General features: G+C 38.4%; 6 protein-coding genes and 1 long non-coding RNA gene across 9 annotated transcripts; 4 read left to right on the top strand and 3 right to left on the bottom strand.

Annotated features, from left to right (window-relative positions):
• The first annotated feature begins 9,295 nt into the window (after positions 1-9,295).
• LOC123771485 (nuclear apoptosis-inducing factor 1) lies at positions 9,296-18,897 on the top strand. 3 transcript variants are annotated; one of them, XM_045764044.2, is made up of 5 exons: positions 9,297-9,803; positions 12,935-13,057; positions 14,236-14,358; positions 14,607-15,031; positions 18,743-18,897. In XM_045764044.2, exons 1-4 carry the CDS (start codon positions 9,527-9,529, stop codon positions 15,023-15,025), a joined length of 942 nt encoding a protein of 313 aa, XP_045620000.1. In that variant the 5' UTR covers positions 9,297-9,526; the 3' UTR covers positions 15,026-15,031; positions 18,743-18,897. The 3 variants fall into 3 exon arrangements, with proteins under 3 accessions (XP_045620001.1, XP_069169791.1, XP_045620000.1); XM_045764045.2 differs by lacking the exon at positions 18,743-18,897 and having other exon boundaries at positions 9,296-9,803; positions 14,610-16,786; XM_069313690.1 differs by lacking the exon at positions 18,743-18,897 and having other exon boundaries at positions 9,296-9,803; positions 14,607-16,786.
• A 1,066-nt stretch (positions 18,898-19,963) lies between these two features.
• LOC138357169 (uncharacterized) lies at positions 19,964-22,691 on the bottom strand. The gene is made up of 2 exons (XR_011224848.1): positions 21,912-22,691; positions 19,964-20,523 (listed from the first exon to the last, which is right to left on the bottom strand). It is a non-coding gene; the product is annotated as an uncharacterized lncRNA (long non-coding RNA).
• A 2,192-nt stretch (positions 22,692-24,883) lies between these two features.
• On the top strand, positions 24,884-30,839 carry Prp6 (pre-mRNA processing factor 6). The gene is made up of 3 exons (XM_045764043.2): positions 24,884-25,093; positions 25,802-25,946; positions 26,539-30,839. The coding sequence occupies exons 1-3, from the start codon at positions 24,999-25,001 to the stop codon at positions 29,098-29,100; spliced, it is 2,802 nt and encodes a 933-aa protein (XP_045619999.1). The 5' UTR covers positions 24,884-24,998; the 3' UTR covers positions 29,101-30,839.
• Positions 30,840-32,555: 1,716 nt separating this feature from the next.
• On the top strand, positions 32,556-37,868 carry EMC4 (ER membrane protein complex subunit 4). The gene is made up of 4 exons (XM_045764042.2): positions 32,556-32,710; positions 34,181-34,392; positions 36,803-36,958; positions 37,362-37,868. Exons 2-4 carry the CDS (start codon positions 34,189-34,191, stop codon positions 37,518-37,520), a joined length of 519 nt encoding a protein of 172 aa, XP_045619998.1. The 5' UTR covers positions 32,556-32,710; positions 34,181-34,188; the 3' UTR covers positions 37,521-37,868.
• Positions 37,869-39,068: 1,200 nt separating this feature from the next.
• Positions 39,069-47,121, bottom strand: Hsp60A (Heat shock protein 60A). Its single transcript, XM_069313689.1, has 9 exons — positions 46,964-47,121; positions 45,326-45,498; positions 43,750-43,997; positions 43,316-43,469; positions 42,562-42,621; positions 41,313-41,483; positions 40,974-41,180; positions 40,191-40,745; positions 39,069-39,621 (listed from the first exon to the last, which is right to left on the bottom strand). The coding sequence occupies exons 2-9, from the start codon at positions 45,494-45,496 to the stop codon at positions 39,454-39,456; spliced, it is 1,734 nt and encodes a 577-aa protein (XP_069169790.1). The 5' UTR covers positions 45,497-45,498; positions 46,964-47,121; the 3' UTR covers positions 39,069-39,453.
• Positions 47,122-47,556: 435 nt separating this feature from the next.
• On the top strand, positions 47,557-52,158 carry LOC123771481 (10 kDa heat shock protein, mitochondrial). Its single transcript, XM_045764040.2, has 3 exons — positions 47,557-47,710; positions 51,314-51,475; positions 51,672-52,158. Exons 1-3 carry the CDS (start codon positions 47,708-47,710, stop codon positions 51,813-51,815), a joined length of 309 nt encoding a protein of 102 aa, XP_045619996.1. The 5' UTR covers positions 47,557-47,707; the 3' UTR covers positions 51,816-52,158.
• A 690-nt stretch (positions 52,159-52,848) lies between these two features.
• Positions 52,849-62,844, bottom strand: LOC123771480 (tektin-2). The gene is made up of 9 exons (XM_045764039.2): positions 60,963-62,844; positions 59,910-60,017; positions 59,364-59,513; positions 59,066-59,200; positions 57,992-58,085; positions 56,960-57,072; positions 56,362-56,505; positions 54,720-54,910; positions 52,849-54,345 (listed from the first exon to the last, which is right to left on the bottom strand). The coding sequence occupies exons 1-9, from the start codon at positions 61,101-61,103 to the stop codon at positions 54,147-54,149; spliced, it is 1,275 nt and encodes a 424-aa protein (XP_045619995.1). The 5' UTR covers positions 61,104-62,844; the 3' UTR covers positions 52,849-54,146.
• Positions 62,845-64,490: the final 1,646 nt, after the last annotated feature.

Here is a 64,490-nt window from a genome sequence, read left to right as displayed (position 1 = left end):
ACACACACAGGAATACAACGCATGCCAATGACACATAATCACTAGGAAATCCCAGTTCTTCAATCTACACAGCCCCGCTCCTGTGCCAGGTAAGTCCACTACGGGCTCACCATAGCCCGTGCTGCTTGGAACTTGTTCCGAGTAGCTGAATCTATAACAACAGCCCATATCTTCCTCTGCCTCAAGCTGTGTCAGCTGTGTCAGCTGTGTCAGCTGTGTCAGCTGTGTCAGTTGTGATATCCGCAGGAGGCAGGAAGTGTCGAAATTTAGTATCTTATTGGAAACCTTTACCTTCTCCGGAGGTGTAATAGATCCTTTAAACTGTTTCTCGACGCACTTTATTCTGGGTGCATAAAATATGACTGCCGTAGTTCAGAGGCGCTCCTGGGTGGGTGGTTGCTGGCACGGTGCTTCTCTCTTATCGTCGCAAAACAGATGCTGGAGCCACTTATTCTCACCTAGTTGTGCTTGCGGGGGTTGAGCTCTGGCTCTTTGGTTCCGCCCTTCAACTGTCAATCTACTGGTGTACAGGTTCCTGAGCCTATTGGGTTCTTATCAAATCTACATTTGAAACTGTGTATGGAGTATCCATCTATCTTATCCAGTCGATTAAGGCAGCGTCTGGGATGCTCTCGGACGTAGGTTCGAATCCTCGTCACGGCCCTTGTGGATTTGTTCTCCTGTGTATGGAGTCTGTCTCCGCTAGATGCTAATGACTAATGCATTCTATTTGTTAACTACCCTGAAGCTCATTTATGTGAGCTCAATGAGTGTGACGTCATAAAAGTTGGGTTCTCTGATTGGTAGATGTAAGTAATTTTATAAAAATGGAGCTTTCTGATTGGCAGACGCCAATCAGAAAGTTGACATCACTGGAACATAAATTGCTCAAGTTGACATCATTGAAACCAAGCCTTTAATTCGCTTGAGTCGTGTGACGTCATATCTAACAGCTGCTGAAGTCTGATGAATACTTTTTGTGACCTCTGTACTCCTTTCAGTCTTGTGACATCGCATCTGTGACGTCCCATTACACAACATGACGTAGTCAAATGCAGACATAGCTCGAGTGCAGGGGGGTTGTGTAAAACCCTGGTTTGTGTCTCGGAGAGGCTGCAGGATCCAGTAAGTTCAGTAAAACTTCGGTTTCAACTTTTTGACCATGTCGCAGCTCAGTCGATAAAGGCAGCGTCTTTGATGATCTCGGACGTAGGTTCGAATCCTCATCACGGCCCTTGTGGATTTGCTCATGACGTAGGGACATCATACTGCTTTGAGACACATGATGAATACGTTTATTTTTAAATACTGTTGTTGTGAGACCATTGATAACATTAAGGCGGGAGAAACGCCAGAGTCCAGATTCACGAAGCAGTTACGCAAGCACTTACGAACGTGTACATCTTACCTCAATCTTTGACGGCTTTGGTTACATTTATAAAACAGTTTACAAGCGTGAAAACTTGCCATTCAACTGTTGTTATTGTTATAAACAGCCTCCTGGTGCTTCGGAGCTCATTAACTGTTTAATAATTGTAAACAAAGCCGCCAAAGATTTAGAAAAGATGTACAGGTTCGTAAGTGCTTGCGTAAGTGCTTTCGTGAATCTGGCCCCAGGCTCCTCCCCCACACACTGTGATAAACTCGCTCATAAATCTCATCATCTAGGCACTTTATTGATTTTCTTTTCTCACATAAATCCCCCGAACCCCCAACCTCCCTCCTACCCACACCCCCCTCCCTCTAAAGGCCACCTCTCCCTCATTCCCACCCCCCACTAAATTAACCCCCCCCCTCACCGTCGTTCAGATAACGCTACGGTCTTCACTTTGTGGGGGGATGGTAGTCTGGAAGTATGGTGAGATGCACTGTGTTGTGTCTCATTATTTCCTATATCGTCTTTGATAATATTGATGTAAGAACATAAGAACATAAGAAAAAAGGTAACTGCAGAAGGCATATTGGCCCATACGAGGCAGCTCCTATCTATAACCACCCAATCCCACTCATATACTTGTCCAACCCGCGCTTGAAACAAATGTGAGCTTAGTATATCACACTGCCTCCTGCTGGGTGCTGTTTAGACTACATTAAACAGTTTACTAGCTTGGGAACCTTACAATCCAAGGTTGTTGTTGTGAAACCTAACTTGGCAGCATTTTGGCGCTCTTAAACTATTTAATAAAAGACGTACAGGTTGCGTAAGTGGTTCCCCGTATGTTTTGTGAATGGTGGTGTTGATCTTACGATCTATGATTTGTCTGCTGCATGTCAGTAGAGTTGGGTAAGCTATATAAACTATATTTGGTCTCTTGGACTGAATGGAGACGTCACAACTTTTATGAGAGTGTCTTGGTGAGTGATTTGGCAACATTTGTTGAGACAGGAAAACATATGTGTGTGTGTGTGTGTGTGTGTGTGTGTGTGTGTGTGTGTGTGTGTGTGTGTGTGTGTGTGTGTGTGTGTGTGTGTGTGTGTGTGTGTGTGTGTGTGTGTGTGTACTCACCTAGTTGTACTCACCTAATTGTGCTTGCGGGGGTTGAGCTTTGGCTCTTTGGTCCCGCCTCTCAACCGTCAATCAACAGGTGTACAGGTTCCTGAGCCTATTGGGCTCTATGATAGCTACACTTGAAACTGTGTGTGTGTGTGTGTGTGTGTGTGTGTGTGTGTGTGTGTGTGTGTGTGTGTGTGTGTGTGTGTGTGTGTGTGTGTCAACATTTCCTTCTTGATTATTTGTCTTTTTCTCTTATCTTATCTTTCTTTCACACCATTACATTGGTCTCGTGTGTCTTCGGTCCATCACTCATCTTTTCCCCTTCCTCCTCCTCCTGCCTCCTTATCTTCCTCCATTACTATACCCCATTACCTCCTCCCTCCACCTCCTCCAATCATACCCATTACCCTCCTTCTCCTCCTCCTGTTCCACCCATATTTCTGTCATTTGGTATTTCCATTAGAAGCACATACGCGTTGGCCGGATGGACGGGCCGGGTGGTGGACGGGCCGGGTGGTGTTGGACGGGCCGGGTGGTGGACGGGCCGGGTGGTGGACGGGCCGGGTGGTGGACGGGCCGGGTGGTGGACGGGCCAGGTGTCCCGGGTACAGAAGTGGACCGCTGGAGTAGGTAATGTTCCTCACCTTAATGACTCCCACGTCAGTCATCACCCCATTAAGGACCAGACGCCATGTTCCCACCTGCATTATTGTGTCTGGTGGTGGTGGTAGTGGTGGTGGTGGTAGTGGTGGTGGTGGTAGGGAGGGGGGTACTAACCTATCAATGACTAGGGAGAAATGAGGTCTAAGCTAATCAGCCTCGCCTACTACCTTTGTTGTACATTAATGTTGGAGAAGAGAGAGAGAGAGAGAGAGAGAGAGAGAGAGAGAGAGAGAGAGAGAGAGAGAGAGAGAGAGAGAGAGAGAGAGAGAGAGAGAGAGAGAGAGAGAGAGAGACAGAGACAGAGACAGAGACAGAGACAGAGACAGAGAGAGAGAGAGAGAGAGAGAGAGAGAGAGAGAGAGAGAGAGAGAGAGAGAGAGAGAGAGAGAGAGAGAGACAGAGAGAGACACGTTAATCTCAGATTAACCCGTTTTAATCTACTATTTCATTGCCCTTATTTCATTCTCATCTTTACCTCGCCCTATTAATCACTCTTCCTCCCCTCTTCTGCCCTCTCCTCACTGTCACCTATTACCATGTCCCTAGTCATGTTCCTCATCATCTCTCATCTCCCCACACATCACACTTTCCTCCAATTCCCATCATCATCTCCATCATCATCGCATCATTATTACTTTTTATTATTTTTTTTATTCTTACATTATATTTCGAAGTCAGTAAACTTGAATGGAACTTTGTCCCATTATGTATAGTATGTGGGATGTGTACTCTTAATACTGCTGTTATTATCATTCATAAATATTATTCATTCTTAATGCTGTTGTTTTTATTCATTCATAAATAACAAAAAATTCGTTTGCAAGGTGGATGAGATATTCGTATTGTTCAGTCGCCAGAGTGTTGGCAAAGTTCGTTCCGTAATGTTGGGGAACGATTAATGTAAAGTTGGTAGTTTACTCTTGAGAGAGAGAGAGGGACGTTTAGAGGAGATAGAGGTTCAGCAATGTGTGAATTTTGTGGGATATACAGACCAGTCACCTCTGTGTTATAGAGTCTGCTGTATGTTATAGAGTCTGCTCTGTTTTATAGAGTCGGCTCTATGTTATAGAGTCTTCTCTGTGTTATAGAGTCTGCTCTGTTTTATAGAGTCGGCTCTATGTTATAGAGTCTTCTCTGTGTTATAGAGTCTGCTCTGTTTTGGAGAGTCATCATGTACTCTACTGGGTCAAGAACATTAACTTGGCTTCTGGCTACTGTGTAGCAATATCTTGATTTTTATCTGATAACTTAAGATAAGATTGTGGACAGGAATCGAAACTAGTGGTGAGTACTGCATCGTACATCAGATTTGGAAGTTGCAGAATGTTACACAACATTCATTAGCTGTCAATGTAGTTGTCATTGTTGTCTTGTAGTTGTCAACTTTCTTGATAATGTAGTTGACAGGCGACCCTCCGGTCACATGCCAGTTTCCTGGTGCCTTGCTGAAGACGGATTTTCACCCATTTTCACTCCTATTACGGCAACTGATGGGCTGTCTACTCCTAAGACGATATATTTGGTGTCTTCGGAGGATAGCCATCAGATGGGGCTTTTCGGGAGCAACAATAACTGGCTACGGTTGTCCACAAAATTATATAGTTTTAAGGGGATCAATGACGTGATATTTTTGTTTTGAGATATATACAAGAGTTGTTACATTCTTGTAGAGCCACTAGTACGCGTAGCGTTTCGGGCAGGTCCCTGGAATACGATCCCCGCCGCGAAGAATCGTTGTTACAACCAAGTACACATTTTACTGTTGCGTTAAACAGAGGCTACAGTTAAGGAATTGCGCCCAGTAAATCCTCCCGGCCAGGATACGAACCCATGACAAAGCGCTCGCGGAACGTCAGGCGAGTTTCTTACCACTACACCACTGCCTGCTAAAACAGTCAGTGTACAACCATCTCAATAGGTGCTAGCTTCTAGCAGTAATCTCAGTATGTCATAGAAGTAGAAGATCCACAGGAGCGATCCCATCACGGTACCCTGGACGCATTTATGGTATGTTTGCGAGAGGAATTATTGTTGATAACTGAGGTCTTTCTCAGTAGCTTTACAATCGGAAATCCAGGGTTCGAATCCCGGGTGGGGACAGAAATAGTTGGGTCACCCCCTTTCCTATAACCTAATGTTCAGCGAGGAATAAATGGGTGCCCCAGGAGTTAGTCAGGGGGCACCCATTTAATTACGGGCTCACCATAGCCCGTGCTACTTGGAACTTTTTTGTTCCAGGTAGCGAATCTTGTGGTGTTGCATCCTGAGGGTCAGTAGTTCCACCTTGTGGTGACCACGATACAAGTCTTAACATATATTCACAGGCTACCTGTCCCCTGACAACGGGAATTATTATAGCACCGTAGATTAAAAACTATTAATTAATAACTATTAGAGATGATTAAAAACTATTAGAGATGATTAAAAACTTATATGCCAGTTTTTTTATAAAGACTTAGTGATGTTCCTATAGCCAAGGGTGAGACTCCCCGCGGTCACCCGTCCAGTGCTGACCAGACCGCAATATGGACAAAAATAATAAAAAACCTGACTGGCCACATTGTAAAAAAAAAAATTCCCGAAAGCATGGTATGACCCTCAATACTCAAGCGCTAGCCTAGTTACCTCCAAGGCCGCTAGCATGGTATGACCCTCAATACTCAAGCGCTAGCCTAGTTACCTCCAAGGCCGCTAGCATAGTATGACCCTCAACACTCAAGCGCTAGGCTAGTTACCTCCAAGGCCGCTAGAATATGGGTTTGACGTTGGGCTTACTTACGGCCTGTCAACCTCTGGAGGGTTATTACAGCAACCACAATTCCTTACAACCAGCAAGTATATTGACCAATCCACACACTCGAAAATGAAGGGACGACGATGTTTCGGTCCGTCCTGGACCATTCTCAAGTCGATTGTCGATCGACAATCGACTTGAGAATGGTCCAGGACGGACCGAAACGTCGTCGTCGTCCCTTCATTTTCTAGTGTGTGGTCTGGTCAACATACTTCAGCCAAGTTATTGTGATTCATCGCCTGCACAAACAAGTATACTTTTGTCCTAAATATACTCCAGGACTAAAGTAAACTCAGTATATATACACCGAGAAGGAAGGTCCACCTCTCAGTCAACATATCACTATGTAAAGCCAATAGTTACAAATAAAGCTTATCAATTACCTAACTTTGTCGACAATTTGGGGATATATTTTGGCATTAAACGCACGTACGTCTCAGACACATTAGCTTTTAGTAATCATATTTCCTCTCCGGCATTACAATTTTTTCCCCCAATTATGTAAATTTCTCACGCAACACTTCAAGGATGGAGAGGTGGGATTGAGTTTCAAGTGGGAAAACTAATGAACTAATTAAAGTCCACCCTCTTTATAATACGTTTTCTGTCTCAAAACCTAGGCGTTTGTATTCCAGTTACATCCTATATAGAGGATGTTGTTATCCTCCACACAAAATTCAAAACACATAATACACAACTGACATTTTTCCTTTTTCATTGAAAAAACTAATGTTGAATACGGGAGCTGGGGGGGGGGGGACTGGTGGGACAAAGACAAGTGTGTTTTTCTATACCATCGCGTGTATTGTTCTGTGTCTAATATTGCTCTCCGGTACACCTCCCCCTCCTCATATCTGACTCTGTTCCCTTCCATCTCCCCTCTCACCCTTCACCGTCCCCTCCCCTCTCATCTCCCCTCACATTCTTGTAGTATTACGCTTGTGCGGTGACGCTAAGCCGACAGTGGAGGCCAACTCAACATTATTACTTCTGCCAGTACGAGGCGTCAAATTGCTCCTCGACTTCCATAAGTATTTACACACATTTACTGAAACACTGTCACAATAACATCTACTAAATACTGTAGAACATCGTAAAGCCTTACAGTAATTAGTAATAAAGGTAGTTGTTTTTAAATTATACATTTAAGCACAGAACATTACATTTGGATAGTCACAAATAAATTATTAGAATACGAGAACAAAAATGCATCATTTAAATATTAACACAAGAGGGGTTTTATATATATATTTTTTTTTGCGTGCCTGGTACCTTAACGACTAGACCAACACGACTCTTCCAAACAACAGCCCGTCTTCCAAACAAAGACCCAAAAGTGATTCCATGCACCCGCCAAACCCCCTGTTTATGAATGAAAAACGGTTTACACACGACACAACTAATTTCGTTCAAACACTTCCGGAACAAGTGCTTCACTGACGAATTTTGATCGAACCACAACGCTATAAATGCTTCACCTGCGTACTACAAATATAAATAATCACCAACAGAACCTAAACACCTGACCTAACCTAACCTATTCCTATATATGCACAATATGCTAATATATTATAATATTAATTTATATTTTAGAAAATTCATGTTTTGAATGAACAGCATATAAAAGTTTATGAATGCGTCTGTGCGGGTCGACCGCTGGATGTAATGACTTAAGTCGAAGACGGGTTGCATAAACAGGGGGTTTGGCTGGTGCATGGAATGGTCTTTAGGGCTTTGTAAACAAAGCCGGGCTGTTTACCTTGCAATCAGCTGGCTTCTCCCCAGCTTGGTGGGTGGGGTGACTCGCGCAAAATAATATACTTGTTTTAATCTTATTGTGCTGTTCGTTGCACTAATAGTATGTTTATGACAGCATTATAAATTTTACAGTTAAAATGCAATTGTTCACTTACCTGCAAAATACTGCGTATTCTACCTGGTCCCTGTTTTGGTGTGCTGAGTGGCCGCTTTCTGGCTTTCCAAGGGTCGGTGCTTGGTTGCTTGACAAAGTTAACTCCAGCACTACTATCAGCTGTTTAATAGCGTCCCAACATTAATAACTGGTCTTAGCTAGTACTTAACTCACTAAATTGGCCTTACGAGGCTTATAAACCGTCCTGTATCATTTAGTTATCGACTGGCACTGATTCTTGATCACCAACGTTCATATTCCCTTTAAGACAGTATAGACCTCTTACCGCCACCCTTAAAGCACTAGTGGCTTAAGATTGCTGCTCTAGCACAGCTTGAGCACTTTACTTAATATGTCTGGCACTTTGCACTAGCATTACGGGCTTATCACCTAGTAAATATACTATAAAATATCAGCGCTCATCCATCCCACCGCTTGCATCCTGGCCGAGGCAAGAGCCAAAACATCGTCGTCTCTTCAGTTTCTGATGTGTGGTTTCGTCTTCAGCTACGTTATTTATTTACTTATTTATATACAAGAAGGTATATTGGGTTTATGAGAGTACATGGTATTGATTTTTTTTTTACATTCTTGCGAGGCCACTAACACGCATAGCGTTTCGGGCAGGTCCTTAATCAAACAGCTAATTTTAAGCAGGTAATTTGTAGCAAAATTTGAAGAATATTAACAGGTACATTGTAAGAAAATTTGAAGTAAATTAATAGGTATATTGTAGTAAAATTTGAGGATTATCAACAGGTACATTGTGGCATAATTTGAGGATTATTAATAGGTATATTGTAGTAAAATTTGCATTCAACATACCAACCATGATATAAGTTTATAGCAGTGACTACAATGGTGACGTTGCATGGTTTAGGCACATGTATTGGGGGACTGGATAGCATAAGATACAGTGCGAGTTTGAAGCACTAGGTAGGAAAGATTATTGTGACTCGCCGTCTGCTTTTATATAATAGTTTTACATATCAACATCAGCAGGTAGTGCAGACTCCCTGAGGTAATTATACCCGAGCCTAATGCTAATGCTTTTATAGTTAAAATAATTACTGGAGGGCCACTATCTCTGTTTCCTCGACTGAGAATGAAAGCCGACGGCTTGTTAAAGGTCCACCTATTATTTGCGAGGATTTGTATGCATATTTTTTTAACAAATACAAATTAATTACGAGGTAGGCAGAACATTTATTATTAGAACGCCTAAACAGTTACATTAATTGGATTCTGAGTGAGGCTGCAGTTGCTACGGAGATCGTTAAGCATGTTTATTTACTGTGGCCGTAAGAGTATACTACGTGATATATACAAACATCTTATTTTCTAATTATCATTGATGCTGCACTGTAACTGGCTAAGCGATCCCAGGGAAAATGTTACCTTAACTGTGATTGGTCAAAGTCAACTTTACTATAGCTGCTGCACTCTGGCGAGAGGCGGCGGAACTAAGACCAAGGCTTGAGTGGACCGTACGAACTTTTCGTGAATGAATAACAGTAAGACCATAACTTACGGCCGGACGTACGCTCTCATCTCAAGTTAGTGAATCCACCACCAAGTTAAAAAGGTGTCCATCTACGAGAACTTAAGACTAGTGGCGTATTAGAATAAAAACTTAGACTCGCTGGCGTACAAGACAGACATAATGAACGGGTCGAAGAAGAGGAAGCCCAACTTCACAGACGAGGAGGTGCTTATGATGTTAAACCAAGTACAGAAGCGGAAGAAAGTCATCCTTGGCAAGCTTGACGGCTCGCTGACAGTTCATGACAAGAACAATGCCTGGCATGTCATCGCTGCGGCCGTCACTGCCACCAGCCCCTATATAAGAGGCCCTAATGAAGTTCGCAAGAAATTTACAGACTTGCGGTCAGTAGTTAAGAAGAAAACAGCGGTTATTAGTAGGGAACTTAGGAAGGCTGGTAAGTTAATTGACGTGTAAGGAGACTTGGGACAGCCTGAAGGAATGATGTGGGGTTATATAAGGTACAGGTATTTCCGTCCATAAGGCTGTTCAAGTTTAGTGTAGTTCATTTATTATGCACCTTATACCCATCCTGTGGGCGGTAGTGGAAAGGGTTACAGAGGCATATAATGAACTTAGGGACTGAACCCCAAAACTTATTTAGCTAAGTAAGTTATAGTATTGATGAGACTTAAAAAAAGTTAATGTATATTGTTGCACCATCAAAGGGTTTGAGACCAACCACAAGTACAGTCTCTAAGAAACTTGCATATTTATTTATTTATTTATTTATATAAAGAAGTACAGTGGGTTTGTAAGAGTACATAACATTGGTGTTCTTGCATTCTTGCAAAACCACTATTATGCACTTAGTGTTTTCTGCAGAATGTGGTGAGCTAATGTCATTATTAATGTTTATCCTGCTTTTCTAACTTAACCTAACCCAGGGCCCACTAACTCAGCTTAACTTTAGGTAATCTAACCCAGCCTAGCCTACTACTATCATTTTCTTTAATTCAAAGGACTGTGTGAATTACCTGCATATGATTTAACTATACACTTCAATCATGCAGAAGTGTTTTCCATATAACATTTGTTCTAAATTTGTAAAATGTTATATGAAGGTAAATTGGGTTAGGCTGAGATACATTAGGTTGGGATTAGTATGTATAGGTTGGCTTGCTTATGATAAGGTAAAGTTAGGTTAAATAAAGTCAAATAAGGTAAAGTTAGGTTAGCCGATTTTAGTAAAATTAGGTACCCCAGTATGTCTTAAAATTCATTGTCTAGTACCCTCTTATGTACAAAATTGTCTGAATCCAAATAAATTGGTAAATATAAGAGGCAAGCAAGCCAAACTTGTGTATTTAGGTGTGATTCCCGCCCAGGAATCAAACTCGGTCACAGCTGGTTGTGAGCAAACTGTGCCGAGCACTGTGCCATCTTTATAAAAAAAACAAGTGAAATGCATAAAAAGGTGTTTATCAATAAAATAAAAACAAAGCCATTCTGTAGATATACTACTTGCTGAGATACGTGCATTAACGAAATTAAAAAATTAAAATTAATTATTAATAATTATTATCATTTTAATTATTAAAATAATTAAATTTAATTTAAAACGAAGTCATTCTGTAGATATACTACTTACTGAGATACGTGTATTAACCAAAATAACTCTGGTAAAATACTGTACTGTATGTAGGAAAGCAGACTTATGATTCATGCTGGGTGTCCCGTCACCTGGATGCTGGCATTCGACTTGCAAGTCTTATCACCATTTGTAAAGGAATTTCATTAATACAGTATACACACATATTATGATCAATTTTATACCTGTCAGCCTTTTAAGAGTTTTGCACACAACTCTTCTAATAAAATACAATGTTTGATTCCTACAGGTCCAACCTCCATGTGGGTGAACAGCTCTAATTTTATTTAAACTTTTCAAATGCTGAATACGTTGGAGGATATTAATCGAGGCCCCTTATTTAATAGGTCAAATGTAACATTTCCAAAGGGCAACAGTTTGAAGCTCAACAAACCACAATGTAGGACAGAAATCTGTAGATGCTTTTTCACCCATAGGCTTATACACCCATGGAACTACCTACTTGCCAAAGCTGTAAGTGCCAAGACATTACCGCAGTTCAAAATCCAGTTGGCAAAAAATCTGAAAAAATGGGGGAGACTTTTGACAAACCACCGGCTTCATGTCCATGTCAAGGCGACTAGACAGATGGTGGCCCTCAGGTAAATTCAGATAAATATTTCTTCATCCTAGTTAAAACTTATGTTTACTGTTAGTGTTAGTTTAAATACTGTAAATATACAGTACAGTACTTGTATAGTAGACACCACTAAAAGTAAAGCCTTTAGCATTAATTATCACTAGAACACTGTATGTCTTTTTGCTAAATTTCCTAAAAATTATATTTATACAGTATATTGTACATTAACTTTCATCTTATAATAAGTACTATACAGTACTAAAAATGTCCCATTTAATCATTACACATTTTAATCTTTAGGTATGCCTGAAATGTTGTGTGTAACTAGTGGCTTTATAGCACATACAAATACCATTAAGTAATTACCAAAAGAAGGTACCAAGCCGGGGAGACTTATGTAGCATCATAGGGTATGATTACCCTATGGTGATTACCCTAGGATATGAAGCTTCAGTGGAAGCCTCAGAACCCCTAAAGGATTCATTTGAATCCCAGGCTGCATTGCTTTTGACCATATCATGGTGTAGTTGTCAGGGGCATGTGCTTGGGAGTACCAAGTGTGTGTTCGAATCATTCTCATGGCTTTTACTGATTTTCTCAATGATTTTAATAATAATAATACTGTAATAGAAATGGTGATAATAATAGTACTAATAATACTTTATTTACAAAATACAGTATATATTGTACTGTATATATTTACCTGAATTTACCTCAGGGCCACTAATACTAGTGGCCTCAAGGACAGGAAGCCAGTGGCTTGTCAGAGGTCCCCCCATTTGCCCTGATCATCTTTTCCAATTGTATATTAAAACTCTGCAGGGTTTTGCTGTTTATGGCTTTGGCGGGTAGGCAGTTCCACAGGTTTACAACCCTATGGGTGAGAAAGCATATCGTGTATTCAGTCCCACACTGTGACTTGTTGAGCTTGAACCCATTGTTCCTCATTTGTGTTATATCTGACCTTTTGAAGAAACTGTCTGGATCAACATCCTCCAAATTGTTCAGTATTTTAATGGTTTCGATAAGATCAGCCTTGACATGCCTGGTTTGCTGTGTTGTTAGCCCTGTGGCCCTCAATCGTTCCTGATATGAGAGATGACTAAGCTCCGAGATGATTTTTGTTGCCCGGTCTTGCACCTTCTCCAGAGCAGCTATATATATACAGTATATTGTATAATGATTTTTTTTTAAATCCTGCGGTTGGGTGTCAGTTATTGGACTAGGTTAGTCAAGCTTAGGCTTAGTGTTATTCAGAGCTTATTATGTATGAGTATTGTACATGAGTTTTCTATTAAAACAAAACCAAAAGTCTGATTCCAAATGTTTTATTTTTATTTTATTTTTGTACTTTTAGGTGGTGCATATGGTGATTTAAAACCTTTAACAGCTACTGAAGAGGCAATGGCGACATTAATAAACGACGCTTCCTGTGAAGATCTTTCTGCCGCACTTGATAATGGAGATGAATATGAATCAGGTATTGACCATAAAACTAATAATGTTCCAGTGTAGTCGTATTATTTTGCCTTGCCTTAGTTTATGTTGCTCTTCGTAACATATTATTGTTAGCTGTCAGTACAGTATGTTGAGTACTTAATACTACTTAAGTATTAAGTATTTGATACTTAAGTCTCTCATTTTTTTTCTTTTGTGTTCATCAGAACATATATTATGTTGTGGTTGTTTTACTTGTACTCAAAGATGGGCACCGTTCCTCATAAGGAACTTATGGTCCTAGTCCTTTCCTCAAAATGGACCATTAGTCTCAGTCATACTAATGAAAACACTGAAATTATTAATATTTAATTTTAGTAAATTAAAGTTGAATTCCATGCAATACAAAATTAATAATGTACTGTATAACAAAACTAGGAAAATATATTAATAAGTTAAATGCTTTAATTTCCCTTCAAAAAGACAATTTCAAAATGGCTGTCATTGAGCCCTGATCTCTTTGGCTCGTGGACATCTTTCTCCACAGTGAAGAGCCTGACAACTGTAGCAATAGAGGGGGATAGCTGTATTTAATTTGATGAACAAGTCTTAATGCTTGGCTACGGGGAACAAGCCCTTGTTGATGATAAAGGGTTTCCATTTCATAGGCCTCTCACTGATAATTTTCTCCATCAACTTGGTCCAAGTTTCTATCTTCTTCTCCCTTCCCTCATAGAAAGCCCTAAAGAATTTTCAGACATTGTCTTCTTTGTCTTCATTGTCTTCATAGTTTTTATTGTCATAGTCATTCTCATCCTCACTGTTGATTTCCATGCCTGAGCCTGTCAGAATCTCATCCACCATAAACACCATCTACTTCTTCACCTTGGCAGTGACCCCTTAGTGTTATATATGAAGTCATCATCCATCATCCTTACCCAACCCAATTTGAATTGTTGGTGTAGCGCAGCTGCTACGAGGAAGTCCATATCCTCAAAAAATGCTTTAGACTTGGAGTACTGTATAACTTATTTTTTCTTGGGCTATATATAATGCTTGGAACTTTGCTTTATCTAGTTGTTGAGTGCCACAGTTTGTGACACTTTCTCAGTAATGCTTAGCCCTGGTATCACTCAGAGCTTATTATGTACAAGAAACTTATACAAGTTTTACGTAAACCATTTGGTTTATTAAAGATGCTATACAAAATTTTACTTTTAGGTGGTGGTAACTTAAGAATATTAACAGCAGCTGAAGAGGCAATGGCCACATTAATAAGTGACACTACCATCGAAGATCTTCCCTGTACCCTTGATACCGGCGGTGGAGAGGATTCTCAATCAGGTATTAACCCTAAAACTTAAAAAAATTCCACTGTAGTCATGTTATTTTGCCTTACCATAGTTTAACAGTTTAACTCTTGTTACATGTTATTTTGAGCTGTTGTTAGTATAGTGGATATTTGTGATCAATGGTGGACGAATGGATACTTGGTGCATTTTTTTCTTGGGTACTAATGAGAATACGTTTGATATTATACAGTATTTGTTTTATGTTGAATGAACATCTAAATAATTTTTTCTCATGTGCAGCAGTTTATTGTGTAAAAGAGGAGGAATTTACAGACGTTGGGTCTCCTGATAACTCAACTCAGGAGCCATCAGCTGAGCCTTCTACCTCGTCTGCTTTTAAGGAGTCTGAGCTCCCCAGTGTGGAGCCACTTCTTGGGCATGATTACTGCAAACAATCAGAAATTTCAGGTAGTAAACCACCTCAGTGTAGATCAGAACATCAAATCTCTTGCAATCCACCAAGTAGATCCAGAACTACTAATAAAGACAATCTAATTGGCCCTCAAATGTTGAAGGTACAAGAAGAAATCAGGGATAGTGTTCATCAAATGGCAGAATCCCTGCAGGAAATGTCGTCTACTCTCAAGGAGGGTTTGCAGGGCATATCAGCTCTTCTGAAGGAGTTTACGGCACTTGCTAAGTACAGTTTGCAAAAATAATTAAGGGTAAGGAAAGGTTTAATCCCTCCCAAGTAACTTCATTTTTATATTTAGTGTTAAATGAATAATTAGTTTAATGGAGGAGAATATTTAAAATGAATTTACTGTGATAACTGTATTGGCTGTGAATTACTTTTTATATACTGTAGGGTTAAGGTTAAGAAGAGACCTACCTCAAATATAGGAATTATTCAGATAAATATTTGGTTTACAATAATAAAGTAAAGTGGCAGATATGGTATGCACAGATCTGTGATATACCTGTTCTCTTCAGGTTTTTATCTCCTTGATGACTGGGCCTTTATATTTGCTGTCACTTCTCAGTTCTTCCTCATACACCCAGTAATCTCCCTCCCTCATATGTCCAACCACTTGGGCTGGACGGTCTCGCTTCATGCGAGTTCAATGAATCAATCCCAGGTTCAATCCCTGACTGTCCAAGTGTTTGGACACCATTCCTCCCCTCCCCCCTTGGACGATCCTAAATCCTTATCCTGGATCCTTCTTCCAAGTGTTATATTGTCATAATGGCTTGGTGCTTTTCCCTTGACAGTTCCCTTCCCTTCCTTCCCTCATACACCAGTAATCCCTCTCCCTCATACACCAGTAAGCTATAACCCTCATACACCAGTAATTTCCCTCCCACATACATCAGTAATCTTACTGTTGCATTATACCCTACGTAAACCTGTGTTACACTATTTCATCACAGAGAAATTAGAAAAAAATTTAATATAAGAATATATGAAGTATGGAACCTGCAGAAGACCTATTGACCCTATACAATGTAGACAGAAGAAATATTATATATCATGTGTAGAAAATGAAGGAGTGGTGGTCTTCCTGCCATGCTTTATATTACTGATCATAAATAATCATCTATGTATGTATTCAAGCTCTTTCATTATAAACAATGAAAAAAAAGTTTATTAGCATTAATACAATAATAATGCAAAAAAGTCATCCCATGTGTGTAAGAACTGAGGATGTAGTGGTAATAATTGGCTATTCAAAATGCTGCTATTTACACTGAATAAAACCTATTTATGTTGTTTGTAACAAAATTATAATTAGAATATAATTCATTACAGTGAGAAACCCTAACTATTACATATACCACTTCATTAAGCAAGCAACATTTCTTGTTTTGGTGAGTACCAATTTCTTCATAGAAAGGGAATGGCGTATGAATACCATGTTGACTATAAATTAATGCCGTCATAACACTAAAGTCAATTTTGTGTGCAGAAGAGAGAACTATCAGGGGAAAGTGTCAAGCCACTACAACTATATAGCACTTAGAAGGGGTCAGGATAAGGACTTGGGATGGGACAGGGGGTGGTGCCCAACCACTTGGACGGTCGGGGGATTGAACGCCGACCTAAATGAAGCGAGGCCGTTCCTCTACCGTCCAGCCCAAGTGGTTGGGTTGCAGAAAAATAACATTTCTTTGGCAAGTCGAGTACAGTAAATAATTTTGGACTCTGCACACAAGTTTTTGGCCTGATTATGTTTGCCAAAGAAAACTCAGTGTCTTCACCCAGATTTAACTTTTCATTTATGATTGTTTCAGAGGTGTGTGAATACCATGTTGGCCACAATCAAATATCAGTGTTTAGTTACATATATTTCTTGATTCACTATTTTAGTTAAAAATCTTATTGTCATTGAGGAAATTATGCATGCTGTTATTACAGTATTTTATATTTTTACAAGATTGTTTCTAGTCTAAAAGAATAAAAATTAAATTCAAGCTTTAAATGTACTATAATTGAATATCCTTCCCTGGTTGCCCCCTAGGTAGATCCATGTGGTTACATGCTTGTATTTCTTAGCTTAAGTATCTCACCATGCCTCAAAACTAATGCAAATATACCAGAAATCAACATCACAATCTGGTGCTCTCTATGAGGTGAAGAGAGTATGAGAATCAGAGATCTACCAAAAACTAAGGAAGCCAAAAAGAAAGATTAAGCAAAACACAGAAAATTACCACCTGTGAGAGAGAAATGAAAATGCTGAAAACAAAGCAAACAATTGCTTGCTGTGTATCTATGTATTTACATATGTAGGTTAGGTTAGCATTTTAAAAACACCGAATCACCTTCTGTGGTTGATTGTTCAATAAACCCTTGAACTATATGTTTAACACATCTCTAACCCTGTCCATGGAGGACAAGAAAATGTATATATGCTGATTAACATTGTAAATGTGTGGCCACGTCTGTGGTAGAAAATAATAATAAAAAAAAAAAAAATTGCTTGCTGCTGCTGAACATGCTTAATCCTAATGCACCCGGCTACCACCAGATGGTGTGCCAGGTCACCCGGGGACCCAGCTCCGCACCTACCATGCTGACAAGCCACCTGTAGTGAAACACCACTCCCTTCAAAATGGGCAACAACTGAGGGTCTGCCAGAAAAGGGCATTTCATTCCATTCAATGCTTGATTTCTGGAAAAGGTTTTCATAGTAGCTCCTTGATGCTTATATACCAATTATCAAGGCACATTTACCAATTTGCCTTGAAGATGAGAATGACTTTGCTGAAATGGAACATAAGATTAGTAGAACAAGGACATACATAAAGGGTTTACCCCTAGACAACAGAGGAGCAGGACTTGGGGCAGAGAACCATTAGCAGCAGGCCAGATGCAGAAGTGCTACGCAGGCATGGCAAAGCCATGTCACATTTTGTAAGTACTGTAGAGACAGTCATCTGCCAAAAACCAGAGACCTAATATATGAGCCAAGGACATATTGCCAAAGAATGTTGCCAAAATGGCAAACTTCTGCACATCGTGGGAGCAATGATAGACAGCATGCTGGCTGTATCGAACCACCTTCCAGATTTTTTGGGCAAACCAGTCCTTGGAGCATGGGGCTCCAAGGACTTCGTGTTTATACCACCCACATTGTGTGGGACTTGCCATTCCATTTTGCTCTGGTCATGGCTAGGGATGTTTTTCTTGGAGTCAACTTGTATTTTAAACCCTGAGGACCATTTGTGTTGCTTCCATCAAATAGCCTGCCGAGTTCAGGGTGAAGTTCATTAGCACTGAACTTCGGTTTTGGTGGAGTCGTCGTCTTAAGTGGCTGGCTGTCGTGTTGCAGCCACTCTACAGGGCCAGGCTATACAGTATGGGCTTTTACAGCCCTTGTGTACAACAGATGGTATGGTTTCCATTTACCCACTGTTTTACAAGAAGGTTTATGAACATTTTATTTTAGACAATTTTGTCAAGTATGAGAGGTCGGCCAGTTATGCCCCATTATGTGTAGTGGAAGTGGGTTGAACAGTCTCAGGCCTCAGATGTTGATATCATGCTGGTATCATGATGTTGTGGTAGTTATCATGCAACAACAATCGTTTGTCTAGTTTACCTTGAGGTGCGTCATGTCCTTCAGATAATTGCTTGTTTTATTGCACTTCTGCTTTCTGGTGGGTTTTTCCCAGTCTTTGTAGTTGATCCTCTACTCCCCCCTTGCCTCGTTAAGTGACCTAGATTCTGGTGGATTGAGAGTTAAGCTCAGAGAACGAGAAAGGGTGGGGGGGGGGACCATAAAAAGAAATTTTATTACATTTGACACTGATTTTTTACAATGTAAAATTTAAGTTGCATGTGTACAGTAGATCATTAAAATTATTTTAACTTTATACATTTTTTGTATTAACACAACTGCTTGCATAATTTGTAATATTTTGTTTAATTTCAGTCATGAGTGAGATTTATACACTACAGAGCCAAAACTACCGGTGTTGCAGGCATTGTAATGCACTGGACCCATTGGAGCTGGGTGCCCATCTAGATGCCAAGCTCATTAAATAATTTATGCCTTATAGTTTTCAAATTATATATTTATTTTTTAACTTTCTAACTTTCACTATCCTATTTATATTACCGACCTAACATAATTTAGTCAAGAAAACCCATTTGTGCCACAATCACTACAGGTACTTCTAATTTCATTACTGTATACAGTGCGACCTAAAATATCCCGGGCAACTGGTACCTCTGGACATCCAGAAAACTGAAAATCTTGAAACTCAAATAAAAGATTTTGAGATGTAATTTTCTGCAGTTTGTAATTTTAGTATATATTTAAACACCCATGTGCTAAAAATACATACAATGATGTATTAATAGAAATGCACAAATTATATGTAGTCAATATGAGATTTTTGCATTATATGTTACCATAAGTGTCCTTCAGTGTTGAATCACACCAAGATTTCATGAATAATGGAGGGTTAACCAGCCATGCTCCAATTATTGGGGGGTGGAGGACTAGAAATTTCTATGCCCAGTTAAAAAGTCACATGGAGGAGTATATTAGAGATGACCTTGTATGCACAGAGCTACTAATATCTACAAATGAGGTGGCAAAGATATACTGTACTTGGAGTAATAATCTAGAGAAAATAAACCTGGTTATTAATTTAATATACAAACTGCCAGATGAAACAGATGAGGAATTAAGAGCAGATAATCAAAATAGAAAATAGCCTCAATAATCTGGCAAACCCAATACCTGATTTTATTCTTCTTGGAGATTTCAAGCTGCCAGTTTAAGATGGTGAATAGCAAACAATAATATTATACTGTACCAGGAAATCAACTTCAAAATATCCAACCACAGGTCTGAAAACTACTTAGATTCTGTGATAATTTTTTGTTCAATAAATAAGAGCCAATTAGGAACGAAAATGATCTAGAGCTGATCTTCACAAGCAATGAAGAAATAATCAGGGATATTACAATCTCTGATACCACATATTCAGCTCTAAGAAGCTTATTGAAGTGCAAACTAACAGCAATACTCACAATGTGTCCAGAAAAAATTATGAAGCGAGAGGGACTATTCAATAAATTCAACTTTAATACCACAAGGAATTACTGGGAAAAAATAAGCATAGAGCAATAAGAAACTCTTGAGTAATAATGATCACTTTTATTTACAATAAGGTACAATGGGTTTGAGAGATTACACAAGATTGGTATTTTTACATTCTTGCAAAGCTACTAACACACAACATTTTGGGCAGGTCTTTAATCTATCATATCAGGTAAGAAGGAAAGGTACATTGCTACAATGTTTTATAACTACAATATAAATTGGCAGAGGTGATTGCACTAGTGAAGATAGATGTCTTAAGTATTAATATTGGGGAAGTGGGTAGCACAAGTTACAGTGTGAGTTTGAAGCACAAGGTAGGAAACTATGTGGATGAAATTAGGTACCTTTTGGTTTTACTTTTGAATAAGGCAGAGGTTGGAAATTTTTTTAATGCATTAGGGAGTGAGTTTCATAGCCTGGGTCCTTTTATGTGCATGGAGTGTTTGCACAGATTTAGTTTGACTGTGGATATCAAAGAGAGATTTATTTCTGGTGTGGTGCTCATGGGTTCTATTACAACTATCAAATGACAAAACTCCCACATAAGGAATAGAACAATTGACTGCCGAAGCATACAACGTCTGCTTGATATATTGTTCCTGTGCGAAAGGTCAAAAAGAGGACCAGATTAGATAGAGAATGCAGATGATACTACAGAAGAAAGAAAAAATAATGCACTGTACATGCTTAATGCTGAACTTTTTCAGCCCTTTTAGAAAATGGGGAACATATGCACATTTCTAATCTAGGGAGACTTTACCATGGTACAACAGGTAATTATTAGAAAGCACAAAGCCAGTGAGACTATATAGTACTTGAAAGAAATATGAGGACAAGAATCTGGGATAGGATGGAGGGAACGAATGGTGCATAATGACATGGACCATCAGGATTGAACACTGATTTGCAAGACGCAAGACTTTCAGTCCACCGATGAGTTCAAGTGGTTAGAAACTTTATCTTTGTCTAAAGATTTTTTGAATAAGAGTTTCAGAGGTAGACACAGTTCATCAGCCAATTCTTTTACTATTATGGGAAACCATAAGGTGAACCCCATATGTTCAGCCATACTTCAAACCATGACTAAATAAAATTAATAAAAATATCATTTGATCTAATTGAATTTTCTAATAAAAAGAGAATTTATATTGGAAACTTGATAAAATCCAAGAAATGATTTTTTGATTTCAAAGTTAGGGCAGAAGTTCATTAAACTACCTACCAAGCAGTGATCCTTCACACCTGCAAACCCATAGAGAGAATCCAAAAGGAGAGAGTCATTCACCATCTCACAATGCACCATTTTGTACAAAAATCAACACAACATGGTATTGTACAAAAATAATCCTGCTCACATTTTTGAAACGGTAACTAGCTATTCACACAAAAGCTTTCCAATAGAGGTAGTATACATATATACTACATATATATACATATACATACATACATATACACATATAGTATACTCTCTAAAACTGATAGGTGTACCACATTAAAGACTGGCATGGATATTGCAAACACAGAAAAAATAATAAATGCAAGAATGGACAAAACAATAGTTAATACAATGAAACTATGGCTGATAGAGGAGTAATTACTGACACTCAAAGTGCAGAAAACACTGGTAAAAAAAATTATGATGCTTAGAACAAAACTATATGTTCAGACTGTATAGTTAAATACATTCATTAGACAGTGGGACATTGTAATTACCATAATTAGCCTGGGATATCATTACTTAATTATGACAACTGCATTGTAATCAATCAACAATTAAACTAACTCCAATAAAGTATCAATAGCCATATTGTTAAAAACAAATAATAATAATTATATATATATATATATATATATATATATATATATATATATATATATATATATATATATATATATATATATATATATATATATATATATGTAATTAACATTTATAATACATAAAGCTTTGTAATTATTTCATTCACGGTGTTGGAAGAAATTTTACCTGAAAGCCACCATCTGATGTTGTTGTTTAAGATTTCCTACCTGGAACAAAAAAAAAGTCCAAGTAGCACGGACTATGGTGAGCCCGTAGCCACCATCTCTAGCGACCTCGACGGGGACAGGAAGCCGACTGGGCGCCACAGTTGCCAGATCTAAATTGCGGAAAGTAGCAAGCTGACGGCCTAAAAGTAGCGAATTTGTAATAAGAGTAGCCCAATCTTTTTTATTGAATGATAGGGGTTTCAAAGTAATATATTTTGATATATAGAGTACACTACACGTTTTCTTTACCGTGTATGTTGTAATATTCCTATATTTACAGTTGTTTCTCCCTGTGAAGATTATTAAACAATGGTGATTGGAAGGGCGCGGAAGTTCAGCCTGGCCAGGGCCGCCAGCAGCCCTTGGGCCCGCCTCGGCAGCTCCCAGTCTTTAATTTGGCACCTTTGTGGGACCTTTGTGGCACCTCTTGGCACCTTTGTGGCACCTCTTGGCACCTTTGTGGGACCTTTGTGGGACCTCCACCGTCCCATCCCAAATCCGTATCCTGATCCCTTCCGAGTGCTATATAGTCGTAATGGCTTGGCGCTTTCACTTCATAGTTCCCCCACCCCCCAGAATAATATTACGAGAGCAGTATTTACCGGTTATTCATGCCCGTGCTACCTTTTGGGTGGCTTAATCTTCATCAATCGAGAGCAGTACGTCCTAACCAGACATTATATGATGATATCCTCAACAGTTGATAAATAAAAGTAATTGCAGAACTCCAGTTATCTAATACTTATCATGAGTGGTATAAAACCTTAATTATCACAAGCCAAGGAATTTGTAGATCAGTGTTTAAAGGGAATTCGGAGGTAATAATGATACAGCTAGTGCCATCTGTCGGCAAAAGAGAACACTATTAACTGGCTGGTCAATAGTAGCCATAAGGTACAGCTTACGCCATCTGTTGGCATCAAATTACACTTATAACAAATTACCCCACAAAATACCACTAGCGCCATCTCTTTTTTTTCCAACGAACTATAAATAGCCAAACAGCAACCCATAAGGTGGGTTGTTGCGCTCGGGTAGGCGGTTCCTAGCTCCGCCCACAGTGTGTATGGGCTGCATAATAAATGGCATATCATTGGTAGATATTCTTTGTTGACATTCACACAACAGCCAATCACAGGAAGGGATCAGCTAAAGGCTCCATCCACTTAATAAATCATCTTTATTCAGCACACCATCCTTGCTTATGACATTCTGCTTCAACTTTAATCTACCTAAAAAGTAAAATGTTAACTATTTAAAAGCGTTAATAAAGTGATAATGAAATACTGCAAGATGTAACGAGTGTTACAGAAACATGGGCTGGCTACCTAGCTTGTGACGTCATCAGCGGGGGTTGCCTCACAAATAATGATACACTGCTCTGCCCTCTTATTCGAGTAAATTATTCAGTTAAATGGAGATTTTTGTCAGGTGCAAAACAGAAATTGTTGTTCTTTTTCACACCAACCTTGTTGTTGTGCACAAGGACCTATTTCTTAGTTTAAATTGTATTCATAAAAGAGTGTTGGTATTCCCCGCACCAGCCAATCACAGGAAGGTATTTCTGGAAGCTCGGCCTCCTTATGGACTCAGCACATCGCTCTAGCTCATGGCTCGCTGTTTCATCTCTTGTATATACAAACTATGACTTGTTTCCATTACTGTTATAATTAATAGGATGAGATATAAAAGTTTTTACACAAAATGGCTAAATTCTGCCATTAAATGGGCTTTGTCTGGTATACATACAAACATACACCAATTTATTACCATTCATCCATTATTAATTTCAAATGTAATGTATACTATCTAGTTTTTTTACCTCTCGCCATTACTTGGTGCAATATTTGAAAGTTGTCTATCTATGTATCGATCTATCTATTATCTTGTATTTATATATACAAGTTTCTCTGCTTGGAAGAAAACTCTGCATTGAATTGGGACTAATTTATTAAATAATATTATTTAGTATTAATTAATATTTACAATTATTATTAATTGGAATTATTTATAGCTTAGTTACTTTCATGTAACTCGCAATCGTACATTCTTAACTTTAATAGCCCAAATTAGTACATCTTGCTTTAAATTAGCCCAAAAAAGTAGCAAGTAGCGAAATTAAAAAATTGGGAGCGCGGGGCTCTCAAAAGTAGCCCAATTCGCTACTTGTAGCTCAATCTGCCACCACTGCTGGGCGCTATGCTCTTGTTTTAGATTCAGCTACTCGGAACAAGTTCCAAGTAGCACGGGCTATGGTGAGCCCGTAAGGACGCTATGCGTGTTAATGGCTTTACAAGAATGTCAAACTTCAAGTCTCTGAACTCTCATAAACCCAATGTACCTTCTTGTATATTAATAAATAAATAAATTAATAAATAAAAAGATAAACTTATTGTTAGCTCATGATCTATCCTATTAGATACTCTTAGCTCTTGATCTATTCTATTAGACAATCTTAGCTCTTGATCTATTCTATTAGATAATCTTAGCTCTTGATCTATTCTATTAGATAATCTTATAATTAGCTCTTGATCTATTCTCTGTAATCCCTATTAATGAGGGTAGCAGAACAATCTTGTGTATTGTTCACGAGTTTGTTAATACAAAAATTAAGTCCTAAAAAAGAGCTTAGGCCTATCACAGGAGTGTTTTTAATGCAGCCAAATTAGCTTAATGAACATTAAACAACCAGTTTTAGCTGTACGAGAGAGAAAAGTAAACAAAAAAATTGAATAATTAATTAGTCACCCCGTTATATACAGGCTCGCTGGAATTGTCTATATGAAAAGGGTAAATATCTTATTTTACATTACGTAGCCCATTACAAAATAATTACGTGTAAGTGGTACTCATATATATTGTTTATTTTGTTTAAATTATTAGTAATTGTTTTGATTTGTATTAACAAATGAAAGCATGTCAACTTTTTAACTTCGATTGTTTACAATCAGGACAGAAGCCGTCGTGGCGAGGAGTATATAACACTCATAACAACACCAACAACAACAATCTTGATTTCTTAGACTTTATTAAGCAAACCACAAACATGACGGCTCCACCAGCTGCTCTTCTCAATAAAAATAAGAAAAACTTCATCGGTATGCCAGCCCCGCTGGGATACGTTGCTGGTGTTGGTCGAGGGTGAGTGGCTGCCTTCCTATTTATCTATTTTATGATTTATTTATAGTATTCAGATAATTCCCCCTTGCGGGATACAAGTCATATCGTGCCCAAAATCATTTTAATACATACTGTATCCATGCTGTATCCATCTGTATCCAACCTAATGCATCCTAGCACTGCCTAGCCTAAGCCTGTAATCGTAACCTAAGGATTAGGGATCTCGTAGTACAGTTGGTTTCGTTTTTAACTCACAATTGAAGATCCCTGGTTTGATTTCTAGGTGAAATAGAAATGGTTGGGATCATTTCCTCTCACCTAATGCATCTCTTCACCTAGCAGTAAATAGTACCCAGGAGTTAGGCAACTGTTGTAGGGTTGCCTCCTAGGGAGGCTCATTACTTCGATCTTGCGGGGGGACTTTGATACAAGCCTAGGATTGTGTGTGTGTACTCAATACATCTATACAATATATATACTCGGGCTTCCTGACCCTGACAATGGGAATTAATGAACCCACCCCTAGAATTGGTGGTGCTAAATTCCCTAGGTATGCCATATTGTAAAGTCACTGGGCTCTTGCTGGTTATGGACCTCTCTGGACATCGATGCCTAATAAGTTATAACAACTGCACTGGTGTATAGAACAAGACCAGTATTTACCTTAATAAAACCTAACAGTTTGTCTGCAATTGCTTAAAATAATTATATTACTATATTTCATTTCAGAGCAACAGGATTTACCACACGTTCTGATATTGGTCCTGCTCGTGATGCCAATGATGTTTCAGACGATCGACACGCACCACCTAGCAAGCGCAAGAAAAAAGATGATGATGATGATGAAGATCTAAATGATGCCAATTATGACGAGGTACTTTCTCTATAATATTGTAGTTTTCTTCATTAAGCTATTTTATTATACTGTACTCATATGGATTTGCCATAAGTATCTTTCATCTCATCATTTGCTCTTCTTACCCAACCCTTCCATGCATATAATTCTTTCAAATAATTTTTTTAGTGTGGCTTGTGTTAGTATTGGGTTAATCTCTGATACTCATGTGCTCCCTGCCTCATGCAAAGGGCAAGGGAAGATTGTACTTGTCCCCAGTAGACAAAGTCCTACAGATACATGTACCTGGTGTTGGCTTGTCTAATCAGTAACACGGTGAAGAAGCTCAGTGGGAACTGCTGATGTGTCTTTATAATTTATAATTACAGTGTAGTATCTCATTTACTGTAGAAGTCTGCAATTTTGTGATGGAATATCTTTTGTCTTCATTTCACAAATTTAGTCATGTGCTGTATTGCATTTTAATATTTTTTTAAAAGATAATTAATCCAAGTGATTAAAGTTGTATTTTTATAATCAGTGTTGAATACGTCATTGTAGAAAAGCTATGTATTTTCTATTGCAGTAATAGATATACTGTATATTCTTATTTATTTATTTATTTTTTCAGTTCAATGGCTATGGAGGATCATTATGTAGCAAAGATCCCTATGATAAAGATGATGAAGAAGCTGATGCCATTTATGATGAGATTGACAAGCGTATGGATGAGAAGAGGCGTGAGTATCGTGAACAGCGCCTGAAAGCAGAACTTGAGAACTATCGTCAGGAACGCCCAAAGATCCAGCAGATGTTCACTGACCTTAAACGAGAATTAGCAAATGTATCAGAAAATGAGTGGAGCACAATTCCAGAAGTAGGTGATGCCAGAAACAGGAAGCAGCGTAATCCAAGATCCGAAAGGTTTACACCTTTGCCTGATAGTGTTCTCTCTCATAATCTTGGAGGGGAGAATGTGACAACAATTGATCCAGGCTCTGGACTTGCTTCCATGATGCCTGGAACCTCAACCCCTGGAATGCTTACCCCAAGCGGTGATCTTGATTTACGTAAAATTGGACAAGCACGAAACACTTTAATGGGAATGAGATTGAACCAAGTGTCAGATGCTGTTGGTGGCCAGACTGTGGTAGATCCCAAGGGTTACCTGACTGACCTTCAGAGTATGATACCACAATATGGTGGGGACATAAATGATGTTAAAAAGGCAAGATTGCTTTTAAAATCTGTTAGGGAAACAAATCCTAATCATCCACCTGCTTGGATTGCCTCAGCACGTCTTGAAGAGGTGACAGGCAAGATCCAGTCTGCTCGTAATCTTATTATGAAAGGTTGTGAAATGTGTCCCAAGTCGGAAGATGTGTGGCTTGAAGCAGCTCGACTACAGCCTCCAGATATGGCTCGGGCTGTGATTGCACAAGCTGTCCAGACATTACCTCACTCGCCCAGAATATGGATTAAGGCTGCAGATCTGGAGTTGGAGTTAAAGGCAAAGAAAAGAGTCTATCGCAAGGCCCTTGAACAAATTCCTAATTCTGAGCTTTTATGGAAATTGGCTGTGGAGCTGGAAGAGGAGGAGGATGCTAAAATTCTTTTAAGCAGAGCTGTTGAGTGCTGCCCCACATCAGTAGATTTATGGTTGGCTTTGGCCCGATTGGAAGTGTATGAAAACGCCAGGAAAGTTCTTAATAAAGCACGTGAGAATAACCCTAAAGATCGCCAGATTTGGATTACTGCAGCAAAATTAGAGGAGGCCAATGGCAATAACACTTTAGTTGGTAAGATTATTGAGCGTGCAATCTCAACATTGCAAGCTAACATGGTTGATATTAATCGAGATTTTTGGATTAAGGATGCCATGGAGGCAGAGCATGCAGGAGCTGTCCTGACCTGTCAGTCTATTATCAAAAATATAATTGGTTACGGAGTTGAAGATGAAGATCGTAAACATGCATGGATGGAAGATGCAGACAGCTGTGCCACCCAGGGTGCCTATGAATGTGCACGTGCAATCTATAGCCATGCTCTTTCAATATACCCAAAGAAAAAGTCTGTCTGGCTAGCTGCTGCACACTTTGAGCGAAGTCATGGGACAAGGGAATCATTAGAAGCGCTGCTGCAACAAGCTGTAACGCACTGTCCACAAGAGGAAACTCTCTGGCTTATGGGTGCTAAATCAAAATGGCTTGCTGGGGATGTCCCAGCAGCTCGATCAATCCTTGCATTAGCATTCAAAGCCAATCCAAATTCTGAAGAGATTTGGCTGGCTGCTGTCAAATTGGAGTCTGAAAATAATGAATATGAACGTGCAAGGCGTTTGCTTTCAAAAGCTCGTTCACAGGCAGCTACTGCTAAGGTGATGATGAAATCTGCTCATTTGGAATGGGCATTGGGTAATTTGGATTTAGCCAGAACATTACTTGATGAAGGTATCAAGGAGGTAGGTGACTTTGCCAAGTTGTGGATGATGAAAGGTCAAATCCTGGAACAACAAGGTAAAAAAGACGCTGCATGGGAAGTTTATAGGGATGCTGTCAAACGATGCACATCCTCGATACCTCTCTGGAGGCTTCTGGCAACTCTAGAAGAACAGCAAGGGAAATTAGTTACAGCAAGAGCCACACTAGAGAAGTCGAGAGTTCGTAATCCAATGAATGAAGAACTGTGGTTGATGGCAATTCGGCTAGAACTTCGAGCAGGACAGCGTGAAGTGAGTCGGTCCTTAATGGCACGTGCACTTCAGGAGTGCCCCACATCTGGTATTCTGTGGGCACAAGCTATATTCTTAGAGGACCCCGCCCAGCGAAAGAGTCGCAGTGTTGATGCTTTGAAACGTTGTCAGGATGATGCGCATGTTGTTTTAGCAGTGGCAAAAATGTTTTGGATGGATGGGAAAAAGAACAAAGCACGAGAATGGTTCAACAAAACAGTTAAAATTGATCCCGATCTGGGTGATGCTTGGGCATGGTATTATAAAATGGAAATTCTATTTGGCTCAGAAGACCAACAGCTGGAAGTGAAGAAACGGTGCATGGCAGCTGATCCACGCCATGGCGAGCATTGGTGCATGGTTTCTAAACATATTGACAATTGGAGAAAGAAAACGCCAGAAATTCTTCAACTAGTTGCAGATAGACTTCCCATTCCTGTGATGAACAGAGAAGTTTACTGAGACTAAAGTTTTGTAAATATTGTATGATTTTATATATATTTACATGTTAGCATAATTTTCTTTGAGAGTTGTGTGGTATCTAAGATTTTTGTATCTAATTCATTTCATTATTCATATTTCACTTCATAATCATCAAATTGATAACTGGTCAAATTTTATGAAGTACATTACTACTTCATTCAGCAGGTTTTGTAGTATGTATTGTTTAATAATAACTCTACAAGAAGTCAATTTGTTTTACTTAACTGTCATGTAGCAGCAATATTCACATAAGGAATCATTTAACAAAGCAAGAGTGAAATTTATTGCATGTGCTATGTTATGAAATTAATGTACAGTAATTGTAAGTACTGTATAATACTGTACTTTATACTTTAAACACTTTTCCATTAAACTTATTTTAATTCATTTGGGGATTCACTATTGCTACCATTATGATTTAAATTCTCAATATAAGAGATTCCTTATATTAGTTATTTCCTATATATATTTTAATCCATAAAAAATTATGGATGTCAATCAGCAAACAACTTACGCAATCATCAGAAGAAATCTTAACATGCATGATGTACTATTATAAACTTGTCAGCAGGATACAGAAAATTCTTTATGTGCATTTCATTCTATATTTTTTGTGATTTCATGCTGCCTCAGAAATGGGTAAACAAGTATTGATGCATTTGATGAGCAAATGAAACGTGACTGTAAACTTATCTGAATTAAAATAACATTGATGAGAGAGGCAAGCAAATTTATTTATTACTGTACTTACATTACAGCATATAGTTACTGTATTTATACCAAAAATAATGGGAGGACTTGTATGCTTGAAGCACACTGTGTATTAGTGGCTTTAGGCAGTGTTTTTATCTTGCTTATAAACCCTCCATTATTTGTGTATCTATGTATGTATGTACTTGTGCCCATATATTATTATTATTTTATTAAGTTAGGTGGGGTTGGTGAAGGCCAATAAAGAATTTAATCTTTTGCAATCATCAGATGTCTAAAGTGTAGAAATTTGCTTTGTAGAACACTATATTACTAACTTAATGTTTGTCCCCAGTTTGTTTGTTTGCCATTTGGTGGGTGGAGTGTTGATAACATACCTAGTTAACCCCAACCATGTCTTGCTGATCCAAATTGGTATTGTTAACACCACCTGATTTTTATTACCCAAACCTGATTTTATTGACCCCAAGTTAGTTTTGTTAACCCAGTTAGGTACTTTATATTGGGCAAAGTTTCCAAGCATTGTATATTTCAGTAACTTAGAATGCCTCAATTTGTTAACGCTCAGAAGTCGTACAAGGTTATTAGAGATGTTTGTGCATGCAACATTGACCTATATGTATATGGTACTCTACATAGGATCTTTGCCATGTAAAAATATTTTAATTTAAGTTTTATGGATTGCATCTATACTGTAGTAATCTAGCCACCTGAATACTGCATATATTTTCCACTAGAGCTGAGGGCAGAAAGATTTCTGGTTTACCTCTTTCATTCTTTATGGATTTTAAACCTGTAAAAATATAATTGCTTTTACTTCACTTAGTATAGTGTTACATTATTAACATAGCTTATATTTTTAACATATAGTGTAGTGTTGTATAGTATATTAAGCAATTTCTTGGCCTTTCAATTTTGCAATAAACTTGTTTTTAATTTATTGCAAATAAATTTCATTCATATTTTTTTCACAAGTATAAAATATCATAAACTTGCAAGTTTCTTGACATATTGTTTGCCTTGCCTTAATTATCAGCATTACCCTATTTCCCCACTTTCATGGAATGGACAGGCATCAGCCCAAAAAAAAAGATAATCAATATGAAAAAAATAGTTATAGATATTACAAAATATGGGTATAGTTACAGTATTACTTGCTCTGAGCCATTAAACCTCACCTTTCACCTCAAATTTTTATCTTATATATATTGACTTTATCTACCAATCTTTCCTTAAATTATATAGTCCATAATGGTAATAATAATAGTCCAGGATGGACCAGAACATTGTCACTTAGTGAGCGTTATGTGACAGTGTTGGGAAGACGGGACACCACGAGTGTAGCTCTCATCCTGTAACTACATTTAGGTAATTACTTCCTTTATTTTCAGATGTGTGGGTTAAGTGGCTAAAATAGTACTCATTCATCAACAAGTAAAAGGGATGAAACAAGGAGCTGCTTCAGTCTTTTATTATTTGATGTTTGACCCACTGTTAATAGAGTTAAGATCTAATAGGACTGGTTAATGCATAGGCAGTATTAAAGCTGCTGATCTTGACCAATTAGAACCTACCAAATATACTATTAAAAGATGTGTTTAGTGATATACAGTAGTGACAATGCAACCTGATATTCAATCGGTATCGGTTTAAGTTGTATGGCCGTGATCTATGGGACCTGCAAAATGCTGACTTTAGTAGGCTAAATTGGGCATGGAGGGAATGTTCTAGATGTATTTTAGGTGTCCATTTTTACACTTAATAGACTTGCTGCCTGATGTCAACATGTACATTTTAAACAAATTATTCTGGGACACCATATGCTACTTTATATGACTTTGATGGGAAGCCAGCGGATTGTCAAAGGTTTTTCCATTATTCCTTCGCATTTTTTCCAGCTGACTTTTGAACTGAATTAAAGAAAAAATATATAAAAATGGATTGCAATGATTGTTCATGCTGTAGTTGTGACCCATGGCTTAGAGAATCACTCTCCATGTTAAAGGAACATTAACTGCCTGAGGGTTATCAAGACCACCACAGCAGCTTACTGACCAACCATACCTTAGTCCAGAACTAAGGTAAACTCTCAGTATACACCGAGAAGCAGGTATATATACACAGTGATTTCTGTGTGTATAGGTATGTATAGAGTTTTGTGAAAGTATTGGATGGGACACGTGTGTGACGTCACGGGGATCCGGCTCGCAGGTGGGCTCAAGAACGCTCCTGACAGCCACTCGGGGTCTGGTTAAATCGTACATAACCGGTTTAGATACCGTCGGTTCGGTATACAAATAACCAGTTCGTTCACAGACAATTTTGTATACCTTTCGTGTATACATATGCGTTGGCATGTGTTCGTTGTTGTTCTCGTCTTCCAAGACAATAAAATGACCAATACGAGACAGTAGAGTTTGTTATAAATTATTTGGAATAATCAGAGGGCACTTGATTATATTATAATAATATCCGACCAGGCACATCCCCGGAGCCCAATCATGCCCACCCTCAGTTTTGCAATCAAAATTAATTTTAAATTAATTGTAATGTCCTTGTCGCAGAAGCCATGCGGACATTGTTTTTTTATATGCATACTTAATAAAAAGGGTCAGGATTAAATTGTTGTGAATCCCATCACGCTGGACTGCTTGCACTAAATGAAGTCAAGGGTGAAGAGGTGTGAACGCCATCTGTATCCAATGTACCAATGTACCTTCTTGTATATAAATAAATAAATAAATAAATAAATAAATATGGAACGTACAAAGCGTTTTGTACGAAATGGGTTCCGTGTTGTGTACCAAGTGACTTGTATCCCTAGGCTCACCAGGCGTCAACATCACACGTCATTTCTCAGTGTTTATAATAATATTCTGTGAGTACTTGAAGGCTACTTAGCCATATATAATAAACAGTAACCGCATGATATAATGTGTATTGTTTCCCATGCACAAGTTTTTAGCGAGTAGAGGAAACTTTTGTGTGAAACGTGGTCAAGAATATTACAAGAGCTTAGCTATCCTAGTCTAATGGTTCATCTTGTTTCCCGGTTGTCGGGGGGACAGGAAGCCTGCACTTATACTAATCAAGGTTTGCCTTGGCCAGTGACTGACTTTCCCTAGGATATAACCCACAGTAATTGTCTTAACTCTTGGGTACCTAGTTATTACTAGGTGCACTGAGGCATCAGGTGAAAGGAAACATACCCTCTCTGTCTTGCCTAGGGATTGAACCTGGGTTGTCAGGTTACAAGTAGGACCAATGCATTTCATATATATGAAGTGCATACCCTATATGTATCTATATATATACTGTATATATATGTAGAGAGAGAGCATGCTATGTACTCTCATCTGTCTAACTCCCAGGTACCTATTTACTGATAGATAACAGGGGCATCAGCGTAAAAGAAACTCTGCCCATTTGTTTCCGCTACCACTGGGAATCGAACCCGGAACCTCAGGACCACGAATCCGAAGTCCACTGAGTCTACTCAGCTGTCAGGCCCCTAAGGTAGCTAGGAGTTAGTCAGCTTGTTGTGGGGTTGTGTCCTGGGGAAATGGGGACCGCGATATAAGCCTATTATGTATAAACACACACTGGCTGCCTGTTTCCCAACACATATATTGACAAGGATAGTCAATAAAGATAGATAAATATTAGGATAAAAATTGCCTCTACAGAAGACACTGAAAAACTACAGGCAGATATTAATAAAGTCTTTGATTGGGCAACTGAAAACAACATGAGGCTTAATGGTGATAAGTTCCAGGTACTGTACTTAGGTATGGTGAAAATGAGGAACTTAAACGAAACACAGGGCTAGGATTGACTAGGATACATCAGCCTTGTGACGTTGAGTTTGTAGTATTGTTAGTCCTGAGGCCCTCAACCTTTCTTGGTAAGAAACTTTACCAAGCTCTGGTATGATTTTATATATTTAAATCTGTGGTTTTCATAGAAAAATCTCACAAAATTTAATTTTATTTATTAATGTTATTTAAAAAACTCCACACTTGGAAGTGAACCACTGAAATTGTATACCCCTCCAAGGTATTGATGAACTATTGAAATGTTAGCCATATGAATGTCTCTAATTTACTCTTTGGCATATGATACCACCTGTACATTTATTATCTTACTTTAATTTGCAGCTCCTTATTTTTTTAGTCAACCATTTAAACATTTATCTTAAATCTTTATCTCATTTATCTGCAAGCTACATATTCTTTCCAGCTTGGTACCTTCTTTTGATAATTACTTAAGATCTGCAAATAAAATTGTCTTTATTGATATACAGTTTGCTGTACAGTACAAAAATTGCATAATACTCATTTAATTACAGCTGTTAAGATGGCCAATCGCACAACTGCACACAGACGTAAATGGGCACTGGACCTAGCAGGTCGAAGAGGAGAACGTGGTAGTGATAATCTGCCAGCACCTCCAGGTTATAGAAGTTCAGTGAACCAGGTTCATGCTGAGGCCAACAGGCAAGGAGACCCAAACCTTGTCATTAAAAAAGCTTGGGATACTGCACTTAGTCCGCTAAAGTCGGTGAGTTTTTATGCATGCACCTACCTGCCATGGGCACATAATCATTGGATATATCTAACAATTAGATATATCCAATATATCTAATTGGATATATCCCCACACACCCTAGACAACTAGGTCATGACCATGTCATAGCCTAGTTGTCTAGGCATGTGCATGGGAACACCCACTGCATATGTTTGACTCCTCATCACCGCTCCTATGGATTTTCTCACTGATACATCACGTTAGTGTGATTACTCGTGTAATGAAAGTGGTATTTAGAGTACTGACACGTTTAATTATAATATGAATGGAGGATTAGATTAGATTTTCCTATGAGAATAGTTATTCAGTAATTTGACCTGGATCTTTCCAGAAGGGGGTTCTGGGAGTTCTTCTACTCCCCAGGTTTGTATGTCCTCATTTCACTCTCACTATAGATATTAAGATTATGTTCAAGCTATTTCTGTACAAAATTCACCTCTGCTACAAATATTGTGTAACAAAAGCAAAGCAGATCTGAAATGAGTGGAAAATCCCAAAACCATAATAAATATTAAAATTGCTTAATGACCATCTGAATGATGGATATCCACCAGGAAAACCTGACTAAAGATATTCATCTTTGTCCCCAGAATTTCTTAGGCCCCAGCCTCAAAACCTTATTTTCAAAGGTCAGACCATGACCCCCTAAAGGTGAAAATGATCATGCCTAGTTGCCTTACCAATCCTATAATCTTTAGCTCGAGATTTTCCATGAGATATCAAGGTTTTTTTTCAGTATCCAGAGAGCCTTTCAAACTGATTCCCTGCTTTCTCACACTTGCCATACCTGCTCTTCTCTATCCTCAAAAGATACTTCAGCATTCTCTTATCTACTAGATGGGGGTACTTGGCTGTGCCTGTGGGTCTACCCCTTCCCCTGGCCCCCTCTCCTTCTTTCTCCCCCACATCCATTCTCCCTCTTAATCTCCCTGTCTCTTGCCTCTCCACCAACATCACCCCATCACTATTATCTCAGAAAATGTAATACTGTAACCTGAGTGAGTTCACATTCATTTTTGAGTAAACTACGAAAATGCAGCATGGGTTAAAATGGTGAGAATAAGCATTGTAACTTTACAGAAAACATAACCCCTGATTGTATTTCAGACTTCATGAAAATCCCAGGGGTTGCTTTAGATGCTAATATATATTAAGTGTTGCACTGGGGCAAACCCTAACTTGCCTGTGTCACTCCTGTAATCCCCCATGATTCATCTTTGAAAGTTGAGTGAGGCTAGCCCAAGCATCTAGCTTTCAACATAGGATAGACATACAGACATTATAAACCGACATATTCTTTTATCAACATGCCCATATCATCTCGATATACCTTAATCTAGTGATATAGTACCTTTAACATTTCATGTCTTTCCACAAATTTTAATTTGTACAAGTAATCATTCATAATCTATTCTCCTGATGCCACATATGTTTTATCAGTCTCCATTTCTACTGCAGATATTGAAACTTAGATCAGCTGCCAGCACTTCATTAGTCACAGTTTTATCCTCTCCACAAAACTTTTAACTGTACAGTACAGTATTCTCACTCGCATTGATAACATTTTAACTAGTCTACATAAATCTGTATCATTTTGCTACAGGAAGTGTAGTATCTGGAGGAAATAAATTTGGCATATTCCTATCCCTAATTTCATACAGTAGGTTTCCATCTTTCTTATATTCTTTGACTTTCATGAATACCATCTTTTTATATATTGAATCACCAATGTGCCATCACTCAACCTTGGCATGCACCTATATTAATATCAAACTAATCACTCTATGCTTTAGAAAGGAACAAGGTAATAAAATTAAAACGTATAATTTTCCCTAGAAATGTTAAAAATTATAGCACACATTGCAGTATGATTTAGCATATAAATGGGAGGGAGAGGTTCCTTTGACAAGCTGCTGGCATCATGTCCTTGTCAAGGCCACCAGAAAGATAGTGGCCCTCAAATAAATTAAGGTAAATTATGGCAGTGTGATTGAATTCTGTACTGCAAATTTAGACAAAGAACTTAACACTTTGCACGGGTAAAAACGTACACTCTTAACTTCCTCTAGCAAAATAAGTGAAACTTGGATAGTCAGTAGCAGCATTTCTCAACCTTTTCAACCCTATGGAACCCTTGAAATAATTTTCATGTTCAAGTAGCTTCTGCATAAAAATTATTGTATACAGTAATATATATTTATATATATTTTTTGTCACAAAATCAACCATATCTGTAAACACAAAATATAAACTTTGACAGTTTTCTCTCAGAACCCAGTTGAGAAACACTGGTCTACAAATTTCACTTTTATACTTTTTAATAATAGACTTGTAGTTAATTATCTAATCGTAAATAATTATCACTAATGTTTGATTTTTACAGGTACCAATGAACTTGTTTTTAATGTTCATGGCTGGAAGCAGTATCAGTATATTTCCCATTATGATGGTGGGCATGATGCTGTTGCGGCCAATCAAGGCACTTTGGGCCACAAATGCCACTTTTAAGACCATTGAGGGTACACATGCCGGACTACAAGTAAGTTTAATTAACTTTTTCCACCAATAACGCAAACTTTCTTGACATTTTTGAGCTGCATGCACATCATATTTTTGTATTTATAAATAACCATTATTAGGCATTTTTGTAATACTGTACTGTATTACTGGATAATATTGAAGTTGAAGAAGAAGGCTCACTTGTGGTGTACTATATGCTTTGGAAATGTTAAGTTATGTATTGGTTTGTTTCTAGATTATTTCCACTGCAAATTACATGCTAGAATCAAACATCCAAATGGCTCCCAGGTTGTACAACTTACACCATGTTGTGGTACATGGGTAAAGTGCATGATTGGGAATAACCCGATCATTTATGTACAGTACTGCCATCACAGTCAACTTAATTATATAAAATAACATTATTTTTTTTCTTCCCCCAGAAACTGATCTATCTGTTGGGAAACCTGGTGAATGTTGGTTTGGCGGTATATAAATGCCATAGCATGGGAATACTTCCTACCCATGCCTCAGACTGGCTGGCCTTCCAAGAACCTGCTATACAGATGGAGTTTTCACAAGGAGGAATGACACTTTTGTAGAATTTTGATAGCATGAAGGCCAATTCAGAGTTTTGGTTGACCAATATTGTGTAGTGGCAGCAATTCATGTCACTTGTATAATGTATATATTTGAATAGATGTTTAGCAGTTCTTTAATGAGTCCTAAATTTGCATTGCTACATGTAAAGACATTGGCATATGGCCTATCCATGTAATATATTTGTCTTGCATTACTTTAGGATGATCATGTACTAATGTAATAGTTTACTATAATAGTCAAGGTATTTAAACCCTAAAATTATGGATCGGTTAAAATGAGTCCTGAGAATTATGAAAGCTTGGTGTTTTTCATGTAACATATAATTAATAAATAAATATAAACAAAAAGACATTTTATTTACCAGGAAATAATTGATAAAATGTTGAGGGGCTAAATTATTACTGCCAATCTGTTGGCAGAGCTTTGGAACCACCACTAAATTGACAATCAATTAGACTGAATATTCAATATAGAATTAATTTTCTTGTACAGGCAGCTGGTCTAATCATTCATAGCTCTTCAGAGTTGAATGCTCTAATGCCCTTGTCTTACTTGGTCTAGTCTCATATTTCCTGGGCAGCGGATACATACACTCCTCTTACAAAGTTTTGCTTGTCCTTAGTCGCACATGTTCTTGTGGAGTGTCCAGGCTTTCAGGACGTGCGTCTCTTGCTTCCAGTCTGTCCCTCCATAGAATCTTTGGCGAATCATATCTTTGACATCACTCTCCTCAAAGACTTTCATGGTGCTACAAAAGTCTTGCCATCTTGGTGCCTTCTTTTGGTAATTAACTCAAACTTTTGTAAGACTGACCTACATAGGTAAGCAGGCTTGTCACAATAACGTGGCTGAAATATGTTGACCAAACCACACGCTAGAAAGTGCAGGGACGACATTTCGGTCCGTCCTGGACTATTCTCGCAATCAACCTGAGAATGGTCCAGGACGAAACGTTGTCGTCCCTTTACTTTCTAGTGTGGTTTCGTCTACATGGGAAAGGCTTTTTTTTCCCTCTTACCCTTCTGAAACTCATTAAAGTTTCATTTACACTCCCTATCTGTGAAGAGTGCAATGGTCAGTGACAACAGTGCCGGCTACTTTTGGTCTGACGAAACCTATATATGCCACATGCCTCAGATTAGCCTCTACGGTGGAACTTTATTAAATTTTGTATGCACTTTATCATTTGAGGGCACACTGTCTATCAGTTTAAATTCAACTTTTCTAAAATCTGTTCAACAAAATGGCCAATTTGGCTTTAGTTAGATGCTCACCCCATCTTTGTTAAGTGGAGACGCTGCTGCCGAGGCTAACTGCATTTAGATTTCTACCCACTCTTCCATTGACCTTATGCTCCTTGTTCCACTTCAGTCATGCACCTTGCAGTGTCCAGATTTTCAGGACTATCTGTCTTTCCCTTGGAGGTAATTTGTATTAAATACCCTAGATATACACGTTCTCATATTGGCACCCAACACTGACAGTGCCAGTGTTCCCAGCACGGTGCTTTTTGATAATCATTCATAAAAGGTAATAAAAATTCCAGCTCAAAACATCTTAATTTAATATAGGGAAGAGTTATTACCCCTTAATTATCTACACAAGCTTATCTACACTTTGTACAAACATTCAGCACTTACAATTATCAAGTTAATATAACATGCAACATGTATTCACTTAAGGTATGATGATGATATGAAGATGAAAATGGAGTACAATCTGATGCAGCAGCCCAGTTTGGAATGATAAGTGTTCTCCGAACTTGTGCAAAATGAGTTTAGTTCATTCAAATTACCTTTGACCCTGTGCTTTTTCTGCATACTGTAACAAACAAAAAACTCAGTTATACCAAAATTGGTCATGTTCAAAAACAAAGGAACTGACATTAACACGGGGAAGTGCTTTCAGTACAATCTTATTAAATAAATTGTCTTACATCATGCCACCCATTCCCCCCATACCACCCATTCCTCCCATGCCACCCATTCCTCCTCCCATACCACCAGCTGGCTCCTCCTTAGGGATCTCTGTGATGACTGCCTCTGCTGTGGTCAGAAGTGAAGCAACACCAGCAGCATCTGTAAGAGCTGTTCGCACAACCTGTGAACATTAAATGAAATTAGAAAATGCTAAAAAAATAAAAATTCAATACCTATTTAATCAGTCATATGGATTGAATCAAAGCAGGCATCCTCCATCTCCATATAGGGTTGTCTAGAGATCGAAATTGATAATCCTGCATTTTGTAGGAAATTTGTATGCTAAAATACAAAGTTATGATTAAGTAAAAACCATTTGGCTAAGGTCAAGTTAATATACAAGCCAACAAAACCTTAAGCATATGAAGATGTCCAAAAGGCCAAACCATATATGCACATTATTGTTCAGTGGGGTAACTTTTGGTCTGCAGTGAAAAGAATGGCACAAACTAAGCAGCGAGACTTCACGGCCAATAAAAGATGGGAACTGCACAAGTAACATGCAGCTCAGTATAATTATTAAAAGCTTGTAGCCGTGGAGGCATTAAAAATACAATTGCATAGTGCGAAGTCCTAAGTTTCTTATTTCAAGGTCTGCAATACATTAACCAGATTCTGCAAATTTTACCACACTAAAATGACGATATTGATTTTTATGCCATACCATAAGTCACATTTCACATTGCTTACCTTTGTTGGATCAATAATTCCTGCTTCAATGAGATTCACGAAAACCCCATTTGCAGCATCATAACCAGTGTCACCAGAAGCTTCAATTACTTTGTTGACAATTACCGAAGCATCCACACCAGCATTCTTAGCAATGGTAAGGCAAGGTGTCTGAATAGCCTTACGGATAATTTCTATGCCCATTCGCTGGTCATTATTGGCAGGGGTAAGTTTGTCTAGTGCTGGTATGCAACGAATTAGAGCAACACCACCACCAGGAACAATACCCTCTTCAATAGCAGCTCTAGTTGAACAAAGGGCATCATTAACACGGTCCTTCTTTTCATTTACTTCTATCTCTGATGATCCTCCGACCTTAATTACGGCAACACCTTTAGATAGTCTCGCCATTCTTTCTTGCATTTTTTCCTTCTCATACTCAGAACTGCTCTCTTCTATCTGCTCAGTGAGTTGAGCAATACGTCTCTCAATGTCCAATGTCTTGCCTTTCCCTTTCAGAAGAAGTGTGTCATCCTTTGTAATCTGTACTTCTCCAACGACCCCAAGATCATGCAGCTGGATAAAAATAACAAGGTCATTAAATATTTCATGATTATTTTAACAAATTTTCTTTAGCAAATGAAGATGCATGATAGTTAAACTTTCAAGCAGTACACCCAATGAAAATATTAAACCAAGCCAATTTCCAATCACATTTTTTAAAGAATGTTCACAACACAAATATTCCCTGCGAAAACACCAAAAATATCATCCAGGCTTTCAAAACATTCATAAGTAACTTACTTGAACGTCCTCAATCTTCACCATACTGGCTTCATCATTGAAAACTATACCACCAGTGGCAATAGCAATATCTTGTAGAGTATTCTTTCGATTGTCTCCAAAACCAGGAGCCTTGACTGCTGCAATCTGCAAGCCAATCTTCAAACGATTCACTACAAGTGTGCTCAATGCTTCTCCATCAACATCTTCAGCAATGATTACAAGTGGCTTCCTGTGGTTAAATTCAGAATACTGGTATTAATAATTCACCATCTCAATTACTGATATCAATGCAAATACTCAAATACTATTACAGAAAAATGCTTGCCCATAATGTTACATAGATGACAGTAAATGAACTTGCCTCTGTGCATTGGCAAGCTCCAGTACTGGGATGATAGACTGGATCGATGAAATTTTTTTCTCCGACAGTAGTAGTAGTGCATCTTGAAATTCGACCTTGGCACCTTTGCTTGTATTGATAAAATATGGAGAAATGTAACCTCGGTCAAACTTCATTCCTTCAATCACCTAATGGAAAGAGAAACGTGCAGTCAAGAATACAATACATACAAATTAAAACATCCACACTAACTTGCCATATCAGATTCGTTGTATTTCAGTCAGTGAATGTATGTAGGGGAATCCAAGAATTCATCATACATGTAAAGAATTGACACACAATACACACGAATATTAATGAAAAACAATCACATGCAGACAATAACAAAATTAAGGCACCAACCTACAAATTTTAGTAAGCGAGGACATTTCAGTCCATCCTAAACCATTATCAACTAGAAAAATATTTAAGGACTGTGGAAGGCAGGTGAAGTTAGCCACAGGAAAGGCCAAGTTGATGAATTTTTTTTTTAGCAACAGTATAGCAAGCACTACTGCCTTCTTTCAAACATGTTTACTTAGTAATATAATTAAGTTAATTTAATTGAGTCGAGGCACATCTACTTGCCAGAGAACAATTGGCAATATAAAAATGTTAAAATTTACCAGAGAACTTTAACAATGCCTTTTAACCTAGAGTCAGGAACTTGTGGTACTTTCTTGGCATTTGTGCTTCAAGTAGTGCACCGCATTTTCTAGCCAACAATATTTGACCTAGTTAAGAGTATCCCTGGTAGTATACCTAGTTAGATTAGTCAGCAAAGTACAGATTAGAAAACGAAACAAGACAATTACGAAAATTAAATTCGTAACCAGGCAGCATTCAAATTAACATGCCCGAGATAACTGTAACAAAATATTGGACAAACTTTCAGATTTAAATATAATTACTGTAAGCAAGCACATAGTTGTCCAACTTTGTTAAAATGTCTTAAAATGTTAACCAAAAATTAATTTTGTAAAAAAAATAATGCAATGGTCCCATAAATTTATTTAATCAAACCAATAATTATGTATATGGACTTAAATTTCAGAATCATTAACAAAACACTAATGGTTCTCCATTGCCAATATTCCTGTCATACTTGGTTTACAAAATAAGACTTCAACAATACAAGGCATGCTTTGTGCACATCTAAATATAGGATACTAAGTGCTTAAAATAATCTTTAGAAACTGCATTCAATTTGTAGCAATGAGACATTACCTCCAGCTCATCCTTTAGTGTCTTGCCATCCTTCACAGTTATTACACCACTGCGACCAACCTGCAAAATATCAGCAAGTTTCTATTAAGATGATTTCTCAGTGCTAGGACACTTTTCCAATACAAATATGAACTCTTCTTGGCTATTAAGAGACATTTATTTATATTTATAGTAGTATGTATATTTCTCTAAGGTTCAAAACAAAGTATAGGGAAACACGGGTGGATAGGCAAAATATACCTACTGTAGGTGCTCTTGTTTAATAAAATGTTCTCTCTGCTCATCCAAATTTGTAGTTATAACCCCAAAATGAAAGTGAGAAATCAGCATCAGCATAGGAAAATCAACCCTACAGGTTGACACCAACCAGCCCATGAAGCCCAGAATGTTTACAGCCTGAAATGTGCAGAGAGGCTGGACCACCAGTATTAACTGTGGTGGGAAAGTGGATCGAGAGAAAAGGAGGGAGGGCGAGGAAGGTCTATTGTTATGTCTAATGGTCGAGATGTGCAATTACAATGTGCATAGCCTAACACTATCAAGCTCTGTAAAGCTGAATAATGAAACAAATGTTAAAAGAATTTCTTATTATGGTAAAATTAAATGTGTAAAATCCAAATTTCACTTCTAGTAGGATCTGCATTGTTAACCAAATGGTTGGGCACTGTTCCTATGCTCCATCTTCACATCCCTGCCCCTTTAAGAGCCCATTTGTCAAATTAAACAATGAATAATACATTAACTTTATTTTTACCTTCTCCATGGCAGATGAAATTAGTGCACCAACATCTTGGTCCCCATTAGCAGATATTGTGGCAACTTGTGCAACCTCTCCTGGAGTGGTGACTTGGCGGGAGAGGCTTCTCAAATGCTCAACTACAGCATCAACTGCCACCATTACACCTCGCCTTTAATCAAGAAAATGGTTACCTATTTGCAAATTGTAAAGTGACAGTGAAAACTAACTTATAATTTCAGAATTGGATCTGCAAGATCATTAGTTATCACGTGCTGTTTATCATCATACAAATTAGGTAATTTTGAGAACTACATGCAATAAAATTGTTTTTTTTTTAAGACCATTGCTTTACTATACAATGGTCTTTAATATTACCCGCCAATACACCAAGGCATTCCATAAATTAACAACTTTCAATTTGTTTATAAAACAAGACCTAATCATCTTACCTAATCTCAATAGGATTGGCACCTTTGCTAATTCTATCGAAGCCTTCCTTGGCAATTGTGCGAGCCAGGACTGTAGCGGTAGTTGTGCCATCTCCAGCTTCTTCATTTGTGTTGTTTGCAACATCTTGTACAAGCTTTGCTCCAATATTCTGGAACTTGTCTTTTAACTCTACTGCCTTTGCAACAGTTACTCCATCTTTAGTAATCTTGGGGCTGCCCCAGCTCTGCTCAATAATAACATTACGACCCTAGAAACAAAATTAAAATTAGCACAAACGGTTTCAGAATTATACTCAAGTATGATCAAATGCTGAATTCAAGATTCCCCTTATCAAGTTAACACTATAGCACTGTTCAAACGCAACTTGCGTTTGATTTTTTTTCTCCGAGTCCGAGCATCGGACATGATGTGCGTTGATAAAATAAATTTGTATAAAATTAATTTATTATCTGATTGACTTCGGGATAGTTTCAAAATGAGCACCTTTAGAGGGCACACAATTTTATACCAAAATGAAAGATGTAACATGAAACTTGATGTCAGAACACTTGAAAAATTATAAACACTTTTGGTCAAAATTTTAAAATGTTAAAATTCTATTTATTGTGCTATTATTATGGGAATAGTTTTACAATGCATGCCTGTACATTATGAACAATATTTGATACCAAAATGAAAGATGTAACACGAAAATTATGTCAGAACACCGGAAAGATAAATAATTGTGTGATGACAAGCGTCCATAATTAAAATTCCATTTATTGCTCTACATATTATGCGAGTAGTTTTAAAATATGCCTCTTTTTATTGCGAACAATTTGATACCAAAATGAAAGTAACAAAAACTGATGTTATCAAACTGAACGAGTATACACATTTGGCTGCGGATGTGCAAATTGGTGCTCGTTCACGGGTAACTTTAGGCTTTGCTAAAGGGAGTCACGCTGGGCTTTTGGACAATATATGCATATAGAACACCTGCGGGGAATTTAATAGCGAACACAATGATACCAAAACGAACAACGTAGCACGAGAATTAAGGTTAGAAAACCGCAACTAGTACACATTTAGTGTTGCCGAGTGCTCATCTGCACTGCCAGGAGTTGTTCGTGCATACGCCTGGGACGTGAATGTGTTAACATTCTACCACTAATACAAAACCTTAAATACAAGCACCAGTATGAATGTTTTATCTTTGCCTTACAGCAGTGAATTTTGGTTTGTTGGGTGAATGGTTACAATATGCCTCCAATAAAGTTTATAACGATTTTCATAGACAAGTGTAACATTACAAGAAATAGTGAGGGGCCTTGGTAAAGCCTTAAGAATTTACTTAAAGCCAAATTCCATGGTTCACTTTGAGATTACCAGGTTTTCATTCACTAACATAGGTCCCTATTCATTTGAAATGGAGATTTCAAGTCTAGGAAATGAGAAATATGCTAGATGTATTTATATATCTTTACAGCCATTTCTGAATGCAACAAACCCAGAGATGATCTTGTATGGCTCACAAAATCGAGGTTGTACTACATACGAAATAAAGAACTTAGAAATGCATGAAAATAAACAAACCTTAGGGCCCATAGTAACTGCTACAGCATCAGTCAGCACATCAACACCCTGTAGCATGAGGGCTCGTACTTCGGACCCAAACCTGACATCTTTGGAGTAAAGTTTCGCTTGAACACTGAGCGAAGCCTGACGAGCTGCCGGCAGTCTCAACAGAGAAGCTACTCGGTACATTTCTGAAATTTAAGGTTCAACACTTTAAAATAAGCACATTAAAATCACTAAAAATATTGTTTACCCCACAACCACAAGCCATGCTAAATAAGAAAACTTTTGGAAATTTGGCTGTCCTGATCCCACCAGGAACTAGGATAAAAAATTTAATTTACAAAAAATTTGCATTTCTCTCCCAATCAATTTACATAACTACAGCACAAATATATAATTCAAATGACCTGAATCACATTTGAATAGCCTACCTACCCTGTACCATACAGCATCTCCATTTAACTACTGCATATTTCACCCCTACTCCCATCTCGAGTCAAACAAATAATTTTAATTATCTATATGATAAAGTTGATCTGCCCTTTCCAGCCGAGATGTAGTTCGCTAACAGATTAATCAGCATTTAAAAGTGTATAAGTCACTTCATACTATCAGCACTTCTCAACCAGGATTCTGTGGAGCCCAAACTGGTATTCTGGCAGTAATGCATAGACTAATTCTAATCCCATGCAAAACATATTAATCATTTGTGTTTACTTATTTAACCACCATCAAGATCAACGACTGTCTCCTTTAAATTGACAATGAAATTTTGTACACGGCTAACTTTAGGGGTTAACAGTATATGGATACTTCTGACCAAATACATCCTATAATTCCTATAATTTTAGGATAGGCTGTGCTACCACCTGCCAGGATCTATTAAAAGACATATCTAACCTCCCATAAAGCTATTAGTGTAAAAAATTACCCTCAAGAAAAATCCCAGGGTGTGGTTATTTTCGTTTTTGTAGGCCTATGCATTTTAGTGTGCTAGGATAGGCAGTGTTTAGTTAGCTCATTAGCTTCAGGTTAATTTTTAATACGAAATAAGAGCCGAACTGGCGGCGGTGTTGCACGAGAAGTTTACCAAGATGTTGCACGAGGCGTTACCAAGGTGTTGCACGAGAAGTTTACCAAGTGTTGCACGAGTTTACCAAGATGTTGCACGAGGCGTTACCATAATGTTGCACGAGGCGTTACCAAGATGTTGCACGAGGCGTTACCAAGATGTTGCACGAGGCGTTACCAAGATGTTGCACGAGGCGTTACCAAGATGTTGCACGAGGCGTTACCAAGTGTTGTACCCGTCAATAGAACCAGCAATACACAGCGGGAGGTACAACACACGTGGCCTAACCAACTCACAAATACTAATTACCTTCGCCGGTGACTTTAATTCCCGCATTCCTGCAAGAATAACATTAACCCGTGTCCATAATAATAACCTAGACATGAGTGGTATATAATGCCAGGCTTGAGGGCAGGGCAGGAGCTGGCTCGCCCGGCACCCTCACCCCGGCCATGTGAGCCGGTCTAACAATTTAATTAAAAGATTATATTACTGTTACACTACACAACACGCCGCCATAACACCCACACCAGCAGCATCACACACTCTTCCTCGCCACACACCTGCAATACCTGACTCACTTGGGGTGTTATATGGGACGAATTGGTAGGGTTGATATGTGAGGTGGCGGCGGGAGTCGAACAGGGAGGACGCACGAGGAGCAGACGACTGCTAGACGCTGCTCCTCAGCCACCCTCGCCGCCTCCCACTCACCGAGCATAACGCCCCGCGCTGACGCAACACTCTACCCTCTTGTCACTTATTACATCCTTATTTACCCCCTCTAACACTCTTTGTAATTCTATTTCCCTATGCTGCTTATTTATCGAGCTTCTCAGCTGACCACGTAAGCTATATTGTTTTATCAACAACAAGAAGCTTTATTATATAAGTTTTTGATATTTTGTGATTATGCCTCTTCAGGGGCCGTTATTCTAGAATATGCTCTGCCTCTCCACGTCTATCTTTATATAATATTAAAATGTATTTCAAAAATACTGTAATAGACATTATTAATTCCGTATTAATATTGCATACACCTATTATGCAAAAATAAACCCATACACTACTACCAACATCAAAATTGTATAAACATTATAACTCGCATAATTCCGTCGCCATTTAATAACGTAGTTAATTAACAGGGCAAGAAATAGATGGTAGTTATAGGATGATTATATATCAGACAAGAGTAGAGGAGTTATATATATATGAGAGAGGCCGGCGTGGGAGGCCATGTGGTCCTGGCCTTCCAGAAGACCGCAGACGACGCTACCGCCAGCAGACATCTCCCGCTGCTTCTCCATATATAAATCTTATTTACAATGGCAAGTACTGTCCCCAGTCAGCTGTAATTGGTGTATATACGTGGCTCTGGAGGCGAGGGAGCTGGGGCATGCGAGCCACGCTGTAATTGGATTAATTGATGGGTTAAATTAGGTTTTTTGAGACTTGTAGGCCGGCTGGGGTTGCAATAGGACTCTTGGGATGGGCAGGCTTATATAAGATTTCTTTGTGATGCAATAAAGAAATATTGCAATATTCTGTGCACTAAGATTGCAGGCCACTGTAGGGAACCTATTGTGGGTATGTGAGAGACCTTTAAACAGGTAAATTCAGGCGTGGTTTAATCTTTCATTGCGTAAGTATATGGTCAACCTTATTAATATTCAACGGTATTTACCTTGAGATCGTGTGAATCTAAATTTAGTAAATTTATATAAATTGTTTAATAGATTTAACTTCATTTTAGATATTTGTGTAATGTCACTTGTAAATTCTCCTTTTCTACAGAATAACTTTTTTTTTTTTTTTACCTCCCTGAGGGATATCTCAAATTCCTGGGATTAACTTAGTGATTGTTGTTAATAAATATTCAAGTAAATTTATTATATATTAGGTTGACCCAAATTTGGCTGCATTATGCCTATATAACACAGGTTATAGCTATAATAACAATTTTATTTAGTTAAAGTACATACAATACCTAAAGCCACTAATACACAGCGTTTCGGGCAACACTATGCCCGAGCCGAGTATAAAGCTTTATACTCTAGCTGTATTAAAACTTATTATGCAGCTTTTGAACATTTGTGCGTGGAAGTTTGCTTAAGAGCAACTACTTATTACTGATTTTTTGCATTTAGGTTTGTTAGTTTCATCATTGTCCAGTTTTGATTTGGTAATTATTACAGGTTGAGGACATTATTTGTAGTATTGAACTTCATCCATCTTTTTAAATTAAAGTTTTAAAGTGTCTTTGAACCAAATTTGTATTAAAAAATATATATCCTGCCATATTTGCAAATTTTGCTGTTTATTCTTGTCAAAATGTTTAAAGTACTCAATATAGGAAGCCAAGGTTCGAAAACGAAGCCCTAGGGCAGTTGACTTGCAAGTTTAGGGTTTTACTTTATTGATACAAAAGCCTTCACCATTACCTTTTTGCCGAGTCCTCTTGAGGGGCTCCGTATCGAAACTGCAAAAGTCGGTACAGTATATGCAGCAGTGTTGCAGTCTCGTATCGAAACTGCTTGAAAGATATTAAAATTTTTATTGGCCCTAGGTAAAATAATGTTGCAAAGCCTTTACAGTATTATTTTTTTAATAACTAATTTCTTTTTCACTGACTTGTTTCCTTCAAATGAGCAGCAAAAAATGGGGAAAAGTAACCATGAATGTATTGTTATATTTTCAAAGCCACATGCATGATTGTCTTATTTTCATAAAATATTTTGCTTCATTGATATGCACTGTCTTATCCCTATTTGACAAACCCATGTTTTTACCTTTTTTTTTTTTCTTTTTATTTATTTATATATACAAAAGTTCTTACATTGTTGTACAGCAACTAGCACACACAGCATTTTGGGCATGTCCTTGTTCCTAATTTTCACACGTGCCCCACACAGACTTCTACCTACACTTACCTGGTGCCAGAGTGGACAGCACTCCAGACTCTTAATCCTGGCGGACCAGGGTTTGATCCCCGGGGATGGCGGAGAAAAATGGACAGAGTTTCTTTCACTCTGATGCCCTCGTTACCTAGCAGTAAATAGGTACCTGGAAGTTACAGCTGTTACGGGCTGCTTCCTGGGGGGTGAAAAAATTATCGTTGATTGACAGTTGAGAGGCAGGCCGAAAGAGTGGGGCTCAACCCCCGCAAGCACAACTAGGTGAATACACACACACACACACACACACCATCAGAAAGCAGCCCATAGCAGTTGTCAACTCCCAGGTACCTATTTACTGCTAGGTGAACAGGAGCATTAGGGTGAAAGAAACTTCCCATTTTTTTTCCACCTCTGCCGGGGATCAAACCTGGACTCTTAAGACTCCGAACCCCGAGCGCTGTCCACTCAGACGTCAGGCCCCCGAGTGGGTCGAGTACTGTACCTAGTAGTACCTACCTACCGTGGGCCTAGTACTGCATATTTTTTATATTAATGTGTTAAACATTGCTCCGAGGTTTATTTAGAAGCCTTGGTGGCAGGATGTTTTATATTTCCAAAAAAATAAGACTGGTATGGCAAGTTTTCAGCGGCATGTCACAAAAACCAGGCTGTGGTGATGACACTAATTCCCATGGTTCAGCTGTTACCCAGCCAGTAAACTGTGCTATGCTTCCCAGTGTGGGAGGCAGATGACGGTGGGTTGGATTGAAAGTAGTGCAGTAATATGGCAGATGGGACAGACTATAAATGTTTATTTTTTAAGGGGTCGGTGTTTACCAGTTCCTCTTAATTTTATTGCAAGCTTTGCAAGGAATTGTACACTGAACCCACATTTTAGTTATAAATATTATTTCATTTTAAAGATTCCTAAATCCCACAGATATTAAAAAGTTTTGTATTTTAGGAATTGAAAAGAAAGTTTTATGGTAAAAAATTATTTAATTTTTAAGCTACTATTAAGTGGTTTTAGCTGTTTATATGGGTTTTTAATAAAAATTCATTTGGCCCATTTGGCTGTGCTAAAAAACAATTGTTAAGAGTAAAAGTTGACAAAGGCAGGTTAGAACTGTGTAGTTGCTTGGAATAAGTACATAACGACAAAGGTAATTGTAGAAAGCATAATTGTACCTTGCCTTGCCCTATTACACTCTTGCATTGTACGAGAGGAAGTTACACAACTTAGATATGTTGTGTTGGTACCTTTATAAGATTAGATTGTGGCACGAGATGGGTTAAGTGAGAACTGCTAGACAAGTACAAATGTTAAGTGGTCTTGAAGGAGGCTTAAGAGCAAATGGAGCTTATTGCTGTGGCATGTGTAAAGGTTGTACAGTATTTAGTTGACTGCTTTGCGAGGTGTGGCGGTGGGAACAAGAACAGTTAATAAGAGTGAACTAGTGAAGGACAAGAAAACTGATGTGAGTAGAAGATACTGTATGTAAAAATTTAACTGGAGTAAGAGGCTGATGGAATGAATGAATGAATAGATTTAATAAAGAGGATTATTAAAGACAAAAGTGTTAAATGGAGTATAGTAGGAAGGATGTTGGCCGGGTGAAAGAAGATGGTTATGCTAACATGATTTGAGATAAGACGGCTGATATCTGGTTTAATGTTAGTGTTGGTATACCTTGGAGTTGTGGTGTAACACTTGGCTATTCATATACTGGTTCAAGATTCCACTCCACAGTTTCGCCTCGTTTCTTGCACACAGTACATTAAAGGAACAGATTTTCTATACTTTTCTTTCATAAATACTGTATTGCAACATTGCTAAATAGTCTTCCTGGCTTGGTGCCTTCTTTTAATAATTATTTTCTGTATGTACTATATACACAAGTGTAGTAGTTATTCCTCCTGTCTTGGGAGAATGTTATGGCTATGTACTATCAAAACATATCTAGGTTTGTATGTCTATCATCTACTAAACAAAAATGTTGTGCTGGTTAAACAAGTGTACCGTTTCATTTTCAGGCTGGTCTTTTGAGACGATTTGTTCCCCTTTTTGACCGTGTTTTGGTCCAGAAAGCAGAGGCTGTGACAAAAACTAGTAGTGGCATCCTCATCCCAGAGAAGTCACTTGCTAAGGTTCTGACAGGCAAAGTGGTAGCAGTGGGGGAAGGAGCAAAGACTGAGGTGAGATTTTAAAAAGAATTATCACCTTATGATGTTTAGCTTAAACATGCATATAAATCTCATCAAATGTGCATTCTAATACAATCGATTTGTGCAATCTGTATAAAGTTTTAAATGAATTTAAAAGAATTTTAAAGAATTTAAATGATTTAATTTTACTAGACACTAATAATTTTAACGTAACTCTGTATTTCAGTCTGGTACAGTCATCCCTCCAGCAGTGGCAGTAGGAGACGAGGTTTTTCTACCAGAATTTGGCGGTACTAAGATTACACTTGAAGAAAAGGAATACCATCTGTACAGAGATTCTGAACTTTTGGCGAAAGTTAAAAGTGAATGATTTAAAAGGTGAGGCTGATGCTGTGAATGTTAGGCGACATGGATGTTAATGCAGAAAACCATACCAGTTTACTAGTTAAATCGGTGATTAAGAATTCCAGCAAGTCTGAAGATTTGCCGTTAATTTTTAGTTGAATTTAAGAAAGTATTGTAATTAAATGCTAACCATCGGCACAATATACATAATGAATGTTTCTCGGACCAGTATGGTATCATGGACCATTTTTCTACATCACTTGCATCATATTTCATGTATCATTAGTTTAACATTGTGTGGAGTCCCTAAAGTACTGTACAGTATATAGAAATGTAAAAATAAAAAAAAAATAAACCATTTTGAAATGTTTGTTTTTTCATTACTCTGCCGTTCATGTTTGTCTTGATACTAAACAACAGAAGTAATTTGTTGTATTACTAATTAAAATGAATGTTATTGGTGACTTATTGTAGTATGTGATATGCTGTTGTAGACTGTAGATGACTAACTTAAGTACTAGCCTAATTGTGTTTGGGAAGGGGTTATTAAGCTTTGGTTCTTGATCCTGCCTCGAGTCAAATAGATTGATGTACAGATTCTTGAACCTTTCGAGCGCTTTATTATATCTATATTTGGAACTGCATGGAGTCTGCCTCCACATTACTTCAAACTTTTGAAGTTCAAACAAACTGTTCTCCTTATTAACTACTAACATTGACAGAAATTCTAGGTCACTTTAGAATGATGCATCCTTTGACAATTGTGCTATATGTATCAAATATGGTAAAATAATAATTAAGGGATAGTGCTGGGTCAATCCTCTCGTCTAATAAAAAAAGTGAACAACTAAACGGCACTTGCTGTCACTTTTCCTGCAGAGTTTAGGTTCCATGCAAAGCCTTGTTACTAATTTCATAACTGGGGAGTTTGGTACACTTTGGAATGGCCACATGGACTGCTGGGTAAAAGAGCCACAAGGGAATACTCATGGGGGAAAGTTAAAACCAGTTGACATGTAATTATCTACCTAATTATAAGGGGTAAAAAAAATACTACAGTATTTTTATTATCTGTAATTTTAAGAGCATACACTGCAAAAGTAAAGCGGTCTTAATTGGAGAAAATCTTGGGCATTGGCATGGTTATATCTGTCACATGGAAAAACTAGCATGTATTGTAATGATAAAATATTTTAACATTTCAACACACAGGATTAAGAAGTTTATCGTGTGAGAGAATTGAAAAGTTTTACTTTGCATTTAACACACTATAATTAACTATCAATGGACCAGAAGGTAGATGAATTCTAACATTTTAAGGTTTAATTATGTGTTGAATATTTTTGTGTATACAGCCTGTAATTGGCAGTTATACATTTTATTATCCCTTAAGGATTGTCATATAAGGGGTAACCTGATTGTCTATTCAGTCTTGGAAACTGAATGATGATGAAAGTATCAAGAGCAATGAAATTAGTGCCAGAACATTAACCTTTGAGTAATAACTCTCTTATATCTACCTTCTAAGTAAGCAAGTAAAGTTTATGCTGAGACATCAAGGAAAATGAAGTTCGTCACACAGGAGAGATGTTAGGGCAGTGACTGATACTGTAAGAGTGGAGTAATGCCTTTCTGCAATATCAATACATGTTCTTTTACGTAAATGTTACATGTTTAACGTTAATAGAAAATCTAGCATAATTAAAAAGTTTTTGGGACAAACCAGTTAAGCTTATAGGAGTGTTCTAGGCCCTAAACCAACAGCTGGCTTTCCCTAGGATACAATACCACAACTTTCCAACAATTAAACATGCTGAACTTTACTGGCATTGAGCTTTAAGGTCATGCCAATAATCCAGTCCTATAGTTAATGTGGATTTAGGGATGAGAAATGACTGGAGCAACAACTGACTTGATCAAAGATTGTACTGCAGCTGAATATTTTTCTCAAGTACTGAATTCTGTGTTCTAGCTTGGAGAAATTGTTTTAATTGGATACAATTTATTTAATTAAGGAAGTATGGACTTTTTGAACATCACCCTTTATAAATAGGCCTACATTTGTATTGCTGTGATAGTAATTGCTGTAGATAGTAAGTACATGTAGAATGCTGATAGATAGAATGCTGTAGATAGTAAGTACAATGCTGTGTATTGTGGGCAATTTGATAATTGCTTTAATATCCCCACTCTTGCAGTTGTGAGCAAAGCATATCCCACCCTGTGGTGTGGGATATACTATACATTGTTTATTAACATGGACTTTTTAGTCAATATCTAACTATCCAATGGTAGGCTATAATACAATAAATCTAATTTAGAAAAGTAAAAAAAATCCGCGTGTAACCGTTTGTGTTCAGAGTATGTGTGTTGGGTGGGCCCTGAGGGAACCAGTAAGTGTGAGGTTGGCATGTGTTAGTGTGTGTGGGGGCGTGCGCGCCTCCAGTGCCTTGCGGGAACCTTGCACCTTCTTCTCCAGGCTCACAGAAAGGCTCTTGCGACCCAAGTCGACGTCCACTGTCCGTAAATGGCGCTGTAGGGCATGCAGTGTGTCCCTGACAACAGAAGAAAAATAATCACAAGCTACACAATTTTAAGTCCCGAGTTAAGTATCATCAGGATCATAAGTCCTGTATGATCGTTATTGCTTTGTTGGATTGTTCCTATAGGCTATGAAATTTACGCTGTCAGAGATATGCAAACAAGATATATTTTGGTTACATCCAATCAAAGTAGGCACATCATTGGACCAGTATACAGGCGTATTAACTATACAAACAATAAGAATTATGACCAGTACTGCATTGCAGATAAGTCCCGTCCTGTTCCCAGTAGCTGAATCTACAACAATAAACAACAACGGTCTGTGACATAATTTTGTAAACCCTCTTGAGACTGGTTACAGCACTCGGGCTTGTGACTGACTTACAGTGCCTTAGCCAGCGCCTCACGCAGAAGTGTGCGTGTTCTCGTCAGGTGCTGTACTTCTGCGGTAATACCGTCCTGGGGGGCGTCTCTCACCAGATCATGGCGAACTCGTTCAGTCCGACCCTCCAGGCGCGTCTGCGCCACCTTCAGCGGCAGGGAAGATGCACGAAGCTGCTCCTCCAAGTCTGAAATCTGAGAAGAATCTAAGCTCCATTTTCAGATCTGGCAGGTGAACGTGTATATTTTCCACCAGCTCCGAAAACTGAAAAATAAAGATGATCACAGCGTTTTTTTTTTTTTGAATGTTAAAAATTAGGAATGTGTTATCTCGACTCTCAACTGCCACAAGGTCAGAGTTCACTCTAGATAGCGTGTGGTTGTCAAGTGAGCCATTATCAGGACGGGTGAGGCTGATCTTAACACGCAAGCACGCAGGTGAAATATGCGAGTACACGCACAGATGGAGTACCCGGCTTTACCTGGGTCTCTTTCTCACCATCTCCCTCTCCACCTTTCTCTCCCCACTCCCCCTCTTCCTTCTCTGCCCTATCTCTCACTCCCTCTCTTCCATTCTTACCCCCTAAGCTCTCCACATCTCTCCCCCCTATTCCTTATCTCACGTGTCTCCTTTCGTCTTTCCTCCCCTCCCTATCTCTCACTGAAAATTTAATATTATGAAGCACAAACTGCTAGATAACTACGAAAAATATATTTCAGATTTCATAAAATAATGTATACGGAGGGGAGGGGGACTGTATATGCCAATATGTCTAAGTATTGGCTGGGGGCAACTCCAACTGGCTTATGACACTCCAATACCCTGCCCTCCCCCATGTGTCATCCTTGAAAGTTGGGCGAGGCTAGCTCCAAGTATCTGGCCTCCAACCATGGACAGAAAGAAAAACTATTTATATTAATGCTAATACTATTTAAATCACTGGTGCTGTGCCGTCTTGAATATTGCTCGGTGCTCGCTTTCTCTTTCAAAGCAGGAGAGATCTCTGAATTAGAGGGAATATAGAGAGCATACACATAGAAACGATAAAACATCTAAATTATTGGGACCTTCTCAAAGATCTTAAAATGTACTCTCTGGAAAGGAGACGAGAGTATATATTATATCAAATAATATATACAGTACATGGAAGATATTGGAGGGCCAGGTCCCAAATTTGTACAGTACAATAACAACATACTGGAGCGAAAGGTACGGAAGAAAATGCAGAATAGAACCAGTGAGGAGTAGAGGTGCCATAGGCACAATCAAAGATCACTGTCTGAATGATCATCAGGGGTCCACTGCTGTTCAACACCCTCCCAGCAAGCATTAGAAATATTGCCGGAACGAAGGTGGATGTATTCAAGAGGCACTAGGACAGGTTCTTGCAAGAAGTGCCGAACAAACCAGGCTGTAGTGGATATATGGGCCTGCAGGCCGCTCCAAGTAACAGCCTGTTGGACCAAGTTGGATCACAAGCTGGGCCTGGCTTCAGGCCGGGCTTGGGGAGCAGAAGAATTCCCGAAACCCTCACCAAATATGCTCCAGGTATATTATACAGATACAGATATAACCACAATGAAGCGGGAGAATAGTTAAGTACATTCTCTCCGCAAGAAGCTTTTTCACATAGTTATTGACTTACTTCTTTCTCTTGCGCTTGTATCTCTTCCAGAAGGCGGTCCTTCTGCCACTGTAGTTCATCTCTGGCGCGGGTCTCCTGGTGCAGACGGGTGCGCAGGGCGTAGTCTGTTGCTGTCTGCTGGGCCTCGTCCTCCCGGTCTGCTGTCTGTAGATACCACTCTTTTATGTATTATTTATTTACAAGTACAATGAGTTATTTTAAACTTTTTGCTAAGTGGTACATTCTTGTATAAACCGCCAACGTGCATAGCGCTTCGGACAAGTAATTAAGGTAATAAAGTAGTTGAGGCACATGCAGTAGTGTAATTAGGCTATGTATGACATATATGTTAAAGACTATATATAATAACTCGAGTCAGTTCCTGTACCCATTACGTTATGCCAACCTTTCCACCACCGACCACATAATGGCTACGGGGATCAAAATAAACCAATTAAACTATAAAATATTCATTAAATAATTTACTGTTAGAAAACTTACATATGTACACAAGTTGTATTAGATCGGTTTATGATAAACCATTTAGGAGAAAACAGCACTACAACCACACAAGACTGAAACGTCGCAGTGTTTATGTATATTTTACCTTACTACTGACCTGCATAGTGACGCACATTCTATCTCGCAGCATCTGAGAGTCTCTGATAGCGGCCTCTGTCGCCGCCATGTTCTTGAGAGAGTGGTCCAACCAGTCAGCCGGCAGGATGGTTCCTTCGAGGATATAATTACGCATAATTTAATAATTCATTGTGGCGGGGAACAGGCAGCAGTGTATATATATATGCATGTTAGCCTTATATCGACGTATCCCCCCCCCCTCCTCCCGCCAGGGTCGAATTCCAGACCCTCCCCAGGATGCAAACCCCACAGCAAGTTGAACTGCTGGGTACCTATTTACTACGTGGTTAACATGGGCATTAGCTGTCATGTTAGTTCAGTTCTATACGGACTCCCTGGAAGAGAGGATCTTCAGGACTATGAGCAAATCTATTGCAGGTAAATAGATGACATTTTCATCTGTGTCCGGAACCTTCAAGAGCTTGAAAAGATTAAACGATCGCTTACAGAGTTCTCAGTACTCCAATTCACACAATACTGGTATCGACGGGTTAGGAACATACATGCCCCGTGCCACCTCTTGGGTGGCTTAATCTTCGTCAATCAATCAAATCGTGATAAACATCATATCTCGACTGAAGATGTTCCAGACAGGAACGAAATGTTGAGCACATAATACATCATACAGTCATTCTTGTTGTGTTTTATTCACCTAAAACCCAGATTGACCATGAACTTCGGTAAGCTAATCTCCCAACTTGACAATGATGCAAGAAGATTGTCAGACGCATCGAATGCCTGAACAGCAAAATCAACAACACTAGCAATGCGGCCACTATGACCTCACAGAGGATTCGTACCCAAGGTGCCAGGGTCCCCATCAACAGCACCGGTACTCTCACCACTACACCAGGGATTGTCTCAGTGGTCAGAGTACTAGTGATGTTGATGGGGAGACCCCCGGTGGCCTGGAATCGCAACCTCTAAGGGATCATAGAGATTAAGTAATATATGTATTTGGAGATCATTCAAGCTTTGCTCATATATATATCTCCATAGTTACTTGACAGACCTTGAGGAACACGGAGGGGGTCCGGCTTGAAGGATATCTGCGGGGAGTGCTCGGTGAGTGACTCCTGCTTCCTGTCCACTTCCAGGGCTGCCCTCTGTAGGAGGAAATGCTAGGTTAGTGCTACCACCTTTATCCTGGGAGTATACATATCACTGACGGCCAAAGGGTTGCACACAGTTCTCAAAAATTAAGTAGTCTAACTCATGAATAGTAGCACTGGCATTCATAACATACAAATTGGTGAATGGGTCTCGAATATGATAATGAGACGCTGGTATAACTAAGAGCGTGGGAAGACTTGGCCCAAGGTTGTATATTCTTAATGATCATTATAGTCTTAGCATTTTTATAATAATAAATGTTTTGTGCTTTACAAGGCGACCAGTTGTAATAGCTAAATTACTTCAACTTCTCTCCAATGGTGGGTGTGGAGCAAGGCTAATAACTGTGTGACTCACTACAGATGTAAAGTGCCTTGTATAGTGACTGCTGTGATCCTCTTGTTGAATTGCTTGTGATATAAATAATAATTGATATGTATTTGTGTAAATAATTGTTTGCTTCTGGCAGTAGCAGTATGGGTTCGAGTCACTTCTGGGGTGTGAGTTTTTAGTTTTATATATATATATATATATATATATATATATATATATATATATATATATATATATATATATATATATATATATGTATATATATATATGTATATATATATGTATATATATATATATATATATATATATATATATATATATATATATATATATATATATATATATATATATATATATATATATATATATCGGGATGGGTATTGGTGTATAATAAAAAAAGAATTAAAAAAATCTCCAATGTAGCGTTTCGTTTATGGTAGTCAAAAGCGTGGTATTTATATCAACACCCGCTTCATGTACAGTATCTAACCTTATATATATCCTGGTACAGCCACTTATTCTGGTCTGTACAAAGATGGCCTCGGTTCCTGCAGGTCAGCGTTCGATCCCCGATGGTCAACATATCACACCCATCCACCCAACAATTGCACACCAAAACAACTACCAACCACAAGCTCACTTTGTCTTTAAGGTCATCTTGAAGTCGTTGTTTGGCGTGGTGGAGGACCCTGAGGTGTGAGACAGCTTCGAGGACGGCCTTCTCCAGGTGTGCACGGGAGCCCTCCACCACCCTCACCTCCTGGTGCAGCTCCGTCTGTTGGTACTCACACACTTAGTGCCTTTACTAACACTATTATTTTTCATTATTATTATGTATGTGTTAAAGTTGTTTCTTACATCTCTCCCTGAAGACATATTTACACACAATGCTACATTTTAATATATATTTAACAGGTTGTAAGGTGGCATGTGTGTACCTCTGGCCGGTCATGCACCAGATCCCCCTCCCTGCGTCTCTCCCTCAGCGTCAGGCACTCTAGGGCGGTGTTGAGGGGCGCCACCCTTGCCTCCGTCGCTGCCTCCGTCGTCTGCTTCGCTGCCTCCAGCTTCCTGATCTCCTCGTTAACCTGCTCCAGATGAGGGAGGAATAAAGGCTATTTAGCACTCTTTGCCTGTCAAACTGAGTTTAAAGCTCAGTCGATTAAGGCAGTGTCTGGGATGCTCCCGGACGCAGGTTCGAATCCTCGTCACGGCCCTTGTGGATTTGTTCATGAGTCTAAAGGATTGTATATGAAACAATATATCACTAGTAAACGTACATTTGTTCCCTTAAATGCCAACTTGCAGTGAGCGGCAAGATTATAACTTGCTTAGCTAAATGAACTATGGAGTCAGTCCCTGAGCCCATTATGTGCCTCTGTAACCCTTTCCATTACCGCCCACAGGATGAGTATAGGGTGCATAATAAAAGAACTAAACTAACTAACGGTGAGCGAGACAGTGTACTGTGAGGGGGAACTGACCTGGTCGAGGGAACGCTGTAGGTCGTTGGTAACTCTTTGGAGCTCGTAGATGCGGTCCTGAAGGCGGGTGGTGTTGTCCGCCTGGTCCCACCATGTCTTGTTCCGTAGCTGTCCATACACCCAACTCTTTAAACTTCACTTGATTTAAGTTTTAACAGATATTTTAATTAGTTTGCTAATATGAAAAGGTGGGTAGTATGAGCTCGATGCAATAATAAAGACGTTATGAGGAGAGAAGCAAAACATGCATTACTTTTGTAAACATAACTTGTACGAGCTTTGGGAATGATCCCAAGACTGGAAAATAATATTCAGCATATATGGAACACAGCATGACCCTTTATGTAAGGGAGAGTACAGCGTCCGCCAGTCACTGACAGCAGCTCACCAAGTTCGACCTGTAATTATAATAAGACAAACTCCAGGAATAGTCAAAAGTACAATTAAATACAAGGCCAAAACAAAAGTTGCTTTGTGAATCCCTAAATATTGCTCTAATGACTACTGTACAGTACTCAAGCATGTAAATCACATCTACAAAGATGCATTATAAATAAAGTTAGGCACATGACCATCAGTTTCATTGCAAAACTAGTCAACTCGCGTACCAAGAAAGGCGTGTTAGGGAGGCAATATATTTGACTACACTTCAAACAAGGCATTCTCAGATGTGAAACAATTATATATTCAGCGAATTTTACCGCAATGCAGAACAGACAACATAAAGTTTTTATACAGAAAAAATAATCTGCTAGAAATGTGTTTCATATCGATATACACCCCCAAGAAAAATTAACCAGGAAATTGGAGGATCCTTAGTTTACAAGGCACGCCAGGAGTAGCTTTATAATAATAAATATGATATTATTATTTTATCCAAAATAAATGCATAAGACGAGCTAAATTATTATTATTATTATTAAGCTTGGAACACAACAGTGTGTTGATGTTATGTATATTTATATAAGGACATACAGAGTACGGGTTAGGAACTAGGTGTCGGCTGCCTCAACTAATTCCTGGGTTCCAAGATGCCTTACTTAGACAACTTACCTGGTGACGAAGATGGTGCGACTCATGACGAAGATTGTGGGAGGTGGTGCGGGTGTCATGACTGGCCTGTCTGAGGGTGGCGTTGTTGCGGCGCCAGTCATCGGGTTCATGGCGCATCACTCCCTTCTCCACCTTCATCATCGCTGACTTTTCCCACTTCTCTCTCACGGAAGATAAAGTAGTACATATCAGATAAATCAATTACCTAATTGGTATCAATTATCTAATTGGTATCAATTATCTAATTGGTATAAATTATCTAATTGGCATCAATTTTCTAATTGGTATCAATTAGTTGGCCTTTGCTATAGTGCACAAAATAGTCTGATATTACTAGTTAATTTCTGAAATAGGGATATTAGGTAAACTTATTGCTAGCTCTTGACTGTATACTCTGAAATCCCATATTAAAAAAATAGACGAAATAATTTATACAATTAAATAAATTTATCTGAGGGTCACTAATTAACACTATAGTGGTCTCGAATGAGGGCAGGAAGCCGACGGCTTGTCAAAGGCCCCCCCCCCCATTTGACCTGATTTTTTTTTCAAGCTGGATTTTAAAGTTCAGAATTTTGGCGGGTAGGCGGTTCCATAGTTCCATAACCCCATGAGTGAGAAAGCATCTCGTGTTTTCAGTCCCACATTGTGGCTTGTTGAGCTTGAAACCGTTGCTCCTTGTTTGTTACACCTGACCATTAGAAGAAGTGGTGTGGATCAATATCCTCCTAATTGTTCAGTATTTTTAAAGTTTTGATGAGATCAGCCCTGTCATGTCTGGTTTGCAGTGTTGTTAGCCCTGTGGCCCTCGACCGTTCCTGGTATGAGAGTCGACTTAGTTCTGAGATTGAAATTGAAATTGAAATAAATTTATTGAGGTAAAATACACACAAAGGGATGAGGTAGCTCAAGCTATTCTCGCCCTGTTCAGTATATCGTGTTAATACATACATAGACACACATCACAAACAATAAACATATTACCAAACATTCTGAGGGATAAACATATACATTTCCTTAGTTCTGAAATGATTTGTGTGACTTCACACACACACACGCACACACACTCATCCTGTCACTACACTTAGGAAGTTAATGGTCGCGTACGTTAGACATATGAAGGTCCATAACGTCGGACTGGTGACCCTCCCCTGGATGCAACCCCACAACAGTTGACTAACTCCCGGGTGCCTATGTACTAGGGAAACAGATGCATTAGGTGATAATGAACGTGCCCAACCATTTCTGTCCCGCCCGGGATTCGAGCTTGGGAGTCCCGATTGTGAGTCGAGAACGAATCCAACTGTACTACTGAGACCCAATAATTATATGAATGTCTTATAAACTTCTATTATGCAACACTATGAACTCTCAAACCCAGTATACCTTTTTGTATATAAATAAATGTATAAATAAATATATAAATAAATAACCTACTGTTAAGGGTCTCATATTATTATTGTAACTGCAATGCTAGTCATTTTTGTGTGCACAAACAGTTAAGTAATATTACCGTTGCTAAGAAATATGTGAACTCAATCGTCGACCAGCTTGCTCAAGGCTTGTATAGCGTCCCTAGCAACCGCCCTAGCAACCCTTGAGTTTACATTTCGTATTATGTGATTTTGGCAACTGTTGCCATATTTAATTAATGCAGTTAACTGAGATACAGACAAATATATATTTCTAAATTAAATGTAAATTTCTTTAGTTTAAAAGAATATAAATCTATATAAAGTTTAAAAGAATATTTATATACGAACCCTTTCGTATATATACATATGCGCTGGCTTGTGTTCGCTGCTGTTCTCGTCTTCCAAGACACTATTATGACCAAAAAGGCAATGTTAAATGGGATTCTTGTATTGTTATTTGTCTATTTGTACTCACTGAATTTGTGCGCCCCTTGAGGGACTTGAAGTAGAGGGGGGTAGAAATAGCCTAAGCTACTCTATCCTTTTGAGATGTATTTCTTTCTTGTCTCAATAAACATCCTTGAAATTGTACAGTTGTTTCTCCTTGTGAAGATTATTAAAAAAACAAGGTGTTTGAGAGGGCGCGGAAGTTCAGCCTGGCCAGGGCCGCCAGCAGCCCTTGGGCCCGCCCCGGCAGCACCCAGTCTTACACACTTAAGTCCCACAAAAGTCCACCTTTGTGGGACTTTGGTATAAGCCTAATATGTATCTATATATACACTGGCTGCCTGTCCTCCTACACAATGATTTATTATCAACTATTATTTTATAATAATTTAATATTTATTCATTTAAATATTAAATAAAATAATTTAATTATAGTAAATACTTACTAATTTAATAATAATAAGTTTTTCTTGTCTCAATTAACATACTTGAATGGCTTAGCTCTTTCACCTGATAGTTCCCCCCATACTGAATAATATTACGAGAGCAGTATTCACGGGCTATTCATGCCTGTGCCACCTCTTGGGTGGCTTAATCTTCATCAATCGAGAGCAATAAATACATCCTAACCAGACGTTATACGATGATATCCTTAACAGTTGATAAATAGAAGTAATTGCAGAACTCCAGTTATCTAATCCTTATCACAAACTATATAAAAGCTTATCATAAGCTACGGGATTTGTAGATCAGTATTTAAAGGGAATTCGGAAGTAATAATGATACATCTAATGCCATCTGTCGGCACAAGAGAACACTATTAACTGGCTGGTCAATAGTAGCCATAAGGTACAGCTTACGCCATCTGTTGACATCAAATTACACTTATAACAAATTACCCCACAAAATACCACTAGCGCCATCTCTTTTTTTTCCAACGAACTATAAATAGCCAAACAGCAACCCATAAGGGGGGTTGTTGTGCTCGGGTAGGAGGTTCCTAGCTCCGCCCACAAGTGGTATGGGGGTGCATAATAAATGGCATATCATTGGTAGAAACTCTTTGTTGACATTCACACAACAGCCAATCACAGGAAGGGATCAGCTAAAGGCTTCATCCACTTAATAAATCATCTTTATTTAGCACACCATCCTTGCTTATGACATTCTGCTTCAACTTTAATCTACCTAAAAAGTAAAATGTTAATTATTTAAAAGCATTAATAAAGTGATAATTAAATACTGCAAGATGTAACGAGTGTTACAGAAACATGGGCTGGCTACCTAGCTTGTGACGTCATCAGTGAGAGTTGCCTCACAAATAATATCGGCGATACAATGCCTCCGTCCTCTTATTGATCTTCATTATTCAGTTAAATGGAAATTTCTGTCTTGTACAAAACGAAGATGTTGTGTTTGAAATAAAGGTATTGTTATGCAAAAAGACGTATTTATTCGTTTGCATTTAATTATAGAAAGAGTGTTGACATTCACACAACAGCCAATCACAGGAAGGGATCAGCTAAAGGTTCCTTCCACTTAATAAATCATCTTTATTCAGAACAACATCCTTGCTTATGACATTCTGCTTCAACTTTAATCTACCTAAAAAGTAAAGGGTTAAGATTTAAAAGCATTAATAAATTGATAATTAAATACTGCAAGA

The sequence above is a fragment of the Procambarus clarkii genome, chromosome 76, assembly GCF_040958095.1.
Source record: "Procambarus clarkii isolate CNS0578487 chromosome 76, FALCON_Pclarkii_2.0, whole genome shotgun sequence".
Taxonomy (NCBI): Eukaryota; Metazoa; Arthropoda; class Malacostraca; order Decapoda; family Cambaridae; genus Procambarus; species Procambarus clarkii.
The sequence above is the reverse complement of the archived record's forward strand: the minus strand, read 5'-3'. Positions and strand labels throughout refer to the sequence as shown.

Coding starts and splice junctions, on each gene's coding strand:
- Hsp60A (XM_069313689.1), bottom strand. CDS start 45,496: ATGTACCGAGTAGCTTCTCTGTTGAGACTGCCGGCAGCTCGTCAGGCT. Junction 43,998..45,325: donor CAGTTACTATGGGCCCTAAG/GTTTGTTTATTT, acceptor TTTTGTTTCTAG/GGTCGTAATGTTATTATTGA. Junction 43,470..43,749: donor GCCAATCCTATTGAGATTAG/GTAAGATGATTA, acceptor TCTTGATTAAAG/GCGAGGTGTAATGGTGGCAG.
- LOC123771480 (XM_045764039.2), bottom strand. CDS start 61,103: ATGATGAAGGTGGAGAAGGGAGTGATGCGCCATGAACCCGATGACTGG. Junction 56,506..56,959: donor GAATGTGCGTCACTATGCAG/GTCAGTAGTAAG, acceptor TGGTATCTACAG/ACAGCAGACCGGGAGGACGA. Junction 54,911..56,361: donor TACAAGCGCAAGAGAAAGAA/GTAAGTCAATAA, acceptor GATTCTTCTCAG/ATTTCAGACTTGGAGGAGCA.
- EMC4 (XM_045764042.2), top strand. CDS start 34,189: ATGGCCAATCGCACAACTGCACACAGACGTAAATGGGCACTGGACCTA. Junction 34,393..36,802: donor CACTTAGTCCGCTAAAGTCG/GTGAGTTTTTAT, acceptor TGATTTTTACAG/GTACCAATGAACTTGTTTTT. Junction 36,959..37,361: donor GTACACATGCCGGACTACAA/GTAAGTTTAATT, acceptor TTCTTCCCCCAG/AAACTGATCTATCTGTTGGG.
- LOC123771481 (XM_045764040.2), top strand. Junction 51,476..51,671: donor GGGAAGGAGCAAAGACTGAG/GTGAGATTTTAA, acceptor TCTGTATTTCAG/TCTGGTACAGTCATCCCTCC.
- Prp6 (XM_045764043.2), top strand. CDS start 24,999: ATGACGGCTCCACCAGCTGCTCTTCTCAATAAAAATAAGAAAAACTTC. Junction 25,094..25,801: donor GTTGCTGGTGTTGGTCGAGG/GTGAGTGGCTGC, acceptor ATTTCATTTCAG/AGCAACAGGATTTACCACAC. Junction 25,947..26,538: donor ATGATGCCAATTATGACGAG/GTACTTTCTCTA, acceptor TTATTTTTTCAG/TTCAATGGCTATGGAGGATC.
- LOC123771485 (XM_045764044.2), top strand. CDS start 9,527: ATGAACGGGTCGAAGAAGAGGAAGCCCAACTTCACAGACGAGGAGGTG. Junction 9,804..12,934: donor TAGGGAACTTAGGAAGGCTG/GTAAGTTAATTG, acceptor TTGTACTTTTAG/GTGGTGCATATGGTGATTTA. Junction 14,359..14,606: donor TGGAGAGGATTCTCAATCAG/GTATTAACCCTA, acceptor TCTCATGTGCAG/CAGTTTATTGTGTAAAAGAG.